This window comes from Harpia harpyja, chromosome 7, assembly GCF_026419915.1.
Source record: "Harpia harpyja isolate bHarHar1 chromosome 7, bHarHar1 primary haplotype, whole genome shotgun sequence".
NCBI lineage: Eukaryota > Metazoa > Chordata > Aves > Accipitriformes > Accipitridae > Harpia > Harpia harpyja.
Window position 1 is genome coordinate 41520833 of NC_068946.1, and position 72089 is coordinate 41592921.

At 40.2% G+C, this 72089-nt stretch overlaps 1 protein-coding gene across 1 annotated transcript; it reads right to left on the reverse strand.

Moving 5' to 3' along the window:
- Positions 1-17362: 17362 nt before the first annotated feature.
- On the reverse strand, positions 17363-52711 carry GYPC (glycophorin C (Gerbich blood group)). The gene is made up of 3 exons (XM_052792900.1): positions 52521-52711; positions 25164-25214; positions 17363-23070 (listed from the first exon to the last, which is right to left on the reverse strand). Exons 1-3 carry the CDS (start codon positions 52552-52554, stop codon positions 22874-22876), a joined length of 282 nt encoding a protein of 93 aa, XP_052648860.1. The 5' UTR covers positions 52555-52711; the 3' UTR covers positions 17363-22873.
- Between the last annotated feature and the right edge of the window lie 19378 nt (positions 52712-72089).

Below are 72089 nucleotides of genomic sequence, written 5' to 3' on the forward strand. Positions count from 1 at the left end.
TCTACGCTAGATGAGAAGATGGGGCATGACACACAAGAATTTTTATCCTCCACAAGCACCACAATTTTTATGGAAACCATTTTTTATGTAAAAGTACAAAATTGGCATTTGGGATATTTAGTTTTGTTTAAGTCAAAAAATCAATTTTATATTTAAGTAAAACCATTATTCTATTTCTGAAAAATTTTTGAATTTAATATTTTCCCTGTGTTAGTTATGAATAATCCCAGATGAAGGAAGCAAAATTAGTCTCTCTTTTCCTAAACGCACACTGCTTTAACTTTTACTAAATCTCAAAGTCTGAAAGCCAGAGAGCGACGACCATCTCAGTGCATGGTTCTTCTGGGCTCACCTACAAACAGCTTAGAGAGCTACTTACTTAGAGAACACCAAGACTTAGGAAATAGTAATTCACATGATAAGGTAGGGTAAGATGGGTTAGTGGCATCTCTCTTCTCTGATAGAACGGGAGGGTCTCTTCAGATTTGTGTTTTTGGACAGGAAGGGGAGAGGCTCTGTCATATGTCTCTGCTAGGTTTCACTTTGCTAGAACTTCACCCTCGTCCAATATCTCTGGTTTTGTCTGTTTTTCTGGGAAGGATAATTAGCCTTCAAATGATAACAACCCCATTACAGAAACAGCAAGCCTGCTTAGGGGAGGCAAGAACAGCTCAAACCCTGCCAGGCAGGAAGAGCAAATCTCAAGGTTTCTTTCCAGATTTCCCCTCCCACCCTGTGGCATCCTGCTGCTACCTCCAGCTTTATCCTCTCTGCCTTGCCCTCAAGAGGTTCAATTGCTTTCATCTTTGCGTTTATGGATCTTGCAATGACCTGTCACAACATGAGCTCCCAGCAGCAAGAGGAAAGATGCTGATTTAGGATGGGGGTGGCTGAAAGCTCACTCCTTTTATTCTTCGTTCCAAATCCCACTGAAAAGAAGAAGTGAGAGTTTTCAGGGAGAGAAGTAAGACCTTCCGGGCCTTCCCAAAATCCAGCTGTTTGTAGGTGCCTACTGCAGAGCAGTTCACCTGTATTTTACCAAGCATCCCATCATCATAAGTGCTTTATGCATAATAAATGGAAGCAATGCTGCTGTCTTCGACCAAACCTTATGGTCAGGGAATTGTATTTAATTCCCTTTGAACTATGTGTGACTTCAAATGCAGCCATTCCCAAGGTCTGCAAGTCTTTTCCTATCACCCTTCAGTCATTCAGACTCTTAGTAGTCCAATGTTCACAAAACCACACCAAGTGGGGAGGGATGGCTGCAAAAATCACCCCAGAGTCCATATCCTTCTGTTTGCACTCACACTGAACAAAAGCCCCTGCACAGCTGCCTGGGGGAGGTATAGAAATCCCTTCTTCTTCACTTACTTATACTGCAGTGTTACCTTGCAAAAGAAACGTGCCTGAGGTTTTGGCATGTACTGCCCATCAGGCTGGGTTCATAGCCCAGCAAATCCTAAATCTAAAGCTGCAAAATGCTTAGAGTGCTTTGTGTCCAAGGTATGGTGCGTATTTAGAACAGAGTTACTGGTGCTGCACTGAGCAATTCATTCATGAAAAGGGCAGGGATCGATTGTAATATTGCTCTAAGCAACATTGATCTAGGATGTATAAGAAAGCTGCTTGCCTAAAAGATTTAAAAATGCAGCAGTCTGCATGGACAAAAACAAAGTAAAAGGAGGTGTCAGTGATGAGCTGCTAACACAAAGGGTGAAAACCCAGTTCTCCTAACTCCAGGAAGCTGGGAAGGAGGTGGGGAGGAAGGGATAATGTTGTCATATTTTCAGTGCACAAATCAGATGAGAGGTGCAAAATCTGGAAGAGCATAAATAGAAAATAGAAACAATTATGATAACGAATTGTGAGGAAAAAAAGTAACTATGATCATTTCAAAGCATTAATAGTGAGCTCAGTTTTATTTATTTTGCTAAAAAATAATCTGCAAATAGAACTTTGATGGAATGGAAATTTTAACTTTTTGTCAGGCACATCAAAATAGGTAACTTCATCATTTTTTTCTTTTTTTTTTTTTTTAACTGAAAATGGTTTTCATATAAGAGATTCAGCTAGATGGACTCATTCCTGCTAAAAGTTTTGTTTCCAAAGAAAGCAGCATTTCTTTTGAAAGGGAAAAGTGTTTGGTTAATAGAATTTCCAGCTGTCTTTAAAACACCAGAAAGCTTAAGGAGACGAACATCACAGCAGTGCTGCTAGAGGTGAAATGCAAGAGTGGAGGTAATGTGCATAAAAGGGCTATCCTGTCTGGTCTGTCACAACTACTTATGCTAAGTCCCCTGAGAAGTGCTGCGAATTAATCTTTGGAAAAATGTTGAAGTGTCAGTAAAACCACATAGTTCATGCTGCATTCGGAGTTCCCGGGCTTCAGCTCCAGCTCTCTAGACTTTGCAGGGCACATGTTCATTTCCATCAAACCAATTCTGAATTCTTCACAATTGTACCTTGAGTAACTTGGCATGAAGAAAAGCCTCTAAGAAACAATGCATGCAATATGCCTATTTACTTCCTGCCTGCTCCAAAGGCTGCTGAAACTAATGAGAGGTTTTCTGTTGACTTCAATGGGCTCTGGAGCTTGCCCATAGAGGGGTGGCATGCTTGGGAATGGTGGTGTTGGAAAGACTAGCAGAAGAAAAACAAATTTGCTAGAGGTATGCAAGATGGGAGGTAATTTCATTGGGCAACTGAGTTATGAGGCACCAACAGAGAGGACTTGCTGATTTATAAATTGTAAATCTATGCACTTTGCTGTAGGCACTGGGTCTTCTGCTGCCTATTACATTGTTCGATTTGCAAATAGGCAGACACACATGTAAGTTGTTTTGGGCATGCTGCTATCCAATTTGCATAGCAAATAGAGCCTGAGATGTGCATGAAAAATTCCCTGGACAACTGTATACAAGTTTTTTAAAACTTTGGTTCTGCCTTGAGACATGCAGGTGGCTGAGTGTCATCTCAAGGAATGGATGAGATTTACAACATTCATTTTAGAGGTGTTTGCTCAGAAAATAATATCCTAAGGTTGCTTTGGAGCTTGCAAATCACTTCCTCACCTTAAAGAATTTATGACACAAAATGTGTGTGAGTTCAGTGCAAATTTGGGGAAAAACTTCATGTCCAACGCTGTAGAAGTTTTATTCCTCTTTCCACAGAGGCTGCACAGCCCTCTGCTTGCAAAGAATCATTTCTTTAGTGTCCCAGACCATATTCTTCTGGCTTTACACTTTTTAGATGACCATGCTATGTGAATAAATGCAATCTGGAGGCACGGACATACTTCTGTAGAGGTGCTGTCCCTTCCATGAGGACATTTGAAAAGGTGTTCATCCAGATTGCCCTTAATTCACTTAATTAGTGACTCCCCACCTCCTTGTCAAGACCCCCTTATTACATTCTGACTGTCTAATTCCTTTGCAGTTGGACAGAAGATCTCAGCTTTCCAGAGTGTGGACCACATCCTGAAGGAGAGGAACCACCCTGTGATGCACTCTGAGCTGGACTGTCTTCTCTCCTGCTGTCAATCAACTACTGTCCCTGTGGCAACCTGTATGGCTACTCAACCGGAAAAGAAACACCAGGAAAATATTTATTTTTTAGGTGCCTTAAAGCAAAATTAGCTACCTGAAAACAAGAAGAACAAGCCAGTCTGTCAGAATGAAGTATCCTTGGAAGATCATAGACCTCATTTTAGTAACTTGTGCTACCTATGCTGATGTATGACAACCTCCTGCTGGAAGAAATTCCAGCCTTCAACCACAGGGAAGCCAAATGCTGTTCCTGGAGCCAAGCTGGCTATGGTAATAATCTGTGTGGTTCCTAGTGAATGGATCTTGCTTGCATATCAGAGAAACAGCACAAGCAAGATGTACTACAGATGAAAGGACTACAGTGCCAACAATTATTATAGAACTTGGAATAAAATGAAACAAATTTCAGACCCCTGGTGTCACCTTCTTTTCCAAATATCTAACTGGGATTATTCTCTTCATTTTTCAGCTGTGAAACGAGGCCCACACTGCCTCCTTTCAGTGATTCTACTATGTAGCACAGTATCTCACTGTCAGCAAATTTTCATTAAGACTGCCTAAATTTTCCTTTGTTCAGCTTGGTTTTAATAACCTTCTCTGTCAATTGGCTCTCCAACAGTTAGGTCTGCACTTCCCAGTTTTTCTCATCTTTTCTTACAGATGTTTAGAATAATAATAATAATAATAATAATAATAATCCTTTAAACTTTTTTTCCCATTTAGATATATTTACTGCCTGGAAATCTTATCTAGGCAGAGTTTGAGTATGTAGGACATTCGTCCAGAATTTCTAGCTATTCCAGACATATGCATGTGCACAAATGATCCAAACCAGCCTGTGTTTCACAGTTCCTTCCAGATTGTATCTATTTATAGCCTGGAAATGTCAGCTTGAAATTTGGGACCCCCATTCATCAGACATAATCTCCCATATATAGTCTGCCATTGCATTGAACCTCTTGCCTGAGTAAGCAGTCCAGCTCCGATACAGCAGAATTTCTCAGCTGTGGGGTGGACCTCAAGGCTAAGCATAAGAGGTCCTTAAGGCAGGGCTCTAGAAGAAGCCATTCTGTTGGCAACAAGGAAACATGACCATTTGCAGGGAGGAAAAAGGGATGCAAGTTATGGAGCTGATTTGGAGGGAGGAACTGTGAAGTATAGTATCTAGGAGAGATTGAGGCAAATATTATTCACATCAGCCTCTACATCCCTGCTTTTGGTGAATTCTCAACAATAGGACTATTTACTAATTCATCTCTTTCAACACCCTATTTGTCATTCCCATTTTCCTTGTCTACTGACTTGATTCAAGCAAACAGCAGCATCTGAAGCGTGTGGGGAGAAATTATAGCATCCGTCTTTAAAGTGACCTGTTTTTCTTTTTTAAGCAGCTTGTATGCCCTACCCAGGCTTTGGAGGTTCTCTGCTGTATACTGTAAAGTGACAGTAACTGGGCTATTTATATCACTGCAAAGTGACTACATGATGGGATAATTAGCAGTGCTGTATCTGCTGGAGTGAGCGATAACACTGTAACACATTTTTGTGTTAAGCAACACAAACAACAATGCCTGCAGGTTAAACAGTACCTGAGCAGCTGATAGGCCTCCTGCACTGTTATTTCCAGGAGGCAATATCTACTGGCTTCATTCATGCGTGAGGCACAGTTGTAATGCTGGTTTTATTACCTCTTGCAGTACTTGCCCTCTACACAGGTAAATGATTTTTGCAAGCAAGCTTGCTTTGGGCAAGTATGGGTATTCAAGACATCTTGTGAACAAGTAAGGTGGCGTAGATTTGCAGATCTGCTAACGAAAACATGACCCTTGGATGAAAAAATCCAAGTGCTTGGCCAGTCAGTCTCACACTGTTACTTCTGGATGGAGTCCAATAGCTTGTGCTGTGTTTCAGCTTACATATTACTTCAGAAAACACAGCCAGTTTTGACCTGAAGCTATAAAAGTGTGAGCGTGATCCATTTAGCCCACATTGATGAAAGCCTTGGCTTCTTTTAAGTATTAGCACAGACACAGCCGCAGAGAACGAGAATCTGTCATGCTCTGATTCAGTGTATTTCAATGGTTAATAACACTCATTAAAAAATGTTTAATATGAATTTGCTAAATTTCAATTTCCATAAATTGTCTGTTTTGCCTTTCTCTGCAAGATTAAAGGACTATTTCATATATGCTATTTTCTCCCCAGGAAGGTTACTAATGCACTAATCATGGCTGTCTCAAGTCGTCTTTGAGATAAGATCAAATTCGCTCACCATAAATATTTTTCTCCATTCCTTTAAGCTATGTTTGTGTCTCCTCCCTACACACCCTGTAGTTTTTCAACATCCTCTTTAAAATGTCAGCACTAGAACTGGACATGCCATTCCAGTATGCAGGAGATGTGCCAGCATCAGGTGAGCAGTGCCAGATGGGGAACAGAAATCATTGCACTGCTTGCATGCTGGTGCATCCAAGGAATGAGTTTGTTCACCCATTATATCACCCTTGCAAACCATGTTAAGTTGTTTCTTTGTTATGAACTATAAATATGTCTCACTGATTACTAGGGTTTGGTTCCTCACTTCTTATCCTTAGATCAGTAATATTGCATTTCACTTAGCTAAAATGCACTTTGTTTGGATGGACCAAACTGTCAAAACAAAATCTGTAACTGACTTTATTAACCTTTATTCATCATGTCAATCTCTCTGATGAGGAGCAACTCTATATTTAACTCCAGCTCACCTATGGGATACCCTGTAGGAAAGTGGGCTAGGAACGCTACAGCTCAGGCTTGTAATTCCCTAGTTCTAATGCCGAGCTGTTTCATGTTTCACGAAAAGACAAGAGAAGTCCTATTTAACCTTGGTAAAGAATACTGTTATGATTGTGAAAAGAAACTGGAGAGCGGCATGTAGATGAAACATTCTGGTAATGTTCCCATGCTGTCAGCTAGTGTGAAATATGCCACCTCCATGACTAGAATTTATCCTGTCTGCAGCCTGCAGCTGCTTTGTGTTAACAGAGATTCCTGCCACCAGTTTATCTGGATTCCATAAGAAAGTCCATCCAAAATAAGACAAACTTTGGGCTGAAGTCTGTCAGGTATCCATCAGGACTTTGCCTTGAAAATTATCTTGGTTCAGTCCAATGAGTTCTGACACAACAGTTCATTATCTGGGGAAGAAAACAGCTTTTCACAAAGTAGAAGCCAAATATCCATTTTTTTAATATCAAAGCTATACTTGAAGACAGTCCTGAAAACCCTTTAGTTGTCTATAATAACATGAAGATTAAAATGCTGTCTGTTGCATAAAAGCCATGGATTGCAGAGTGTTATCTTCTTGAATAAAGCTGCTGCCACAAAGGTAGTGTCTCGCTGACTGTTTTATGCAGAGAATAGGTGTCAAGCTTTAAAAGAGTCATTTAACAGAAGTTGAGAACAATGAGAAAAACATCTAAAGAATGTAATTTTCTAGCTAATTTACTCTCACATTTTTTGAAAGTGCTGCTGTAGTTTCCCTCATAGAGGACAGGTCGCGTTACTGTAGCTGTCTTAAGTAGCCACTCAAAAGGTGGACAGGGCTTCCGAACGACATGAGGACCACCGAGGAAGTGAATGGAAATAACTGTTAATCACCTGTTCTGATGCAAAGACTATCGGGACTCTGCTGAGAAACCATCAGGGACTGGTTCAGAACAAAAAAAAGGAAGTACTGCTTTATTAAATGTGCTGTTGAGCTGCGTAGCTTCTTGCTTCAGCATGTCTGAGACACAAAAATAATTATCTGAATTCAAAACATTACCCTATAAGTTGATGGAAGAAAAAGCCTTACAATCTGAGAACACAACAACCTTCCTCTGATATAAGAAATCTCTAAATCAGAAATGTTCGGAGTATATTTTAGAGAGATTCCACTGTAAGCTACCTCTGTTCTTGTATTCTTCCCTTATGTATCTGCAATTGTAAAGATAATTGGTAAACATTTGGAGATGAGGTACTAGGTTACACAGACCTTTTTTCTGTCCCAGTAAAGCTCTTTTATGTTGTGCTTGCCTTCTGACAGTTACACACATCGCCTACAATATCGGCGTCAGCCTCTAACTGCCTCTGCAGTTTGCTGGGATATCAGTACGAGCAAGGTGAAAGAGATTTGTTAGCGTGAGTCAACTAGAGACAAAATAAGATGAAAGAAAAGCTCACTACATAGGGAACCAGACTTAGTATTCACTGGTGGGAAGCAACTGACCTAGTAGCAAAGAAATAGGGGCTGGATGCAGTCAAAAGGTTGATAGCAGGGTAACAACAGGAGAGCAGGGTAGAGAGATGCTGCCCAGCAGTGTACTTGACCCTACAACCAGAGTGTGTGAGCCGTGCCTGGTGTAGCTCATGTCTCAATGGGAATGATGCAATACTGAGATCTGTCTGAGAAGCCCACACAACACTGGATGAGGTGTGCAGGGAGAGAGAAGGCGGGTGGAAGAAATTGCACCATCTCTAAGTATCCCGCTCTGCCAGAAAATCAGCCTTACATAGAATAGCCATTTAGAATTATATAGAAGTATGGACCTGCTCTTCTAATTCAGAGTACCCTGTTCTCCAGGAAGAGCTATTTTTAGGTGGTCTTCGCTAAACATCACTGTATTTTCACACTGCAGTTTTTCCTCCTTCAAACTTTTCTCCATACTTTATCTTTGGCTACAAATGCATTCTGCAACCTAAACGAAAACCACTCTATTTTGCACCCCTCTAGCCAAATCAGAGGACTGACTTTAAAACTTCCTTATAAAAGCTTCTGCCCATGTGTGGCTATTTACTAAATAAGAGAGGATTAGCTTCTTAGTGAAAGCCAGCACAGAAAGTTAACTACACCTTGTTGCTCTGTTAGATTGCAGACCCTAGGTGACTGGTAGGATTCATGATTCTTGGATAATAGCAGTATTTTTGGGAATGAAATACAGGTGTGCAGAGATTGAGTCAGTGTCAAGAAGCAAGGTATTCTGGGAGTTCTGAGTCATTGATAAAAAGCTTCTGGTCATTGAAGCCTAAAATAGCTTTGGTAGGATATGAGTTTAGGTTGAAATGAGTTTGAGGCACTTAATGGCAAAGTGCTATTGTCAGTCTTAGTAGCAATGCATAAATAAAGTCTTTGTTATTGACCTTACTAGCAGTAAATACAGGCTTTCTGAGATATCTCAAATGCATAGGTCTACCTCTTGGAGGTATCTCTGTTCAATTTTCTGTAAGGTCTAAAGGATCCAACTGTGTATCTCTATTTCTTGCTATGAAGCAGTTACTGATAGGAAGGCTGCTTCTGAAGATAGGGTTTAACTCTGACTTAAAAACTCTAATCAAGCTAGGGGTCTTCAGGCAGATTCTGTTCTCAGTTATCTCTGCGGAAATTGAGTAGCTTTATCAAAACCAGCTGATAGTATAAGAGCGGAGTGGTGGGCAGCGTATGCTCTATATAACTTTGTCTTCTAAATAACCTTCCTTGCACTGCTACTAAATCACAATATTCCTTTTCAAAGTGTATCTGAAATCACTCCCCTGCAGAATCAAAGGACCAGCAAAATTTAGAATATTCTTCTGTTTCCTATTTTACTCAGTCCTTCATTTAATTAAGAAAATAGAAAAAATAGCCTAAATATTAGAAAATAAATGAAACTAATTTTGTGAACATTGAACCTTCACTCGCAGTTCACAGACTAAAGGGGTGGGAGAAGAAAGTTGTACTGCCTCTTATTTTATATTTCAAGTTTAAGGGTGATGTCTTTACTTTGCAAAGTGCTTAGGTTATGGATGGTGGTAGAAAAAATTCTATTTTCTATTCCTAATCTTCTTGTCTGTGACTAACTCTGAATTTTACCCTCCTTACCTGCCTGCGATAATTTCTGGCTGCCATATGAACAGGGTTACCCATTCTAAGCATTATAGATCCAGCAGTCATTTCCCAGATCTCTGGGAATTCTGAGTCAGTGAACTATATTGTATATGGCCTTTTAACATTAACAGGCAACTTAAATTTTGTTGGCTTTTTAATATATATTTTTAAAAAATCAATGACTTTCCAGGAATTTTGATAAAAAGTAATTACATTTATGAAATCCATATTTTTTCTCATCTGTTTCAATTTCTTTCTATTACCTTAAGTTGTTGCTGTCTGCAGAAAATGTGAGCAAAACCGTGCCTTCTTAAGAGAAACTCTCCAGCTGACACCCAATGCAAGATCTCGTGCAAGAGAGAAAAATCAATTGTAAGTTTTTTTTTTAGTCCTCTAAGATATTATATGCTTGTGATGTAGAACTTTCAAGCTTTTCCCCTTGATCTGAATATTCCTGTGAGGTAACTAACTTTGGACAGGCCCATAATAGTAAAACATTGTCAGTAAGTCTTCCTTTTCAAATGAGCAGAAAAACTTGTTTAAAGCACCTTCCATCTTTGAAAGCATTTTCCCCTTCATAAACCTTGAAGTGTTACAGCAAAGCTGGAGCTGTCTGCATACAGAAGCCTGCCTGTCACTTATGGAAAACTCAAATTTCATATATCAAGGGCTTGTGTGAAAATTGCTTTGAGCGTTAATTGCCCAAATGATTCAGCTTTATAAGAGACTCTCTTATGTACTCAAGTATGTCTCATAGCATGCTGAGTGCCAAGCTCCAATAGAGAGCCAGCTGTGCTCTGCTCCCAGATGTTTGAAGAAGATAATTTTTGCCCATAATTTCAGTCCCCCTCCCAAAATCCTGAGAAATTTGTTTAATGAAGTCATTAATGCACAATAGCATATTTGTTCTTTTTTTTCTGTTAAAAAAATACTCTCCCTAGAATGTATACAAGTTTGCCTTGGCTTATAATTACAGTAGCACATTGTCAGATTAACTGTGCTGAGGAGATAAAAGAAAAGCTATCAGTTCTGCAAAATTAAGACTCTGCCAATATAATTTAGAAAGGATCAGATCCCTCTGCTTTCAAAGATGCTTTTTGTTTGCTGTGTTTGAGGTCATTTTAATTCTCCAATTTACCTATTGCAACATGAATTGCTGTTGGAAACCTAACAAAAATATATTCATTCTTCAAGCCTTTTCATAACTATTCTTCATCCAGATCTCAATTTTCAACATGTTCATGTACAGATCCTTGACCAATTGACATTGCTTAGGTTTTTTTAAGTCAAAGTAGCTACACTGAAGTCAAGGGATCTGTGTTAATTTATACCAGCTGTGTGTGGGCTGAGCTGAGACCCTGGATCCAAAGAACAAGAAAACAGCCTTTTACAGGGAGATCATGCCTGGACTTTGCCTATCAGTGCGCAGGTGCAGAGGATTTCAAGGAAAGGATTTCAAGGAGAGGTTTTCTGTGCTCTATGGAGATAAAATATTTGTGTGATCTGCAGCTTGATCTTCACAGTTGAGTGACTATCATCAATTCCTACTCCCGACTCAGCTGTCAGAAGAGATTTCTCTCAGACTATGTTGTAACTGAGTTTGAACAACCACAGATAGGTGCTGGGTTAATTCAGCCTGTCTTTGTGGCCAGGCTGCTCCTGAATCAGTAGTATCTAGCTGTATTTACACAATGCAGGTGTTAGGCAATATGAGTTCACTTTCCATGGTTCCCAAGGTAGAGGCCCATCTGCCTTCCCAGGTTCATGTGTTTGTGTGTTCACCCACCAACACAGCATTTCGAGCCCACAGGTTGCTCTGGTTTTACAGCATCTGATCCAGCTGCTGCTGCGAGTTACGGACTCTGCCCAGCATCTGTAGCCTCTTTCAACCATTGTTAAAGTTATTGCAAAGTCCATTTTTGCTGGTTAAATCAGAGGTGATAAGACCCTCTGGAAAGCATTTTGTCTGTAGCTGATGGCCCTCACAAGCTGGTGGCAGATGTTGATCTAGAGGTTATTGAGGTTGCATGCAGATCTGAGAGACGTGACAGAGCAGAGCTCCTTGTTGTAACAGTGGGATGAAGCAGCTGTTCTGAAACAGAGCCACAGCCACAAAAAGCTGCACGAGTCTGGGGTGGCCAGAGCAACTCTAGATGCTTCTCCTCTTTATGAAGCTAAGTGAGGCATTTGCTTGTATCTCTATCAAGTGATCCATCCAAAATTAGGACATACACACCTGGGGATACAAATAATTTCCCTGATCTCGTTCCCACTGGTGTTAATGAGTACAGTGGCACAAAGCTTAACTTTCCCTATACAGGCTTAGCAAAAGACCTTAAGAAATATGATTTGTATTGCTATCTTGTCCTGTTAGCTGGAATATGAAATTCTGTGGTTTGCAAGGTTGTTTCAGTGAGGTGCGGTGCAGCCAGAGTATGTCGTTCAGAGTAAACATGTGAGATGTATTGCTGTTTCACTCAACATCAACAAGAACCTAAAAAACACAGGCAGAAACATACAGGCAGAGACTGGCCACCTCCCAAGTTATGGAGATCTTTTTATTTCCACTTTTTTACATTCAGGTGTTGCCTGTAGGTAGAAATACTATTTGGATTACCCTAGTTTAGCAGCCACTGACATGACAACGAAATGGGCATGTAAATGTTCTGCATTGCAGCAGCTGTGTATACCCTTCTGGAGCAGAAGGCTATGTACCTTTGGAGTGATTATTTTATTTTACTCCTATCAGGAATTTCACCAGTTAAGCTATACTGCTGTTAAATGTGGCACTCCCCCCCCCCCCCCCCCCGCCCTTAATTAAAGTCCCAGGGCAAATCAAGGCACACTTAGAGGCCTTGCTCGTAGGACTAATGGAGTCCCTTATTCCTGCTTTCCCAGTTCATTTCTGTTGCCTTTTTGTCTGGGAATGCCAACTTGGCCGAGTCACCCTGGATAACTCACCTCATAGACTTCTCAGTCTGGCTGCTCGCTTTTGTCCTTCATTTCTTTACAGATTTCCCCCTTTCCAGTGTCCTTAACTAGAAGGACATGGGAAATCACCACAAGCCCAGTTTGCTTGCAAGTTGGTCGATCTTATGGCCACAAGTGTTTACCAGCTAATACCTTAGAAAGTTGTTCGCCTTGGCAAGGAGCCTTATCTCTTGAGCTCTGCAGTAGTGACAATGCATGTCAACTGCTTTTAACTAATAGTGGATTTTTCATATGGGAAACACTTTTAATAGGAGTGCCGGTTCCTTGTTACTCCAAAAACCACTAGAAAAATAAGCCAACACTTAACTATTTCATCATTAATTTGCTGCAAATGGATCTTTCAAATACTCATTCTTTTCTTTATAATTCTCAGGAAATGTATAATTTTTATTCTGCCAGGCTTTGCTAAGCAAATAAACTGTAATGGGCAAATGTAACTGGTCTTTTGGGGAAGTAATTTTTCTGCTCCTTAACTCATAGAAGGCTCGTGGTGCCCCTATATTGTCTATAAGATATTGTACAGCTGAAGAAAGACTCCTAAAAAATTATTTTCTATCCGCAATGGGACAAAATATTCATGCCAATTTGTTGTTGGGGCAGAGAGAACTAAAATTTGTGTTAATTGAAAAGGGATACTCTCTGAGTTTATATCATGATCTAGCGGATAGGGACATGCAGGAAGTAATTTGTATTTTTTATAAGCTATCCCACTGCATGCTTATACCAATACACCTCTTGTTTATTAAGTTTCCTGGCCAACTAAGGATGTGAGAGGCACCAGTCTCAGCTGGAAGCTTTTAGTTGCTTAGCTAAATCTGCAGAAGCTTCTGCTTTTAGCTGTAAGAGTCACAGTTTCAGTTCTCTTTATGACCAATGGCTTTTAAGGTACCAGCATGTATAACCGCAGAAGTCTTCACCTTTGTGGAGAACAGTAGAGCACCAAACTTGTTATTGTTAGGAATCATTGAGCTTTACCTGAGATACAGGAGATTTTTGGTTTACTTGCAGAATCCAAAGGGTTTTCTGTTTTCTTCAAAACCAACTTTAGTTAGGAAAGCCAAAGTCAGCTTTGACTATGCCAACTAAAATGAAATGAACATCCCACAAACTGACTACTAGCAACAGAATATACCATGACCCAACCGCATCCTTATGCAGCCTTGCACTGATACATGATGCTGTAATTTTCTCAGCCTTTCTGGAAGAATATTGGCTGAGAGTTTAGAGAATATTGGCTGAGAATTACAACTGAACAAATGCAGTCTTAAACTTGTACTCACAGCAACAAGGTGGAGCACACAATGTTGGAAGTTTGTTAACAAGTAAAAACCAAGGATATGTTCTTGCAGATAGTCTGGATAGTGACTACAGAGATACATGTTAAATATACAATTTTAAGAAACTGTATAGCATTTTCTCAGGGGTTTAATTTTCTATAATAATACCAATAAAACAAAACAGAGCCCTTTGAAGGTGTGAACTCCTGCCTGGACTCAGAGCTAGGCAATGAATGATTATATATATTTTCCCAGCTCCACCTTAACCCCATGCCCATGGAGAGAGAGAGGGCAAGACCTGGGAAGACACTGCACAAGAAAAATGTTTATTAGATAAAATGACAGAAACACATTCCATGAATGCTACTGCAGAGGGAAGACGAAACAAAAATATTACTTTGCCTTTGTGCAATGTTGACAAATTTTACAATACAGCATGCTGGAAAATAAATAGTTTTAGTGAATAATGACCTCTTATTCATCTGTTTGATTAGAAATGCTTTTTCCTCAGACTGATTATTTATTTACTCTTTATTGCAGAGAGGAGACAATTATGAGGAGTTAAGAGGTGAATTTTTTTCAAAAACAATCCAACTTTGGCCAAGAAATTGATTTATAGAAAAGGTATTGTTTGGTCCATGTCAGAACAATATTCTGGTAATGCTTTCTTTTAAATCTTCAGTGTCCCCCTGCTTTGGGTAGGGAGGCTGACCTTTGGGAATGTGATCTGCACTTGCAACTATGCCATTACTTTCCTTACAAAAATGCCTTGCCGAATGGGATTTGACGAAACTGGCTTGTCAAGTTATAAGTTTTTTTGTACTGGGGGAAAAACCCCACCACCAAACAAAACCCAATCCCCTCCCTTCCCTGAAGATTGGATCTATGAAAAGGCCAGCCAGAATCTAATAAGAAACTTCCTTATCCTACATCAGGAGAGGACAAAAACTGGACTGGAGGGCTGGGGCAAAATGAAAAAATTGGGACAGGCTTTCTAAGTCCATGTAACTTATACCTCCAAGTGGGACAGTGAGTAAGCTGACTTGGTAGGTCAGATAAGGTTTAATCTGATCCTGAACTATTTGCTCTTCTCCTTGGGCCTGTAATTCATTTTTCTTTGCAGTCAGTGAAGCTGCAGAGACGAGAGACCTGGTTAAACTTAAACACAGCTGCCAGATGTTTTTTGAGGGGAAGAAGGGGAGAGAGGTATTGAATGCGAAGACTAAGAAAAATAATTCTTTGGGGCTGGGCACGAGTGTCTATGACTAATTCTTGTGGCTTAACTTTTGGCAAGTGTTCAGCACCTTGCTGTTCAGAGGAATCAGCTTGTTCCTGATTCTGTGCCGTGCCTTTCATTTTTCATTCTGCTTTCTTACGTCCCAGTGTCAGAAGCATCACTCATGTCATTCAAGAAGAAAGACTGACAGAGTCCTGAGCTCCCTTCGTGGAACAATGGTCTTTATTCCTTTACCAGAAAACTGAGAGATGTAATAATCTCTCTGATTCTTCAACTTCTGTTCTGGTAGGTAAATTGTGCTGCTGCTGAATGGAAGGGAATGGAGATATTTCAGCTCTATAGTAGAATTTCTGAACACAAGGCTGTATTTATGCATAACATTACAGGAATATTAGAAAAGGTATGGAGAGCCCTGAGGGTCACATATGCATTTGTGAAAGAAAAATTTATGAATGAGGAGGAAAGCAGAAATTGACAGTAAAGAACAGAAGAAAGTGTAATTTAATTGAAATACAATATAAAATCTTATTTGAGTTAAATATGACTTACAGCGGGCTTTATTAAAATGCTATTGATCACTCCATTAGGTGTTAGAATGAATAAAGATGATTGTTCCCAGTAACCAAGAATGTGGTGTTGAGTTGCACTTTATCAGCATATCCATATGTCACATTGAGAAGGGATTTCAAGTGAATCTGCTAGCAATCCCTCAGGGATATTAAATATTTTCTTTCCAAGATACTGGAAACTGAGTGACCACTCAGATCTTCCTGGTCATTAACCGAACATCAGAAATTGGGAAACCTCTCTATGTGTAGCCCTAGCAAGACTGGCTGCAAAAGGTTTAGGTGTTACACCTTTCTTTTTTTTTAAGCTGAAATAGAAATGTTAATCAAAATCCTTGCTGGGAAGCAGGTTCATTACTGCAAGGTCTGGATGATTTTCTTTCTCGGTGTAGTCAAAACATCCTGTACTGAGGCTTTAAGTTCAGCACCAATGATAGAAGAGGTGTGAAGCAAATCATATGTATGTGTAAGATGTTGCTATGTGATGGCACATATTGCTGAAAACTCTTATTTTCACGTACTTCCCTTTATTTGGTATTTTTTCCTTTACTCAGCTCTTTGTTTCTGCTGTAAGCTTGTCAACTACTGATCATCTGTAAAGGATGAATTTGGTCCCAATACACTTTCAGTATTTCTCAGCAAACAGCCTATGGCCAATCTCCATGGAATTACATGCCATGCAGTGCCACTGGTAACAGTAAAAGCCATCACAGATTTGGGCTGCTGAAGCACCTCCAATAACACTGAATCCCATTGTCAGATGTGGTATGAAGTCAAGGTCAAACTTCCATAATGTGCTGGCTAATAATGGAGGATCCAGTATGTAGTATTCAGTAGTCTTACCTCTTTGCTTGTCATGCTGACAAGAACATTGCTTATGAAACATTTAGCTATTGCTGGCCTCCAAACAGCCCTATGTGTCAAAGTCCTATGGCACATGAAAGGCCCATATGAAGAGCTGTTCCTACCACAGCTTCTCCACTTCTGGATATTAAAACTTAGATGATCCACTGTCCTTCTGTCACCCTCCAGGTTTTCACCATTTTGAGGCATCGTTTTGACACAATAACATATCGTTTAAAGTCTTACTGTTTTTTTTTTCCAATGACAGCAATGATCTTTGAAAAAAGGGGTGGCAGTGGCAAGATTACAATACATATTATACTAGGCATAACATTTGAATATTCTTTAACTAGGGATATATTAAGATAAAAGAGAAATTGTATGGAAAGCAAGAAGAACAAAGTGGAAGTATTCACATTTGGTAGCAGTTGGGTGGAAGCAGGCCATCGATCAGTAAATACCCTTTAGATGTTTATAAGGCTGCCTAGAATTTTTAAGAATACCGTGCCTTAGATAATAGACCAGTGTACAGGTCCACACTGGCATCCACAGGGTAATGTTCCTTCAGAGAGAATTATTGTTTGATTTCTTATTTGAAGTTTGACTCCTTCTTAGATCTATCAAAAGCTTCTCTTGCATTTTTTAATGCAAACACCAGCAGAATATCTTTTAGGGTTTGCATGCTCTATTAAGAAAAATTCTAGCCTACTATTCCTTTTTGATCTACATTCTTATGAAAACAACATAATTGGCAATTCTAAAAGTTCATGGTATTTTAAAAGAGAACAAAAATATGAGAACAGTCTTTTAAATGCTGAAAATGACAACTTTAATTATAAAGTTATTTGTTTCTTCATATTTTAGCTTTTTTTTTTTTTTTCCCCCAATTCAAAATATAGTAGACTTACACCAGCAGTGTATTAATAGCTTTGGTAAATACAAACATTATACTCAGCTTTAACATACAATCAGCAGTAAGCTCTGAATGCTCTGTATTCTTTATTCTTTTCATAGCAATGCTGCAATTCAAATAGACTTTAATACAATGTATCAGATACTTTCCATCATACATACAGCTTGAAACAACAGAAAAATGGTGTGAAGGCAAAAGGTTATGCTGAAAGATCAGCACTTATAAAGTTTTCTACTTTAATTCAGTGTGTTTCTTTCTGACATGGGTGGGAATACAATTTTTTTTCAGGAAGGATAAATATAGTCAGTGAAATTCTTGTCCCGCTGAATTCAGTGGGATTTTATCCCAACCACACAGGGAACAGTTGTGTAGAGTAAGGATTCCTTATTTCCAAACACTGACAATATTACCATCTTGAACTAGAGAAGGACCTCTACTACTATAAACATTTCATTTCTTTGTAATATGGTTGGAATTTTTACTCACCATTTATGTTTTTCTTTGATATCTTTAGCTTCCTTCATTAACTACCTGAATTTCCAGACATCAGATGTGTGTTCATCGCTTCTTCAGAGGTTCTTTAGTTTTCTGTCTTGTATGAACTGCTGCTGTGAAGCTTCTGCATTTTCTAAACATACAAAGCTTCCTTATGTGAAGAGCTGAGAGATTTTAGAAAATGCAATAAACAGCTCTTAATGCATTTAACGTGAGTACTTTTTTGGTGTGTATTTACCAGCATTTTTTGATTGGACTTGCACATGCAAGGAATTCAAACACCTCATATAATTCAAAGAAATTTGTTGTCAGCAGTTACCTTCAGCAAATACACTTTGATATCTCCAAGCAGCAATATCTATTTTGTTTGATGAAAAACTGTTCTCCATCTCTATTGGCATCTGATTACCTTTTCCTACACTGTATCTTTTTACTGATTTACATCTTTTCTCAGCATTTCCTGTATTCTGTGAGGAACCCTCGCAGGCTGTAGCTAGTGGTGCTATCCTACTTATCCTGCAGCTATAAATGTTTCAGCACCTTGTCTGCTGTCCTTGCTGAAAGGGAACAGTCCTTTTTATTTTCCTGTCCTGGTGTTCCCCCAATGATCCCTAGACTTGATTTAAGAGGAAAATTGGTGCTGATGTTCTGAGGGATCCTATCATACTATTTTTAGTAGTCCCCCAAAGTGATTTGGTCCTGTTGTTCTAAACAGAAAAAAAAATGTATGTATAGTTACCTTGACTAGTGGCTGAGAAAATCCTCCCCAGGACTTCATTAATGTGCAATGGCACACTAGACCTCAGGAAAACCTGGAATGATAGAGGCCAAGCCCCAGAAAAAAATGCGTACCGTGTCCAGTAATGGGTGGCTAGATACACATTTGGGACTGACTGCTTTTGGACAGAATTACTCTGCTAAGCTGGGATACTGCTACAGGGGCTGACACTGGCAAGCAGTCATTTTTGTGCAAGGGAGGACTGTACAGGTATGCTCCAAAAATTAGAAGAAATTGAGTTCCAGGTATTAGGGCAGAATGATAGAATATTGAATCTGTGAAGACTACTTTCAAAGCTTGACAGCAAGAGATGGTTTAAAAGGAGATTAATTTCCCTTTGCAAACAATGATTTTTTCAGTGAGAGAATTTGAAAGCACCATGGACCCACTCTTAAAGCTCACTGATGTCATCAGAAATATTGTGTTTAAATCTTGTCATTTCCATATATCTTTAAAAAATGTCTTGTGTTCCTACAAGATCATATTTATCTTCTCTCTTCCAACTCCAGCAAATATTGGTCATTTTGATGCACAACTTTCTTGTACATAATTGAAAAATTACTTATATTTCCAAACGTGGACCTGTGGCTTTCTACGCAAAGTGGGATTCAACAAGCTTTCACCGGGCATTAAGGCATCAGGACAAAACCAAATTGCTTGAGGGATCATCATACTGTTCCCTTGTTTAGTGAACACTGGAGACCTATAGCACTAAATTTAACTAACTACAGAGTTTGCAGTGCTATTTTTAGACCTGTTTTCTGTGAAAATGTGGCATAGGTGAAGACTTTGTAAATCAGTCTCAGGTCAGGTTGGTCAAGTTTGATCAAATTTGACACAAGATTGGCAATCCAAAGCTAAAGCTTCTTTGAAAATTGGTTCTTGGCTGGCAGAGAGGGACAGAGTTTCTTCATTGAAAAAAGTAGATAAATAAACACATAAGTAAACGGCCAATCCTTTGCCATAGGGAAGGCAGTAGGGATCCAGATGGGAGCCTGGCGGACTGCAAGCAAGAATGGCAGTCATGGCTGGGGAGACAGAGCACCAGAGAGCTGCAGGACAACAGGCCACAGCAGTGGAGGGATCTGAGATAAAAGTATGTGGGGGAAAAAGAAACTGTTTCCTTAATTCTCCTATTCAGGAAGCAAATTGTAAAAATAAATTAATCATCAGTGATGAAAAGCTATGGCTGCCAACTGAGATGGCTCAGCGTTGTACATAATGCTTGTTTTAGCACAGCATGCTGCTTGAAGAAAGATGTTTTGCTAATTAGTCCTAAAAGTTATAGGAAGTTTGTAATGCATTCTTTTTTCAACTAAATTGAATGACTCAAGACAGGAGAGTTATTGTATGAGTAAAAAAATAGCAGGATGAGGCCATTAGAGTCTGCCAGTCGTCAGATGTCATGAGTGTTCTTCATTACAAAGCAAAATTTGTCCTGAAAAAAACAAATAAATAGAAAATCTCCACAAACCACCTCTTCTATGTGTTCAGTGTTCTTGAGTAATTTCTAAATACTGAAAGCCCTGGAATCCCAAATGATACTGTAAAAAAATAAACTAACTGAAACCATAGCTCTTGCCAGATTCACTGCTCTGCAAATATTCAACAAGTGGCTCACTACTGGTAAGGAAGCTGTTGTTGTACTCTTGGACTGTTTGTCAACCTAGGTGAATAGGAAAAATGGGCTAAAGAGATTTAATTAAGTGCCTAAGAAGGGATATAGTCAAAGACCAGTAGTTGCATTCAGTTCAGATTTAGGGGAAGCAATGACACAAAGTCTGTTGTTAACGGAACTGGTAAGAATTGGCTGAGCTCCACTGAACTCATGTTGTACCACCAGAAAATCTGGCCTCTATAGTTCCAATGTGGACAGTCTCAGTCCACCTCATAATTAAAAAACTCAAGCACACCCCAAAAGAGACACTAATTCAGGTTCTCCTGTGTATCAGGTATGACACAGTTGTCTAATTATAATAAGTAGGCTCAAGCTGCAAAAAACAGAATTTCAAGACTGTGGAGGGAGGCAGAAATTTATTACCCATATCCCTCATACCTTCCTCTAAAGTCAGTTTTCGTTAACAGCCAAACTAACATTACATGGTTCTGAGCATATAAAAGGGGACAAAACACTAGTAGTCGTCTATAGGTCCTGCTAGCCTAGCACTGGAGGAAAGTTTTTGGTGTTCCCATGCCTTGTCTGGGAGATGAAGCAGAGCTGAAGTCACCCCATTTACCCTCTCCTCAGAGGAAATATTTATATTTTTATTGAACTGGAGGGTTAGGGGTCTTCAGTTTTACAAACTCAGTCTTACAGCTAAGATAAGCTTTTTTCTCCAGCACTTGTCCTAGAAAAATAAAACCAGATTCCTTTTTCAAAAGTAGTAAAAAGGTAAAAATAATAATGTATCTTAGAAGGAAACAGGTGCAAAATATCAAAATATTTGAGATCTGCTAGTGCTGGATTTCGTGCATTTTATACTGCACTAGCCACAGAATACAATGTGGTTGTGCAATGGTATGTTACAAAAAATATCTTAAGCATTTAGTAAATTTGGCACAATTTTGATATTCTTTGGTTAAAATGCAAACATGCGGGGATTTAAGATTCAAAATCAAAGGTATTGGAATTCTAAGAATAGTTCATAGTCCTCCTCCTTCAGGTACTGAGAAAAGACTGAGATTGCAATTGAAAGACGAAAACAACCCATTTCTTCACTTAGGTCCTCAGAGTCTTTTCTTGTTCAGATCTGTCTTCTCTTACAGCATTTTTGTGGCCAATATTGATAATGAATACTGGAGTCCAGGAGCTTTCCAAGCTTTGGTGCAAAGAAGTGAGCACAAGTCATCAGGAACAATGTCTTGAAAGCACAATTGCAGATTATTTTATATATATGTACACACATATATAGATCAAAACAGGAGAAAACATACCGAGTTGAGCAGAGCTCATCAGTGTCTTATTTGTTATTGTGTGTTTCTCCCCCTCTATTTTCAGTAGTCCAGGGCACCATCGCAGCTGGGGATGAGCAGGTGCAGAGAACAATTATTCTACTTCTGGAGCTAATTGTGGGCTTCAATTAGGAAGCCAACTTATTGGGGTAAAGAAACTCATTACTGTCGATTCTTAGGCAAGGAATAAGATCTTTTCATGTGACCCACCATGACTAATCTATTTATTTATTTATAATAAAGCATCGATGGTCAGTGTAATTCTCTTATCTAGCATGATGCAAAGGATATACAGAGGCCATACAGAGGGAGACATCAATACAAGCCAGTGGTATGCAGATGAACAAGCTGCTTTATAGTGGCAGTCTTATGGTTGCATTGGTATAAGGTTTATCAGTATCTGCACCAGAACTGAATTCCTCTCCCTGCAAAAATCCAAAATCCTGCTGGTGGGCATTCGAGAGAATTTTCCAATGCAAAATAAATAAATAAATACTCAGACAAAAATATCTTACATGAAAAAATCTAGTTGAGCTCCGTTGTTTCAAAAAGCCTGCTCAAACCAAGATGCTTTACCTTTTAACATGTATCTATTTATGCATGCATGCAGGGAACCTACCAACTAATTGGAATCATATTTGTAAGTCTACTGACTATCATATACTACACTGTAAATTCCAACATTTTGCAGTTCTCAAGCTGCCATGCAGAGGGAGTTAGAAATAAATCCTTCATTCTTACATCTTCCATGTTTTCCAATAGTTTTATTTCTTTGAAGTGTCTTTGATTTTTATATACATAAAATTCAAAAAATTAAAAAAAAAAATCCCAATCTAAATCCCCAAACAAACAAAACAAACTCCCCTGCGCCAATAAAATTGCACATTTAAGGGGAGGGGGGAGATATCTGGGCTAGAAAGCTATTTTTGTTCCAGCTACATCAGCTTTATCTAGTTTAATGTTTGTTCTGTGACCATTTGAAATTCAATTTCAGTTAGTTCTGTATCATATCAGCATAGGATGCATCATTAACTCTAAGAGGATGTTTTCCATTGGCATCTGCTATTTTCACCAAATGTCAAGGCTTGACATTTGCTATCTTTATCTGGTTTTGGTGTATCACTCATACTGAGATTTTGTTTCTTCTTATCTGATATTGATTTCAACTGTGACCAGCTGTGTTGCTAATAAAATCAACAGGCAAGTATCTAGCATTTAGTTCTTCACCGGTAGAGGAAAAGAAACAACCCAGTGACAAAAAAAGTAAAGAGATACTTTTCAATTAGGACGCTTGCTTGTATCCTCATATTATCCATCTCTTAGCACTTCTGTTGATGTAGCATTTCTGATTGATTCCCTTCGGGGAGGCTCCATGGAAATCCTTGCCTCTCAAATGAAATATTCCTTTTTGCTCTCATCCACTGCTTCCTGGAGAGCGGGGTCATTTTTCAAAGCGGCATCTGCGCTTTCGGCAAACTCAGTTCCTTTTGCCTCGTTGGTGTGGTAGGTGCCCTTATGCCTGTACATGTACCGGACCATCACCACCAGCAGGCAAATGAGGACAAATACCACTGCAGCTATCACACCTGGAGGAAAGAGACCAGTTAAGTATATTGCCAGTAATGAAATACGAGCAGTATCTCACAGCCAGACATGACAACTTGAATTACTTGATAGAGGAAAGCCCATGTATCACAAGACGTTCACATGTTGCAGTGGGCAGAGTCAGAACAGAGTGTGACACTGCAAAGCACAAGATGGGATACAGATACTGCAAGAATGCAGGTCAAATTCTCACTAGCTTTCTTTCAAATCAATGGCTTGATTTGGTTGAACTCATTGGAGCTAAAAGTTCATTACAAAATGAGGAGAAATAAGAGAACATAAAGGAAAACCAATAGGTTTCTTTCATCCTTCTGGTAACATATACCCCGGGGAGTTTGCAGGCAACCTGACCCTGCCTCCACATGTGTACTCAATTTCAGGAGAAGTACAGGGCACTAGCTATTTCTTGGGAGACATTCAATAAATAGCAGGAGCTGTGTGACTGTAGTACTGCTCTGTATTTGCAAGCTGCCATTTCATGCTGTGCTCTAATTAAGAAAGTCTGATTGTAATGAATATGGAATTGACACCTGGGAGGAGGAAGGGATTCTGGGTAGATCTTTCCTGTCTCCTGGACTAAGGCTAATTACTAGCAATGTGTTGACTGGACAAAAATTTCCATAGGTAACCCAAATGTACATAGGACTAAATGGTAAATGGAAGCACTCCTAGTGAAGGAAAGTAAATTCAAGTTCCAGGAGTAAACCAAACATTAAAGAAATACACAATAAAAAGCACCAGAAGAGGACACTCCTAGGAAAATCTCGTATGTGGAATGTGAAGGTGCTGTGAGGATGAAATAGGTAGGAATTCATCTGACTCATTGTCGGTATCTACAGTTCAGGAGGCTCTATCTCAGTTACTCCCCTTGGGCTTCCTCTGCTGTCAGTGGATGGTGTGTGTCTGGGGTGACTCTTCTTCTAAAACTGAATTCCTACATTTGGTCAGATGAATTGCTCCCTGGAAATGCCTACTATTATTTGACAAAGAGGGGTATGTGGACAATATCTCTCTTCTGTCCCGTGTTGAAGATATGTGGCAGGAGTGGGTATCTCCAAAGCTTTAGATTTATCAGCATCAGTAAACTGAGTGGGGATACCCTATTGGCATGAAAACAGGGGAATGGACAGAATATTAGCAGGGTAAATAAAAATTACAACTCTGTCTTAAAAAATATGCCTGCAATGTTATTCTGCAGATTTTATGGTGCCTGGTTCTGGAAAGTGAAGTTACTGCTAGCAGAAATGAAATTGCTTATACAAAGAACTTTAGGTTTACAATAATATCATAGTTGCAGTGGGGGCTTCATCAATTTTTAGGACCTCACTGGTATCCCTTGACACAAGAGGCTTTAATAGGCTTTGGATGTAGCACAATATTAATAAGCCTAAGGGACTAAGTACAAATCAATTTACCTGCCACTTGTTCATAGAAAGCTGAAATTAAAGTTACGGGAGATGGGACCTGAGGGAAATATAGCAGAACCTCACCAATTTGCACTAATGATTGGTATACCCCCTTGTGAATGACTGAAATTAGTGCGTTAGCATGGAAATGAACAAACACAATAAAAATCAAGACAGGGTCTCTCCGTGAACATAGCTTTGCTTATTTATTCTGACAATTGTATTTAGTTTAAATGCATGAGAGAGCTTTAATAGAACACGAGAAAATGCACTGTGGTATATTCTGTAAAAATAAAGGGTCAGCTGGTATGAGCCAGCATGGCTCAAATCAAAGGTGCTATACCAGTTCTGTATTAAATGACAATCTTGGCCCAGTGAATAATGAAGTATATCAGAGGTTGACTTTGCTGCTGGACAGTTAGGTATTTTGTCCTAAAATGAGGAATGGATGGGGGTGGTACTGCTCACTATATGGTTTATGCTCATTATCTCATCTCGTTATCTTGCCAATAGCCCCTCTGGGAGCAGATTTCCCACTGGCCTAATTAACTCTAATTGTGTTGCTCCTGTTGTCTTGTCAGCAAAGTAGGGGTTTTGCAAAATGCAAGAAATCAACCAACCCGCTGTTTTAATTCTAATGGTGCTGCTTAGTACGGTCTGCTACTTACCTCCAATAACAGCCACATCTGCTCCAGCTGTGGGGCTCTCAATGTCTCCAGCTATAAATAGATTAGAATATACAAAAGTTAATTAAAGAAAAAGGAATTGGATCATATGTAACAGCAGTGACTGTACTGGTGGTGCTGTATTATTTTAACCTCTCAAACTCAGAACTTAAACAAGATCTCTCATTAGCAAAAGACATTTATGAAACTTCTCATTAGAGTTAGCTGTACTGTAACAGTTTTCTGCCACCATAACACTGGAAAATAAATAGCTAGCACATTATGCAAACTATCACGGCCCTCAGGGAAACACCTACTGTTTATTATGAGCACTTACCTGTAACATCCTCCAGTGAATGATTAAATTAAGAACGTTTAGGTACTGTGATTACTCTCAGAAAGGTAGTTTTGGGAAAAAAAATATTGGTGCCTATTTATTTTCCCAATTATGGCTCTTCTGAGTATGGTCTGGATCTTGATTTGATGCAAATTAATCTGGCTGTATTGATTTCAATTAGTATTTATTTATCTGCAATATTCTGTTTTTAATCTTAGCATTTGTTTTCTTTTAAACCTACATTTGGAATCAAGGCAAGCCTGTTAGGTGTGTCTTATAAAACACAGTCCCCACTTAGAGTAAGTCTGAATTCAGTGCTGATAAATCAAATTATGTTCTTTACTGGATTATAATTTATAAAAAAAGATAACTTTGCAATTTAAATGCAAAAGAGAAGTACTTGACCGTGTCTTTTTAAGAAGTAAGAAATTGGTTTGAAAAGTTGTAAGCTGCTGAAAGGGCAGTTAGAATTTGAATTACATTTTGATCTTAATTATAGCACTTACTAAGAACATCCAAAACAACTAATGATTAGCCGAAGTGTTTTAAAGGGGAGAAGAAAAAAAAAAAATCCTAAAGAATGGTAAGGATTTTTCTCTCCTTATTGTTTGATATAGACCTTAAGTGAAAGCAAATTCATATAGACAAGCATTTCTTCACTAGCTTCCCCTTAGCTTATCAGGGTACAATTCTGATCTTGTTTTCTCCTCCTTATTTCATGCCATTTGTATCAGCCCACTTAGTCATGAATTATGTGAATGTCTGAGAAGGTGATGAACCCCTGGAGTTTTTCCATGCTAGGTTTATGATAGGACACTCCTTCCTTTCTTTATTATTGTACTATTTATGCAATTCTAAATGATACTGGTTTCCGAACAAGTCAAATAATAGCTTTATGTGTGGTCTTTTTTTTATTTCCCTTTGGTAAATACAGCGGATAGAAAACTTCCTGGAAAAGGTAAAAATGGTAATTCCAAAACCTTCTATAAATTCAACAGTGGCACTATGGCTGATATCTGGCTCTCCTTTTGCTAAATCTGTGATATATGATGCAAGAATAAGACAGTATCAGCAGCTCTCTCCTTACTCATGTCCGGTCCCTTATATCAAATTGCAATAAACTGAGGAGAGCTGAGATTCAAAGTATCCCCCTCTTCCCAAACATGGGAGATGCTTTTTCTAGAAAGTAGGAGTACTTTCCTCTGCCCCAGAGATCCTTCCCACATTTTCTTGCAGTTGTACTGTGATGGAAAGATTGAACATGCCTTGTGTAATTTAAAAACTCAAATTATGTCTACGTCCATTCAAAACCCGTGTACCTCCGAAGAGATTAATTGCTTCAAGGTCAAACTGTTCTGTATTTCTTTATACACCAAATATATGCTGCATGCCCGAAAAGCAGGCTCCTCTACAGCAATCAAATATTTGAAAGTGTGAATTCTAAAGTGCTTCCCTAGCCACACAGCTTGCTTCCAAACATTAATTCCAGATCAAATCACTATCCCTTTAATTATAAAAAGGTATGCTAGTAACTCTCTGCTCTTTCCTCTCATTCCCAGGTGCCTCTCAGATTCAGATAACAAGCAGGTGCCTTATCTCTAGTACTTGCCACCACAGTGCTTTTTGATAATGGATTACAGTATCACCACTTTGCAGAAAAGTTTTCATTTCCATACTGTACTTTCTAAGTTTTCAGAAGACTGCTGGGCCCATCTTGAGCTATCCTGTAGTCAGCACTGATCTGTTAAGCTGACAATGCTGTGCTATTCAGCAACCACCTAACACCTTGGTGTGGCTTCACTCACCACAGTTCCCATTTAACTGCAAGCACAAGAGCCTGAATTCTCCTTTGTGTGTCGACTTTTGACCACGGAATGGGCTTGCTGTCCTCCCAGATGGCCTTTTGCTGCATCATCCAGAGTGCCAGGACACTGCAGGTACCACCAATGACCAGAAGTTTCCAGGGTCTGCTCCCCACATCAGTTTTGGAGCAACAATGATGGAGGGGAGAGAGGGACCCTCAATGCCTGTCTCACAGACTCAGAAATTTCACTTTGTCCAAAAATAGCTATGTGATTCATGGCAACATCACAATATTGCTAGGCAGCAAGGGAAGGTATCAGTGTCATTCAAGATTCAAGCAGTATCACCCTTCACAAAACATGAGGAAAATGCAAGGCATGCACTCATGAAATGAGGGCGTCTTGCCAAAGCAGGGTTAAGACAACAGCCACTATCCACACGGGAATCCATGCTTGGCCAGGAACCTCAGCGTGGTCTCTCTAAACATCAGCTCATTCTATGTGAGAAACACACTGCATTACTGTAGGACTGAATCTTCACTTTCTGAGGCAGAAAAAATATACAAGGTACCGGAGGAATTTTTAGAAGAGCAATGGATGTAGGCTTGGCCTCTTGTACCTTCTTTATTCTGCTCTTCTTCACATGCAGAGGACTCAGAGGTCTGTATTTCAGTAACTTCTCTTACACCTGTTTTGGTTATTTTCCTTTCTTTCAAGGACATCTTTTGTGTTATCTGCTGCTAAATTGTCCTTGCAAAACTTCCTCTCACTGTCATACTGGCCCTTGTCCATAGGTACAATCTGGTCCTGAAGAGTTTAGACAGTGTTGTTATTTAGTGCCATTCGTTGCCATGACATGCAGAAATCAAAAGATTGTGGGAAAAGTTGTTTTTTATAAAATCTCTGGCCATCAGAATGAGTTGGCTAAATCAAGACTAGAACATCCAAATCAAATTGCCTGTTGTTGGAAAGTATGTTTCTAAAAGTCAGAATGAAAGGAAAGAAATGTCTTTGTGCCATGACCTGAAATTCATCAAATTCCAGTTCTGCCCATAAATTTATAGATAAGGAACTTTGCAATAGAACGACAATTGCTACCTGTCTCATTCTCATCAATCAAATCATGCTGAGAAGGCAGCAGCCTCTGAAAGCCCCAGGAATATTCCTGACTTAAATACTGCAAGCAGATCTCTGCCTTTGTGCTTCAAAGGTGAAAAGCCAGTACAATTAGCTTTTATGTTAATGTAGCCAGTGGTGAGATTTTCCTGCTAAATTTGTTGGTAAATTTGTTAAAGCATCTCCTCCAGGTGCTATTTTCCAATAAAACTTGGCTTTTATTAATTTTGATAGGTTTTTTTTTCTAGTTTCAATTGATCCCATTCCATTTTGGCTGAGGAGCACTTGTTTGAAGGAGGCAGGTCCAGCAGTGAAAATGTTTGAGGTTCAGCACTCTCCTTGTTTTGCTATGCACTTCTCTTGGTAGTTGTAATGGTTTCTTTTGTTCTTTAAATTGCAAAACTGAACCACTAAAATCCATAAGTCACTTCCTGTTCAAAAATTATGACACTGGCTTTAAAATAATTTAAAACTTTTTTGTTTACCTTTTCTTTCATACCTGAGCTTCATTCAAGTCTTAATTTCCAGCCCTTCTCTACAATGCCAAAACCAAAATGCACTTTGTAGATGAAAACTGAGGTTTTGGCATGATTTTGTGACACCAGGAAACAGGACTTTAAGTAAAACACAAAGTATTATGAGAATCCTGACAAGACTTATCAGTGAGCTACTTTAGAAGCATAACCATGTTAAGACATTCAAAGTGACAAGCCATTCAACTTACATGGTGATAGGAAGGGGCATATTCATTCCCCAAATACATTCTCCCATCCAGCATAGAAAGCATAGATTTTAGATCCTGCTACTTGCAGAAAACAATACCTTATGTGCTTCTGTGGCTACTGTCACTGACACATGGGATAAACTTGCAGAGAGGTTCAAGCTTTCTCATTTTTCAGGCACAGTTTTTGCCTGCTAAAGGAGTTTCCAAGACAAAAATCTGGTACTTGCACCCTTAGTGGTTTTGCAGTCAGCACTGTGTTTAGCAATTTGTGTACCTATATGTTTGCTTGTTGTGGATTTACACATGGAAAAGGCATGAAAGGGAAACCGTACCTGCGAAGGGATCCCCATTTGGCACATTTGATATGAATGTATGGGAATCATCCTACAGGATAGATCTAATCTACTGGTGTGTAATCCATAAGGGCAATGTGATGGGGTAACATAGACCTTACCCCAAACTTCTCAGTGTCTCTCTCATTTCCCAAGATAAAGCTCCAAACTAAAGCTGGACAAGTGCTTACTGTTAAGTAGTGTTGAATATAGAAAGAAAAGCCTGAGATTACAGCTCATGTTGTCACAATTTCCTTGCAGCTGTGGGTGATACTGCTGTTTTGGAGAGGGTGAGTCAAGCTGAGTGAGTATACAGATATCTATGTGTGATAACTAGCTTTTACAACGAAGTTTTCAAAGCCACTCAACACCAGTCAGGCAGCACTGCTCCTGCTCCTGCCTTTCAGGATTTTCCTACCCATAAGCTTGTGCTTTTGATTCTTAGCAACTTAAGCCATCTTTTATCACGATGCTCCATTGCTACCTGCTTGTGGTTACACTCTCAGGCGAAGCCTTGGCTGCTCTAATTACACTCAAGTAGGTCTCTAAGTGCTTTCTTGGGCAACCCATTTTCTCTCTTGATGTACCTGTTCATTGCAAAAGAAGTGCTTGAAATTCATTCAATCCCTGCGAATGCTGAGCTGAGGTCCTTAGGGCGGTGATTTCCTTCTTAGGGCTTTCCTAGGTGTGCAGACTAGGAAACGCACAGTAAGATTTCATCTTTAATCAGCTCACCTAACCACCTTATGAAAAACACGGCTGCTAGTGGGACTTTTCCAGGTGAGGAACAACCCAACCTTATCTCGGTATATCCATGGATGTGCTCTGCAGAACTGCTCCAAGTATTGACCGTATCATTGCAGGAAGTGGTGTGTAAGCAGTCTGTAGGCTGAAATGTGTCTTTTGAATTCAACTATTAAATGTTTAATGGTTTTGTCTTAAATATTAGTACTATCTATCTGTGCACTTCCAGTAAACAAGGGAGATGTTCAAACTGAATAACATCCAGTTACTGATTCAGGCCAGATATAAATGTAATTCAGAGAAGGATTTTGCCTCTGTATTGATTGTTCTTTCATACGTTCATACATTTGAAAGAGAGCTTTAAGTATAACTGGAAACTAATGAAATACAGTTTACTCAGTAATACCGAGTCTAGTAAATTATGGTCTATTTTTTGGGTTGTATCAATTGACCTAGCACAACATACTATACCAATTTTGCCTTATTTTAAAAAAGTTGTAATTTTAAAGGAATACTGCCCTTTTTTATGTGAAGAATTTAGGTGGGGTTTCAAAACCACTCATCGCTGATCTAGTTCCTTCCATTGAAGACAGTAGTAAGGTATTTGATTGGGTTCGGTAAAATATTATAAACTTCTGAAAGTATTGATGGATCTACAGAGTCCACCAGGAAGCTTGTGCAATTGTTAAAAACCTTTACTAAAATTTTTGCAATTTTTAATTTTTTAATATCATGTATATAAAAATTTATTTCTTATAACTGTTCCTTTCCCAGGGGCTCTCTTCTGTTCTTTATATGCTCTTCTGCAGTCATCATTCCTCTTGACTGTAAAACCAGGTCTTAATGTGTCCCTATTGCCATCACTGATGCAAGACTTTTCTTACCACACATTTAGTATGGAACAACTAATGAAGTCTTAACATCTCCATTGTTTATGCAACTGTGGTATGTCCTCCTTGCCCTTTGGTTTATGTTTGTGCCTTGCCAACACATTGCATTCATGAGAAAATCATTAATCTATTAACCTTAGCATACTGATTTAATTTACAAGCTATAGTTAGAACTGGTTCACTGCAGCTGCATGTGTAAAAATGAGTTGAACCAACTTCTGAAAACTTCATGTTAAAAATATGTTAATTGCTCAAGCTGCTCTCTGGCCTGTGTTACGATATCAGATGCATTGCACTGAGGCCTTTCTGGATTAAAAAAAAAATGTCATTACCTATTTTAATATTTGCCAGTAAGTGCGCGGTGCCCTGCCAGAGCTGGCATCTCTTATCCCGCAGGGTCATCAGCCTGAACCCATCAATTTGACACATTCTGCTGAAAAAGCCATCACCATCTCCCATTAGATAATGAAACACATCAAGGCTGTTCTTTCAAAATTAAGGAACAGTTTCTCATCTGTCAATCTGGACAAGAGACAGAATAATTTGGCTTCCATTTATATACTAAATTATTATAAGGACAATAATGGTGACATACAACAACCACCACATGATCTTTTGGGTAAGTAAATGGACTGTGCTCCAAATGTAAGGTAAATCATGCAGACTAAAAATATCTACAAAATTAAAATACACAGGGCCCAATCCTCTTTCTATCCTAGCTAGCAAGTACTTTATCATTAATTCCAAGAAGACAAAATCCAGTCTCATTCAATTAACATAAAGGTCTGTTCAAGACTTTTCACACTTTGTAATACAGTGAGGATAAAAGGGCATTATCAAATTAGTTTAATTAGATTAAGATTGCCACATAATTTTAGTAGTTCACATTTGATTCTGGTACACAGTGTCAGCAAAATATTTTTGTACCATTATAGAGCGTTATAAAGTAAATAAGAGAAAAATATGTTTTCCAGTGTTTGAGGGAGTAATGGTTTCACTCACACAGTTTCTCCTTCTTTTGGGAAGTTGAATTGCACTTGGGTCTTAGGGAAAATCAGAGATGGACAAATGGACTAAAAGTCAGCTTGTCAAAACATAATCATATGATATCCCTTAATGAAAAGAGGGAGAAGGAGAAAATGTTCATGAAATTTAGGAAGTTATTTTAGGTGAAAAATAATAAGGATCTTTTAAAACTGAACAGATATTCTGTATTTTGAAACAAAAATTTTAAATAATTAAAAAAGAGAAGAAAATTGTGTTTTAACAGATTACATAATCTAAACAAAACACAGATTTTTTAGTTAAATCAAACTTTTCTGTTTATCCCCCACAAGAACTGGAAAAACCCCAAATTCCCCTTTCAGTTCAAACCGCATGCTTTTTTTTTTTTTTAATGCACTTTCTAGAGACATACATTAAAGTACTTTAGCTCCTTAGCTCAGGGTGGTTGAATACCAACCACCAATTCTGATGGCAATTAAGCAAAGTGAATCCCGTAAGAGCATTAAAATGGCAATGCCCCCTTAGAAGTACTATAAATGTGGCAACCTTAAAGCTCCCATACAGCACAGTACTTGAGAGACAGCTTACTGTAGGTCCCTGAGTCCCCTCCGGTAACAGATATTTAATGTCTTCTGTGTATTCACACTGATGTATATACAGTATATATATACTGTATATATACAGTAAAAAATTATCAGAGAAATTCAGATAGATCTGTCTGCTGCTCATAGCATCAGGAGGAATGAGAGGGTTTCAGGGTTGGCAGAAGAAACCCAGAGCAGAGGAGAGGTTAGAGAAAGGACCTGCCTCCCTGGCACTGGAGCTCCTTAGCAAGTGGGCAAGGAAGCTCACAAAAGGATGCTGCGGAAGTCTTGTCTTTAGAGATGGGATGTGGGAAGTCACCAAGGTTCACCCCGTGGTGGTCTTGCCGCTCATGTATAGTTGCTGGTTTTTGGTGTGCCTCTATGGCAAAGCTGCTTGATGTCTGAAGAGCAAATGCTGCCTTCTTATCATACAAAGGGTGAGTGATGTGTGTGGACCTGGAAGAAGGTCTAACCTTTTTCAAAAAATGCTGCATGTGGCAACTTGCAAGTTGTGCCCTGTTTTGTCTGCCTCACGTTTACAGTCATATCACTGCAAAAAGTTCCTTACTTTTCCATGGAAATATGTTAATGTCACCAGGCCATCATTTACATTTTTCCTTCACAGGCATCAGAGCTGGCTTATGCTCCAAATGTACATCTTGCTGGGGAAGATAAATTGACCTGGTATTGCTTCATTAAAGGAGTGACAAATGTGGCATGAATCAGTCCATAAGGTACAGTCCACTATCAGGCTGTTTTCCTGTGTGTGTCCCCTCTCCTCCCACCTTCCCCCTCTTCATCAGAACAGAATACTCCTTTTGAGCGCTTTTTAATTGGGAAGGTTTTGAAAGAAACACTAAATATCCAGCAAATCTGCCAAATAATTTCTGCCCGACTTTCCTCCAAAGTCAACAATTTCAAGCTCTAGTCATTTTTGCCGAATCAAAATGGGAACAAAACAGCCATTTGCTCAATCACTTAGATCAAAGCTGAATGGAAAGGAGTCACTGGCTTAATTGATTAACCATTGTAAATGCTGCAAATGGTCGTAGGTAATCAAAGGAGCTGACTATGGATGTAGTGAAAGCCCATCCGACAACCTGTAACAGATACTTAACTTGTAATTCTTGAGAAACAGTGCATGAAAAAAGCACACCTCACTGACCTAAACTTTGCATGTTAGAAACATAAGCATAAAAATTTGAGCCAGAACCTTCCAGTGGAAAGTCAGAGGCCAAGAGGTCTTGGAGGACATGATAATTCCTTCCCAACCCCTTGCGTAAATGGTTATATGATGCAGTAAGACGATTTAACTGCTAAACTGCTTGTAATTATTTACCAAGATGCGCTTTTAATTTGTACCTAACAGGTCTACCAGCCTCAGTCCTGACTCTCAGGCCTTTTTACTGTGTCATCAGAGGATAAGGTGATCTCTGTGTTTCTTAATGTTGCTGTGCTTGATTTTATGACTTAATAACTTCTTAAGATTAGGTTTTAGTTTACACTTGAAACATACCCTTTTTATAGATGTGGCACTGTTTAAGACAAACATTAGTTAAAATTAGTCCCCCTTACTAAGACAAACTGAACTACCTGTTAGTATTTGAAATATTTCCATCAAATACATTTGGTAGCATTTCTGCACTGATTTTCTCTGTTCCTGCTGTGTGCCTGACTGTCCTTGTAATCTTCATGATTTTTGACTCCATTATTCAACTGTTTTTAAAGGAAGAGCAGGCAAAGATAAGCAGTTTGCCTCAATTTTCATGAAAGCTGTAGGCTGGAGAGAAAAGGGAGGCTAGAGTAGTCCAGCAGTGAAGGAAAGGCAGCGAGGACTCAGCAATTTTAAGCTGCTAAAGGAGCAGCCGGTTCTCCAGTCACCACATGCTTTCCAGTCATCATGCATGTAGGTCCAGAGGAGTTGCAGCAAGGTGCGTCCCCTCCCCATGGGGAGCTGCTGTGGGAGGGAGCTAGTGTATGCTGGGGGTGGGATATAGGGGGCAGAGTCATAAATCCAAAACCAAGAGTGTTTCACTGGCTGTGTTGCTGGCAGAAAACTTATTTTAATGAACAATGACATGCAAGGAAAGAAACATGGCCATTATTCTATTAAGGTTGTTAAATGTCTATTTCTCCTTTTGAGAAGAAAAAGCTTGACCTTGTGCTTAAATTACAGGTGATATGATCAAATTACAGGTGATGTCATCTAGAAATGACCTGGAACCTGGTGAAAGCCTGCAGTTATGCACGAAGATATTATCCTGACAATTCAAAGAATGTAGTGCCAGGCTACTGTCCTTAGAAAAGTATAATAATTTTCCCAACATGGGTAGGTTTCTTCCTTTATATCTCATTCTCACCACCAATATTTTGTAGCAAAGCAGTCCGACAGGTTACAATTCTTGGAAACAGGAGCTCTCTGTTCTCCGTCCCCTAGCTTATTTGATATGAATTGTATTCAGCTACTTCCAGCTCATACACCAGTGCTTGCCTAAGGCACTATCTACTAAGCATTGCAAGTGGAAATGTCAGGATGTTTAGCATATGCTCTTCAGGGACACAGAGATCTTTCCTGGAGCACTGATGAGGTTAATATTATTAATGGAGATATCTGTAGTGGAAACAATCTTCCAAATGCTTTAAATATTGAGCATATTAAACAAAGAAAATAAAACATATTGAAACACCTTAGAAACTTGCAAGGCAAATAGTAGCTCAGGGCAACAACATTTCTCATTTTCCAAGGATTCTGCAATGAATATGCAGATTTCTTTTGCATATCTGCTCCATTTAAAAAGACAAAGCCCATTTTATTATCTGAAAAGCATTTATGTATCAGTCCAAGCTGTCTGAATGGAGTTGAGCAATTTTAGCAAAACTTCTTTACCATCTATCATTCATGTGAGCAATTCTAGACAGATTGTGCAATAATTGTTAAAAAGAGGAAAAAAAAAAGAAAAAGTCTCGCTTGTCTCTTATTTTTGGACAGTTGTCTGGTATTATTTGACAAATAACATACTGAATGCATTAACAGAGATGAGCATGAAAAAACCTTCACTGAAGCCATATACTGAAAGTTTTTCAGCATGGGACTTATATTGTTGTGAGATTCATTAACAACTCATTACTAATGTTCCTCTCTCCTCATGAAACATGAACGGTAAGTACCATGTAGGGGGAGAGCTAATAACCAGCCTGGCAAGATTTTTGACTACTGGAAAGGAGCCTATGTGATCTAAACTGTCTCCACATGTGCTGCAGAGAGGACACTAGTTGGCAGTTGGCCTATATGATTGTTGTAGATCCCTTTCAACTTGAACTATTCTATTCTATTCTATTCTATTCTATTCTATTCTATTCTATCCTATCCTATCCTATCCTATCCTATTCTATTCTGACATGCCTTCTTGCAAGGAGATCCATTCAGCTCCAACAGAGGTGTGATGAATCCTGGGGGATGGGGTGGGAATTTCTCTTCCCATCAACCAACCAGCAAACCTAGAAGACTAGCTTAGATTAGAAGCCTAGCTTTCTGGAGTCTATAATTAGGGAAAAGAAATTCCAACTATTACTGTTAGCAGTGCTTAACCATCCCTTTCCAAAGCCTGTGCTGAGGGCTTAGCCTTTCTATAAGGTAGGCAGAGCCTTTTTTCCAGAGGTTTCAACATGCACTGGTCAGGAGGGTTAGATCTCTCCTACAGGTGCTTAAATAGTGTCTTACACTCCGTTTTTGCTTGTTAAGTTGCAGTCATGTTTATGGAAGCAATCTTATTGTGCCAAAATTTGATGCTACTACATTCCCAACTAGAAAATAACTCCATTTAGTTTAGTCTCCTAATAAGGAGTCCTTTTTGGGTTAATGCTCACTTGACTGGCTGTCTGTAGACAAATGTTGACTTTGAAACAACTTGGAGAATGATAATAATTTCTGAGGCTTCTGCCTCTTTTTAAAATCTGGTTGAAACTGGTCAGTGGATCCAAAAGTTCTTGATGGGAAGTGGCAGATGGATGAACAGATGATTAAGCAGAAAGATGGACAGCAGGAACACATAAGATTCATTTCATTAGGAAACTGGACTGAAAACAGAAGTAGCAGTGGGTACTTGGATAATATTCCTATTTTGGTGACCAATTTAAAAAATGCCATGTTTTTGCGACCATTTCCAAGCTTGTAGATGATGTCCTTAGTGGTTTAAACAGCAAAGGAAAAACCAAAGGGACATTGCTGAGATTTTTTTCAGCTCTTTTTTTCTGTCAGAATGCTACATTTTTATAGTTTGGACTATATTTTAAACCTTTAAAGACAGATTCGGCTTGGAGAGCCCTGGCAATTTCAATGGAGGATTAATGTGTGTCATTAAGCAAAGAAATATGGTCTAGTACTTTTCAATAGCAACAAATGCTTGCTATGGCACTTCTCCGATAAAAATATTTTTGACTTACTGTAAAGCCTTTGGGCTGCTCCTTTCCTAAATATATGAAATATACATGCAGGAAAGCTAAGAGTGAATTGTGATTTGAGGTGGCTGTTACATTCCAGCAGAAAAGGGCATTCCTGTTCCTAACCCTTTTCCTTTCAAGCTGATCTAGCAGAAAACCAGCCCACCAAAAGGAAAGAGGTGGGGGGTATTTATTGGCAAACTAATCCAAGTCAACATGTGGTCTGACTGTCCGTTGATCTGTTGACAGGGAGGAGTTTGCTAGGTGCAGACAGAGAGGGCAAAAAGCAGGAATGCTCTTTTGGGTGGGTGAAGTACATTATAAATCTGCACTCAGAAAAAACAAGTATCCCAAAAGAAAAGCATAAGGAAAAAACAGTTGGATAAAGCCAGAGATTTCCTTGCTAGATTGCTCTGAACAGAACAGAAAACTCCAGTTTTCACAGCCAAGTGACTCCTTTGAAATACAGTAGCTCTAGAAGGCCGTGGAAAAAGTTGGGCTTGGTATTCCCTGTGTAAGAGTATATTGGAATGCACTAAAAAGTAAGGGCCCTCTCTCAGCTGTCAAAATAGGGACCCTAGGGCAGAGCTGTTACTCTGTACCTCCCTCCCTGCCTGGAGGGATGCTGCTCTTCCACAGCTGAATCAGCAGCAGTCGTGCTCTGCAGCTGAGCAGCAGCAGTCACTGCTGTCCCATTTACACTAGTATCAAAACGGGGCACCATTCCAACACACCAAGTGAAATACCAACTGGTATACATACAAAGTGGGATTTGCAAAAACTCTCTCTGCTAAACTGCTTCTGCTCCCTTTGAAGTTGGTGGCCAATCTCCCACGCATTCCAACTGCTCACATAGGCCAATAGTGAAAGCTTTTAAAAACTATTTTACAAATATTAGAAACATGATAGAACCAAGGATTCACTGTCAAGATCATCATATATAGCCTCTGTCCATCTTCTCTGTTTTCCAGCTTCCTATTTTATTCACCAGCTGATGCTGCCTAACAGGCTGCAAAAATCTGCCTTCTCAAGCAGTCATGAGAAAGCCTGTAAATTTCTCAAAGCCCTTCCATAACATACCCAAACTATTTACCATTGCCTCCAGAGAAGTCTGCTTTGGAACAGTATCATAAGGTCAAGTTATACCACTGAAGCACCTATTAGTATAAAGAGAATGAAAAAAAAAAAAAGTAAAATAAAAATGAACAAGCACTAGCACAACCCTGGAAAATATGAAGTCATAAGTAGAGTTCAGCCAGAGCAGACTCCCATTAAACTTTGTTTAAGAGCCAAGTTCCACCCTGAGATATGTGTGAGCTGCAGTTTATTTCAGGGGGACCTATGCTGTACTTCATGTCAGGGCAAGGCTTGGACACAAGTATGTATCTGTTACAAGTCAGAGAGGGGTAAAGCCCGCATCCCTTTTGCATTTTTTGGTTTTGTCTGCAGAGAAGGAATAGAAAACTGAAAGCAGTGGATAAAACAGCCCACAATTTTACAGGGCCTGTCTGTCAAACTTAATTCCTTCTTCCACAAGACCTGAATGCCCGTGTTTCTAAATCCACTAAGGTACTTTCATGTGACGTGGTAGCCTTTCCCTGTGCCCCTGCCACCCCCATGAGAGTTAAACACACAGGCAGAAGTTCTAAGACTTGTCTTTCTAACTTCTTTGCTTTTTGGAGTCCCTTTAAGAGACAGTCAGCAAGAACTGTTCCCTAGGATATGCACACACTTTATGAAGAAGGGACATACACAGCAGTCTAGCTTTACTTCCTTAAAGGCTTCCACTGAACATTTTTGTCTGACAAGCAGGAGCTCTGCTGAATGAAGAGGGAAGAAGGAGTGGCAGAGATTTTCCCTATCCTGCTTGCATTCCCAGACAAGGGGCTAGGCATGTTGGCACCCTTGTGCTGTGCTGAGTTGCATGGAGAGCTTCAGGCAATAGCCTTTATCGTTGCTCGGGCTGGCTCCTGCCGCACAGCTGGCTGTTAGAGAGGACAAAAGGATAAAGTCATGACCACATGCATTTCTTCATGGCTCCTGGAGGCACTGTGGTTACCTGGGCGAACAAGGCAGAGGAGTGCCTTGCTCCCTGACATGAGCTGTGCCTTCAGTAATGCTGAGCTCCCAAGGTTGAATTCCTTTAACTGCAAGTTAAAAGAGCTCATTCAAGAAGAGGGAAGAGGGGCAGGTAAGGCTCAGTCCTGCCAAGCGCTGAGTCTGGATGTGAGCAGGAGGTTAAAGTATTTCATATGAGAATCTCTGGTAAATGCAAAAGCTTTTATACCCCAAGGCAACCCTTTAAACACTGAAATGCTAACTCTGGCTCAAGAATTTCCCATGCCTCAGATCCCTAGGTGGTTGCCCTGTGCTTTAACTCTCCATTAGGCATCTGCTACTGGCTCTAACGGGGAAGATGGACCATCAGCTCCATGCTCACTACAGCACTTCCATGGGCAGAGCTGAAAACGTGTTTAAGTCCTGGTTAGGCAAGAACACCCAGCACCATCAGGATCAAACCTATGTTGGCAATCACTTCTTAGGGATACTGTAGCAGATGGGAAGAGGTGGCAGTGTCCCTGGGAAAGAAAGTCTCTTTTTCTTAATACTGGTGTAACCTAACAGCCAGCTGGTGAGGGCTAAGGGAAACACAAAGGCAGCTCTGGTAATGCCACAACATTGCTTCATTGTGCAGTGGCAGTGAAACAAAGGACGGGGAAAATTGGTACCAAATCCCATTAGCTAGAAGATGGATTGGAAATATGCCAGCAAGGAAGGGGAATGGGAAGGATAGATATGTGTGCCCTGGGAGTCTGGAGAGACGGTATGGCCCTCGGCCACAGCTGGCGTGCCATGGCTTTGGGCCTGTCAATGGACTGATTTGGCATTTCTTGCTACATCTCCCCTCACCCAGGATTATGTTCAGTGTCAGGCAGAAGTATCCTCTTAGGGATATGGATGCTCATGCCCACAGACAGCAACCTCTTACCTTAATGTGCCAAATAGTGGCAAACAAAATCAGTTGCAAAGCTAGACACCCACATTTATCAGTATGTCCCTGGCAGACTTCCCTCAGGCACCCACAACTCCTGGACCTTGCTGTGTGCTGCAGGTAGCAGGGCATGACCAAGGAGGGTTGATCCCTTAGGGTTTGAGAGCCTCTTCTCAAGTGTGAGCTGTGAAGGAAATCACTTAGGTAGAAAACAGCATGTGCTAGTTGTTCCAGTTTCCAAGCCTATTTTCCTCATTCAATGGGGAAAATACACGTCTCTCCTCTGGAATGAACCACAGACACAACCTTTAATTACAGGACATGTGCCCCCCTCCTCCCACAATGACTGCTGCAATTTTATATCTGACAAAAATAGGCACCCAGACCTCCAAAGGGGGTAGCTAGTACCTCCCCCTCTGGCCACCTCCCTCAGCTGCCAGACCCTGCAAGGTCCTGGGGCTGGAATACACCACGTTTGAAAGGGAGGGCGATTCACGCAGTGATTTGGTACTCAAGTCACTTAAAAACAGCACAGTGGAAGCAGCGACAACGTGGAAGTCATGCTCCCATCTGCTCCACTATTGGCCTCTGGAGGAAACAGGACACAGGATACGCCTCCTGCCTGGGGAAGGCTTGTAGCACCCGCGAGAGAAGGCATGACCTTTTCCTTAAAGGAATGCAAGTCATGGAGAGGAGTAGGGAGAAAAAGTCCAGGCTGCATTTAATCTTAAAAAGTGCCATGCAGTCATACCTCCTCTTGCTTTCTCCCCCTGTGTTTAAAGCTGATCCTTAGTTATTTAGTAATCACACATTTTAAACAGTTTCATCTGTCTCAGCCACTCCATTGTTGCTCTAGTCAGTCATGAACCTTCTGACACAAGTCAGATGCTGTTGAAATGAAAGGTTTCATTCATTGCAAGTAAAGGAAATCAGAGGAGGTACCCCAAGAGGAGAAGGGCTTGGCTTATGCTCTGTTTCCAGCTCACAAATGGTTATGTCCCCAGGATGCAGAGATTAAACATCTCACACAAAATGTGGGAGAAGGAAGAAGAGTCTTTGTCTGAGATTCACAGATTTTAATGGATTCCAGAGGCGGAAATCTTTTACCAAGGAGCAACAGCAAAGTTCAGAGAAATGTAAAAGCATTTATCTCCCCAGTTGCATTCCTGCCTGCCAAAAGCAGGAGGGGTGATTTACTCCTCCTTGGTACAAGGAGTCCCTTATGGATCATTAATCCACAGGGAGAATGAGCTCAGGAGCCATAGACATCTTTTCTTAATGTGCAAGAACCTTGAATCAGCAGGAAGTATTCTTTGGGAGCATACCGGATCAGTTTATCTTTATTTGCTCCCCACTACCCCCTGCAAGAGCTCTAGTTACCATGGATAAATCACTTTACATTCATTAAAATCTGTGGTGATAGTAGATGAGGCTGCTGTGAGCTATATCAAGACATTTGAAGCAGAGTAATATTAAAAAGTGAAGATCTGAAATCAACAAATTCTGATCCAAAGTCCAGTGAAATCAATATGAGCAATCATAAGTTCCAGGCTACAAGCATCTCAACACCACTGACTTTGGCAATGCAATGATAACTTGCAGTGAGTAAGGCATTTCCTAAGAAGCTCTGCAGAAACGTGAAGGAGACAGAAATGGTCAACTATTTGTTTACATGCCAGGACCTCAGGTGATGAAGCTTTCTCTTGGCAGCTAGAGCTGATCAGAAAACATGCACCAAAAGTTATGGTAGGAAAGGGGTTAGATCTGGTGGACACCTCTTATTATTATGTTCTCATTTCTTTAGGAGTAATAAAAAGAAAAATAGTCTCATTTTGTCTCACTTCGACTCTCCGAAACCACCCGAAAATATTTCCACAATGCTTCAGTTGCTAAGGGATGAACATTAAAGACTGGTTATATCTATTCACAATATGCAGACATTTACAAAATGCCACTAGTCTGTAGTGGATGGCATTTTATAGTCTTTACCTTGGCGAAAAAATGTGCAGCAGAGAACTACATTTCTGTATTCAAATCTCCCAAGAAGCACTCACTCTGTGCTCAGGTTTGCCAGGTTCCATATAAGTCTGGTAAATCCACATCCTTATTGCTGTAAATGACTTACAAGATCAGAAATGTGGCTCAAAGAGAAAACCCAAAGCTGGCTGCTGTCCTTGGGTTTTGTGCTGTCTGTCTGTGTGTGCATGCAGCATCCTTTATTTTTGCTCTTTGTCAAACGTTGTGTCACAGAGTTACGCTTTGACAAGTTGAAAAGTATGAAGATTAGAACAATCATGTTTATATGTATTACCACCTGCTACTTCATTTCTTCCATGGTGCTTAAATGTTCAGGCATGTGGCTTTCAAACACGCCACCTTTAATGCACTTAAAAACTCTGCTGGATTTCCAGCTTGCTTTGATCTCCACAGTCTAGATACTACCTCAGAGAATACAAATAAATATGTTTAGGGGAAAAAATATTTTCAAGGAGAAAACCCTACAGTCCTTCCAACTTGATATGCTTTGCCAGCTGATGTCATATCTAAAGTTGTTTTTTTTACTTTATGCTTCAGGAGGCCTAAATCTCTGCCCAGAATGAGCAACTAGATGAGGTAACTTGGGAAGATGGATGTGGTCAGTGACCCTTATCATGAGCACTGAAATGGCAAATAATTTTTTGGTGTTTTTTGTTTAGAAAGGAGATGGCAGAAGAGGTGATTTCTGTCCTGAGGAATTTACAGACTAAACAAAGCAAAAAGGATACATTTATGCAATGGAGAAGACTGTATTTTGTTAAGAAGGAATGGGAAGGATGTGAGAGGAAAGATGGTAAGAGCTTGCTATTAATCATGAGTAGAAAGGACACATTGACTAGAGAGCTGGAAACAGAGGAAAGACTTGGCTAACCCAGGCTGTGAGCAAACCAGCTTCTTTCTGGGGCTGTACAACACCATCTTTTCCATCTCTCGTCACACAAAGTCATCATGCAACATTGCCTTTGTGGTAATGGCTTGGACTTGAAGTAATCTAAAATTGTCCCCTGTACAGCAAGTAAGTAGAAATGAGAGCTGGGTTCTTGGGTCAGAGCATGGGATGGTTAACTTGAGAAGGAGGGAGCATAAACTGGGGAGATAGGGTGAGGTGTGTGGGAAAGTAAGCAGCATGGGAGAGGTGTTTGGAGGGATCAGACCCATCCAGCTCTAAAAAAGGTGAGATAGAAAGTGATTTTTCATTTTTTTGAGAATAATCAAGGGTCCTGACACTAACCATTGCTTGAGCTTGAGGTATGGAGGAGAAGACTCCTCTCAGTGGGAGACGGGAAAGTGCCAAAGGCAATCAACAAGTTTTCAGAAGAATTGGTCCCTCTCCATTGGGTGGACACAGCCTGCACAAGAAAGACCTGCAAAGCAGCCTTCTCCTCCCTGACCTGGTGCTGTTCTTCTTGGCTGTCCTGATGTTAGCAGAAGCTATTCACTCCACTCTTCTTCATGACTGGAGCAAGGATAGGATAAGTAATAGGAAAAGTGACAGGGTGTGCAGAGCACACTGAGTGGTTTTGAAAAAGAGTGAGAAAACCATGACTTCCTCTTTTCCCAAAGCAAAGGGAAGCTGGAAAGGAAGCATGGCTCTCAACGGCAGTTTTGTTTCCTGGGCTGCTCTGTTCAACACCTTATGCAGGGTTTTTTATAGAGGTGCAGCCTAGTCCTGTGTATATCCCCCCATTCCCACCAAGGGCTTAATTGCCATTAGTAACTGGTAGTATAGGCTTCTTCAAAATAAAAAAGTCCCAAAGAATTCAGTGAGAGAAAAACTGGATTTCTATGCAATAGAGTCCAAAAATCAAAGTCCACTGATGTAATTATGGAAATTCAAGAGAGACAGGCAATAATAAACTCTCCCAATTGTGTGATCCAGGATGTAAAATTATGTCCCAGGTTGTAAATAAAAATTCCTATGTGATGACAGGAAAGATCTGGAGGAGAGAGGTGGTGTTTCATAGCAAGCTGTGAGGATGAGGGAGTAAAGAGAAACCAATGGAGAAGAGAAGAGAGAGGGAGATGGAAGAGGGGGTGACTCCCAAAGGAAACAAGGCCTCAGCCCGCAGGATGACAGGGGAAGATTTATGTCTTCCTTGCCTGTGCTTTTCTTCCTTCCCACTGCCAGGACCGTGGAAGGTCCTTGAAAGAAGGGAGGAAATGGCATTTAACAACTGGGACCTGTGAGTCTCTCCTATGTTGAGATATAAGCACTTACCTGTGGGCTGAGAAAGGGACAGACAGGAAGGATTAGGAGGTGCAGAGGATATCTGAACTAGACAACTTGAGAGTGCAAGTGTGAGAGAGAGGTAATGATAGAGACTGGTCTACTCTCTGAGAGCATTTTTGCATCACAGATACACCAAGAATTTAATTTTCTGCTCTCTGTATTGGATAGGACAGGGACTGTGCTTGTGACACTTGAATGAATCATCAATAGTTAGAAGACCAACCTCTGCTAGCTCATGAGTGCTGGTTATTAATGACTCAGGATAATAACAGAGTCTAGTGAAAATGTAATTTCATAATAAATTGGTAAATTTCTAGGCCTAATACATGCTAAGAAAACCTTGAAAGCAGTATTCAACAATATTCCCATATAGATCCCAGAAGACAGAAACAAAATATAAAAAGCCGGAGTGCCATTTTAAACATAACTTCATAATTTTTAAAAACGCACACAAGTTTCCTGAATTCTTGGATGACCACATTTTTATGGTAACTCTTCACAATCCACTAGAAATATTTTTTCCCTCTACTCATTCATACATGTAACTCATTAATCACCTGTGGTTAGGTGATTTGCAGGCTATTTGTTTTACCTAAGGATTATTTGGTTTAGCTAAAGTTGATCATCAGGAGCTGCTTTTTCATCCCTTGTTAAGTGACTGAAATTTTTGAAACATCCAATTAGCAGATGAGAAGCATCTTGCTTTTGTCTTAGTAAGAATGCTTTTTCAAAGAAACAAGCTTATTTTTCTTGTGTACAGAGAACAAATTTGCCTACACAAAAGGATCAGGTTAACCTGGAGTAACAATTCTGTGAAGGTTATTCCAGTATAAATTAATTTTTCCATAACTGTTTGAGGTGGACACAGAATTACACAATATGATTGAATTGATTCTTGAATAAGTATTCTGTTTCCAAAGGAGGGTAGTTATTTTTTAAAGAATAACTTTTATTTCAGCATGAATATGCCAGAATAATCAGTTTTTCTAGAAAACTGTCCTGAAGATGCAACTACCAAATTCTTCCAGCACAGATGAGCTACTAGAGGAACATAAACCTGACCAAATCTCTTGCCTGCTTGAGATTTAAACTTGCACCATTCACTGCCTGAAGAAGAGCGCAGACTTGGTCTTTTCCTAATCTGGGTTCTCCCCTTTTAAGTAGCTTGATACATACGGAACATCTACTTCCTCCTTGTTTCTTAAGTCATTATCATTGCTTTTCTCTAGATCTTTGCTTATGTAGACATCGGTCCTGTAATAGTCTCCAAGATGGATTCAGGCAAATACTGTGGATGCTTAAATTTAAAACATGGAGTGATTCAGTGTCTATACCATGGCAAGCTTCTAGGCTCTGACTGTTTATAGAGTCAGCAGAGACACCTGAATCTGGCATCTGCAAAGGATAGCTTGCATAAGGCCGTTTCGCTAATGTTTTACTATATCATATGAAAAGGGTATTTTGTAATGTTTTCCAACTTCTTATACGTAGCCCAAATCATCTTGCTTGCTTTCTTGTTACTGAGTTTATGCCTCTGCTAAGCCTTCAAAAATCTAGTCATTTTTTCTCCTAGTTTTGAAGGTATCTATCATATAATAAGGGAAACATGAGCTTGTGGGTATTGGTCTGTGAATAGAGATGTGGTCAGGGAAATAAAGCTCTCCATATCCAGAAGTCTGACTAGTGAAAAGGCATTTAAGTAGCGAAAAGGGTGGTGTGTGTGTATATATAAGTATGTCTGTGTATATGTATTCATACAGATATATGGTATATTATACATGCATACAGTTATACAGTATATTATATATACATACACTCTGTGTGTGTATATATGTACATATATAAAGAATTTAAATCCTTTTTCTAGGTTTGATGTTACTAAAATAGTCTCTGTTTGCAAATTTAAACACCCACACATATGTAAAGACTTGATGTCTGATTCTGCATTGCTGTGACCTTGTCACACATGCTCTTTATAATGTGGACCGCCTCATAAAACTAGGCATTTTAAACATGCAGTCCCCAGTAAAATAGGCATTTATCACTCATGATAACATGGAGCTGTCTCAGGGTGTGTTCAAAGGCCCCCCTGCAACTTACTGATAAAAAGCTTAACTCTATTTCAGGGCTTATCTGAAGAAGAAAGAGGCAGACCCTCATGAAATAACTGATTTTTTTTTTTTTTCTAAGATGAAAAAGAGAGGCAGAGGGAAGGAGAAAAAAAATCACTTTAAAACTTCAATGCAGTAGAACAAGTTTAACCCATTGAGATTTTAAGTGAAGTTTTCTGCTTCATCAGGAAGAACCCTGTGGTGAAACATATGTCAGAAGAGAAGAAGATATGAGAAACTGGCCTCCTTTGCAGATGAGAAGATTAATTAAGAGGAAAATCACTTAGCCAGATGTCTCATTGGTGAAACTACACGTGCAAGGTACATCTGCAATAACGGAGCAGCATAGCACAGACAGTGCATTTGATTTCCATGCTAACACTGAAGAGATAGGAATCTGGTGTGAATTAGATCATGCTGACTCTTGGAGAAACAGAGGAGTACAGGTCTTATTTCAGCTACAAATTATGAGCTGCATGTCTGTTGTTATAACGTTGCAGTATCGTTACTTGATGCAGTTGAGTTATGGGTTACAAATAAATTATCTAGAGAAGACAGTCTTTTTCTCCATTTGTGTTCATAAATTGTTGGCAAACCAATCCTGATTTCTCCAAATGCCACTTTTCTTCATTGGCCAAGTAGTTTTTCAGAATGCTTAGCAGCTGGTGAATTTTTCATCAACTCATTACCGGGGTAACACTGTCAAATTCATTTGACTTAGAAACTTAAGTCTTTCAGAAGTAAGTAAAAAACAGTCTGCCTGCTGTCCAAATACTTGCCCAGCGAAGGTGTTCATGTACTCTTGTCACTGTGGCATCTGGGTGTCCCCCAATTTTTCATGCATTTCCTATCACAACTTGGATGTGAAACCAAAAAAATGTAAACAAAGATCCCACTAGTGCCAAATGCCATGTTTAAAAGATTTTTGATCTTCCTGTGGGAAACAAATAAGCCAGTTGCTAAATGATTTCTGAGCTATGTTTTTTTCCTAAGCATGCATTACACAATTAGAGAGTGGGAAGCAAAGAGCTGTTGCCCCAGTGGATCTACTGGAATCAATACTAACTCCTACCTCCTGGCTGCTATAAATGCCTTCCCATAGTCAAAAGCTGCCTCTCCAGCAGTGCCCCTGGAAAGCAGTCATTTCTCTCCTACCTGTAATCTGTCCTCTCTATGTAGTCTACCAGCCTTTTGAAGAAAGGGTGCCTGTACAGCACCTAGCACAATCAGATCCTGCTGTTGGCTTGAATTTCTCTCTGCTATAGGAATACTAATCCCCCTCCAACAATAGAGACAGGCACTCCACAGAGCAGACACACAAACAGACTTTCATTAGAGAATGCAGTCCTGAAAGCCTGTTTCACAAAAGGCTTTGCTGATTGGACTCAGTCATTTGAACAGTGATGGATACAGGGTATATTCCACAAGAGCCTAGAAAGAAAGGTGCAGCAGTATCAGCAATGAGATGCAGACACCGTACAATTCTGTAATACTAATAGGCTTAAGCACATAACCAGCCATAACCTGAATTTTTAACATCTACTGTGTAAATCATTGGCTTTTTCTTCCTTTTTCTTTCCCCCCTTTTTTTTTTTGTGAAAAGCAGTGCCCAGAAATGCTTAGAACTGTGTATTTTAAAAAAGCAGACTCCTATTTGGGTGGACATCTCCCCCATTCCCTCCAGCTTCGCAGTTTGCCAACATTTCTGCTGTTAATTACTGAAATTTCAGGTACATTCTAAGCCTTTTAATTTGCAGACTTTCACATCAACATCTCAGGCAATGAGGGTGTTGGGGAGAGCCCTGGAGTATAAAGCCAAGTTTTTCAATTCATATGCACAGTGGTAGGAGACAAATATACAAGCAGAGGCATTCAATTTACATAAATGCTTGTGGGACACGTTTTGAGACTTCTGTGCTAAAAATGGGAGGTTATTATAATCTATAGGTTTTCTTGCTTATAAACACTCACAGGTTTACCAGTGAAGACCAAAATTTTCATAATCAATAGCCTCCATTTTTGTTTATTAGTTACTGTCACAGACAAGTGCTTCTGTTGATTAAGGGCTATGAAATCAAATCTATTGCCAAGGCAGTGAATAACATGATTAAAAGTCTACGGGGATCATTTGCGGCTTTTCACAGGCCCTGTGTGAAAGATAAGTGGTATGGCTCCAGGAACATTTAAAGGGCCAGTCTGCAGCCCCAGAATATTTCTCATAATGAGTTAAAGACAGGGCAAGGCTGTTCTCAGAACCAGACTCGCCATTCACAACTGTAAGTCAGTTTGCCTTTATCGGGGGCCACATTTGCCAAGCTCTCAGCCTTTCCGGAGGGGACAGCCCACACATACTTGACTCTTTTTGCCAGAAGCCGTAGCTGTCATTGCGGCAGGTGGAGAAGCTGGGCACGATGGAGCCGAGATCTCCTCCTCGCAGGATGGAGGCGGCCCCAGCGTGTGCTCCCCCGAGCAGCGCAGGGCTTGCACCTGGGCTACTGCTGGACTACAGCTGGCAACGCAGGTGGGAAGCATACAGCTCACAAGGCTTGCTTTGTTTTGCCCTGTTCCTGACCCTCTTCCTCTCTCTGCAGCTGGGGCATGGCCTGGGGTCCGGTCTTGCCTCCTGGTTTCCTTTTGGGCCAATTCTTCTATGCAGCGCAGACCGCACTGCTTCCCTACCCACCCAGAAGGAAGACCTTATCTGCTGGTAGGTGATGAGGAAGAGGAGCCTCTGCAAACTGCTCTCCTTAACCACTAATTCCTTTGACAGCTGGTATTTGGAGTACAGGAGGCCTCAAATAAAACATTCCCAGCATGCCAAGTACAGATTAAATCCTGTAAGGTGCAGAGCACCTTCTCCAACGGGATGAACACTTTGACCCCCAAAGATGGCTTTGCATAGATCACTGCCTCCCCAGACTGAACCTTCAACCCTGTGGTGTTTATTTGCATGAGTCCTTCACCTCATTTGAGCTGTCCCATTGCCTTGGAACTGGGTCACTGCAGTCTAAAAGGAAGAGAGCAAAAGCTGCAGTCTGAACAGAGATTGCCAAACCTGTGAAATTCCTCAGATTTAGTAATGTCAGGCAGCTACTGCCTGTGCATCTGAGCAGAGGTGGGAGGAAGCAAATGCATCACCAAAAGATGATGTATTTAAAAGTGATGCATTTAAAAATCAGGAAGTTCACATTCCTGCAGTCAGGCTAGGTCCCTTTTATATCATAAGAAGAAGAAGAAGGAAAAAAAAAAAAGAAACTGGAAATACATTCACAGCACAGTATTGTATTGGACCCGAGCCAACGAAATTCAAGCCCAACTCTATTTTTGACTTCGGTAGCAGACTTCTTTACTTAGGTATTCCATTTTATTCCAGCCACACACAAATGTCCATTAACAATGAACGATGGAGTAAATATACGCACACTGCCTAACATCAACAGGCTGAATTACTGGCTCCTTTGCCTCTCTGTTGAGTATACAGAGAGCCCACTCAAAGCATTGGGATATCTGAGCTGGGCATGGGAAGTGCCCAAGGTTAGATGGTGTGGCATCCCTGTATAGAGGCAGAATACATTTGCGGGGTTCACAGAGTTGAATATTTTAAAACTGAAACAGTAGTCTGATCCCACCTGGATTGTCAGGATCATACTGTATTTATAGAATGAATAAAAATTCCTTATCAGCCGCGAGCGAATACAAGGAGATAAGCAAAGAACATGAGCAATTAAGTAACTTAACGCTGTTCAGTTTACATCAGTAGGCAGCTGCTCTGTGGTCTCACCTGCAGGTACTCAGCAAAGAATTAATATGTTCAGTATAGTCAAAGGTTTTTGCTGATTCTTTATGCATTTTCACACCCATTTCAAAGATTTTCACTATGGTTATGAAACAAATTTGTTTTCTCAATTACTCTGCCTCTCTGGCAAACATCTGCTGTCCATGCTGTGCAGTGCCTGTCAATACACTGATCTTTCAACATCTTGTTTCTTGCAAAAATTGCTGGGATTTTACTAAGAAACAAGATCCTTTTCCCCAAGACCTTCTCCCTAAACCTCAACCATTATAAAAACAATGCACCAAACTTGCAATATACAGGAATATAGTACTATCAGACTTCCCTCTGATTTAATTTTGTTATTAATCTGTAAATTTGATCCATGTGATTTTAAAAAAAAGAAACCAAAGACAGACTGAAACAAAATACAGGAACATCCTGTCTGAATCAGTAAGGGAAATTATGAGGGCAAATAAAGAATAGACAGTCATTATTTTTCAGTCAGAATACTTCTTCTAGCTAGATTGCAAGCCATTTATTTTCACTGGCAATCATATGATCTTAAAATTATTCAAGCTGAGAATTCCTGCCTAGATTTTGGAAAAAAACAAGACAACCTGATGCATCAGCCTTTTTTCATTATGAACAGACAAAGGCCCCACGGGGCCCTAACTGCTCATCCAAATCCACCCTAGGGCCTTCTGTGGGGTCCTCTGACAGCCTGGGTCTGTCAGAGAAGTGATTCGTAATGTATTCAGGACTGTAGGGCTGGTCCTGGACTTGATACCTGGCCAAGCCTGTCACTAAAGATACAAAGTTGTGTTTGGACCCTTGTTGATATTGCACAATGAGAAAAATGCACCTCAACGGGTCACAGCTACCCTCCTGCACATGCCTGGAGAGCACCAATGGCAGTAATTTATCAAGCTTTTCCAAACCCAAACTCTCAGAATCCTGAATTAGCTTGCATGTTTCTTTCCTATCAATAATACAAACCAAGCTGTAATAGAAAAAATAGAAAACAAGCTATAATATTGCAAACTGCTGAATAGAATAATATAATATAATATAATATAATATAATATAAGCTAGCATCTAATTTTTCTTGTTGGTTAGAACTTGCAAAAATGACTAAAGGGTAAATAGAAATTTCTGGTCAGGATTTCAGAGATGCTGCTCACTGTGTCATTTCTGCTGGACCACCCTGCCTCATTCAAATCTTGGGAAACATCGTCAGTGTCAACATCCATACAGAACAAATATTCTTACAGCAATCTCTGGACGAAATCCTGAACTGCAGGCAGCTCCCAGCAGTGCCGTCTGTACTTTCTGCCTTCATTACTGATACCATAGTATGATAAACAATTCTGCTATTGGCAGTTTGTTTCTAAAAATGATACAAAACTACTGTCTTGAATTAAAACAGGAAAGCTTATACTAAAGCCATAAAAGAGATATGGAGCTATTGCAGCACTGAAAACTCAGAGTTTTCCCATTGACTTTTCTCAGCTTATCAAATCAGAATCCATCCCCTTCCCCTCCGCTTTCTTTTTAATACTGTCCCAGAATGAACGCTACCATGTTGCAGCTGAGCCTCTGTGCTCACTTGACTGTTCGGGCCAAATTCTCTCTTTTCAAATTTACTGAAATATGCAGAGTTACGCCACCAGAGGACTTGCCCTCCTGTACCCTTTCTTGCTGAGGAACTAATTTGCTTGTCCTTAAGCCCATGTTTCTAAATTTCCAGGAGCAGAAACGCATTGTGGCTTTAAATATAGACTGTCAGTTTGTGGCTTGCGTCTCATATTACACACAGACAGCTTGAGACTCTAAATACAAGTTGGGCAGCACCATTAATATCTTAGAAAAGCATCAGTACGCTTTCAAAATGCTCTATATTTTCATTCTTGAAGGCAGGGGGAGGGAAAAACATTCAAATGAAACTTTTCTAAGCCAGGGTTTAGGCGGAAACGTTACTAACTTTGCTCGGTCCTTTTCAGGAGCCAGAGTTTGAAGAGCCCGTTTCAGTTCTTCACACACATGCGCGCGCACAAACACAAAGAATAAAAAAGAAAAACAGTTTCATCACAACTTTTTTTCTTCAGGATTAGTCTCTGGCTTTCTTTTTTTCTTTTCTTTTTTTTTTTTTTTTCATATGAAACGCATTAGACAATCTTTTCCTTAAGCGGCAGACTGATAAATCCACTCTTATTGTAAGGAGGGGGGGATAAGGGTACTCACGTGGCTGAGATGTCGCATTGTTTTGGTAACTCATAATTTACGCCTTTGAAAAATGCCTTATTTGTGTTGACAGTCTCTCTTCCCTGCTCAGAACCGACGGCGGGATTGAACAGAACAGCTGGAAGAGCCCTGGAAAATGCTCCTCTTGTTCAGGCTCTCCTTGCCTGGCTCCTGACCCCTTTACAACTGGAAAAGGAAACAGCACATGTGTCATTCTCTTTTGCCTGTGTAGCTCACATGAGCGGGGAGGGGCACCCATTTGCAGATAGCAGTAACTGTATTCAAGTTTTGCAAGTTGGATGTATTCCACCCCTTTGCTTTTACTAGCCAGCAACCAGTAGAAAGAAAACACTCTTTTCATTCTTAGCCAAATCTAGACACACCTATTAGATTTGCTTCCCAAACCGCTACCCACCACTGTTGATATTATTTCTTTTAAGTGCAAAACTTGCTGCCGACTCCATTCCCAAAATGCCTATCATCAGCGGGTGAGATTAAAAGTAGTGCTTTCAATTTTCATTGCCCAGCAACATCCTTAACGCTCACAGTCTAACTGATTCTGTCCTTTTAAAGGGTGAAAATTGATAACGACATTTACTGGTTCAGAGTAGTTACGTCAGCGTATAGCATGAATCTACACTGTGCTCAGAACAAGGAGGAACCTGTGGCTGTGGCACAGGTAACTCCAGTCCTGGCTCCGACACAGGCTTCTTATGGCACCTTGGGCAAAGCTTTTAATCTCTGCCTCAGTTTGCCATCTGTAGAATAAAGATGATATAACTGATTTCCTCCCAGTCTTGGTATTTTTATTTTACTCTGCAGGCAGGCATTGTTTATAAATAGGATATATTTATTGGTCTGCATGGGTTAATGTACTCATACTCCGCAGCAAGTTTTTCAGCCTGGACTAGCCTACCAGCTCCCTCATTTATTTTACTAGCATTTAAAGCTATCTGTTTGGCTATCTGCATGCTATACTGCAATCAGCAGTATGTAGTTGTTGTAAGTGTGCATACACAGTCAGGCTGCGGTTGACATGGGCTAGGACTTCTAGGTCATACCAAAATACAAGTAATTTATAATGCATATGTCTCAGACACTAAGAAGAGTGGACAAAGTTTCCATTTCCCTGGTCCCTTTGAGTCAGGATAAATTAACCGCAGGCCTGTGACAGCAAAAACACAGTAACCGTTGGAATGGAAGTGGAAAAAAACAGAGTCATGAAATTCAGGCTGAGACTCATCCTGTTTTGCAAAACTGTCGCAGGATATTTCTGTGAAATCATCTCAGTGACCTCCTACAAGAAATCAATGCTGCGAACTTGGTTCACAGTATTTATTTAACAGCTATAGGATGGAAAGAACAGTGACTTATTTACATGCCAACGACAAATAACAGCTTGTTTGTGAGCACGGATACAGTAAATGATTCGGTCAGCATTTTCCACACTCTGGGCTCATGGTAGAGAGCCCTGGAACATTTAGTGATAGACAGAGCAAAGCAAAGCACAAAACAAAGAGGGAAAAATAATAGCAAAAACTCCTGACGTTGCTCCACTGGCTTCAACTCCATAGCACAGCTTTGATTTACACCAGACAGCTTCTCTATGAAAATACTGATGGGCATGTTATCTATTACTTCTTCTTCTATATTTGAAGCACAATGTGCACAGGTAAAATTGGGGCTTTCTGTCCTGGGACATGAGAATTGTTGTCATGCGAAGTTATTACATTTAAATCTTTCATCATCCTGATCCCTGAGAAATTTCAGAACTGCTGTTGAGAAAAGACTTATGAGCTCCTGCAGCTGAACTGAGGGATGGAAGGTATTGATGCCTTCATTATGTTAGCGCCAGTGGTCTAGACCCTTCCCAGGAGTTTTGTGGCGGACTACTCAAAATGGCATACACACACCCAAGCGGGCTGCCCTAAACAGAGCCCCGTTAGCTCCTAGTGCTTAACCCCTTTGCATCTGTGCAACACGTCTTGCATCTGCCTTCTTCATTCTTATTAAGGCTACTCTCCTATCACCAAAATCGCTGGGAGAGTTATATCCAAGCTTACATAAGAGAATTGTGGCAGAACCAAGCTTACATGGGAAAGTGCCCTTTAACACCTTGGTATCTTCACTTTTCTTAGGACTTCTTTCTTTGCTTATTGAATAGACCGGGATTCCCAGGAAATCAGAGTGCCATTTCCCATGGCTGTTGCTTGCCCTCAAGCAGGCCATTAAAGACATTCTCCCTGACCTTTCCCACTCATCATTAATGGGAAATATGTGAAGTTGAAAAAGGAAGTGAGCATGACAACTCCATGCAGCCCCGCACGCTTCCGGAGGAGCCTGAGACCAGGGCGCAAAACAAAAAGCCGCCCAGTGTTCTCTGCCTGCCCCGACCCTCAGTCGACTGCCCCTGGGGGACAGGAGGCATCAAAGGAACCCAGAGCAAAAGATGGGAGTGGAGTGGAGTGGTGGTGAGGAAAATATATGATTAATCATTAATTTCTATCTTGTCTGAACTCCCTCCTAAACTTTAAATGCAGTGGTTGCTTCTGGCAAAAAAGGCCCCCAAAAAGGAGAGAAGGTGAAGATAGCGGAAGGGTAGCTGAAAGCATTTTTTATCTAAGGGCTATGGCATTCATACAGGACCCACCTGATCTGTGGGATAATGCAGGTATGCTGGGAAGTGTGTGTGTCAGCTGTGTGGCTTTCATGAGCCAATTACTTGATCTTCTGGGGCCACCATGTTCCCATTAACCTACAGAAGAAGTATCGGTTTCCTGCCCTGGTGGATACTTTTTTATCTATCTCCAACCTTTGGAAGCTCACAGTGTTTTTCTAAGCGAGCAAACCCAAATTCCCTTTTTGTCTCGGTAGTACTTTCAGATGTGACAGTCCTTTCAGGTCCAAGAGTGTTAGCTCAGAAGTGGGACCTCTTTTGCCTCTGATACTGCAACTTATCCTACTCCTCCTAAGCACAGCTATGTAATGAATTCATAGTCAGGCCCACACAGTTGTTCTCTTTGATACTATCTTGCTCCAAGATAAATGATATTTCACAGTCGTTCAGGCTTGGCAAGCCGATGCCGCGTGCTGCAGCTGTTGTTCCCAACAGGAAGGGAGGGTTTAGGCTGCACTCGAAGGAAAATAAATAAATAAGCCAAAGGAAAAAATCTCTCTTCAGGAAGTTATGCCTGACAACAACAGGACATCAGACTAGAAATCCCTGTCTTCTCTGGATCTCCACGACAAAACATAATGCAAAATCTGTAATCTAGCCTGTAAAAACTGTGGTAAGACTGAAAGAGGCTGAGTGGAAAACTCTCAGCAATATCCTTCATTGCCCACCCTGCGCAGCCTCCCAGCCTCAGAGAGGGTGTTTGGATCCGCGACCTGGACCTTTGAGGAGAGGATGCAGCAGCGGCTGAAGTGGTTCTTGCCTGGTTGTCAGTTCAAAATCCTCTCAGAGGTTGCTTGTCCATCACCTGGACTGTCCTCGTGTAACATGAACTATGGGCTTGTCTCAGCCTGAGCTCTCTGGGAGGTTGGATCCTAAGCTCCCTTTTACTTTAGCAAGGGCTTCAGCCTCTTTTCTACCCTTTCTAGTCTGGATGGATCAGGCATGGATGGGACATATCCAAAGTTGAGATCTTTCTAATCACAGTGTGCATGCTTTGACCAAAGCAGTAGCTGGGGTATGTCCAACAAAGGTGTTGGATAAGTGTGTGTGCTTTAATCCATTCCTGAGTCTGCTTCCCACATTGCAGCAACACAGAGCCAGCCAGACACAGTCAGACTGGCAGATGATATTTCCTGAAATATAATAACACTGAGGCATTTGCTCTCATTTTTAACTTGCACGTACTACCCTCTCTAGAGAAAAAGGTATCAGATTAAGACTACTTTCTTCTATAAGTGCAAGAGCAAAAAGCTCTTGCTGCTCTTCTGTACCTCTGGTCAATCCGTAACTGGCAGTCTCTATGCAGGATTGCAGGCTCAATTTACTCAAAGGTACTTATCCTACCAAATTAATGCTGTCCTGGTAATTTTTACAAGCACACTTTATAATAACTGTGCTAGATAGCTTCCTCATCGTATTGATGTTGTAACAGTCTTCACTTTGGTTATCAGACTGCTTTCCATAGCCTTGGATCAATTATAAGATCAGAGGTATTTCAGTGCAGAGTTTAGTGTTTCAACCCACTATCTGAGCACAAAGCTGGCATGTGATAAAGGCAAAGTTATATGGAATGAAACTAGGGCACCATGAGGATGTGTGTGATGACCCAAAGACCCTGCTGCTTAGCACTGCTCCTATCACTGCTTTAAAAATAGCTCCACAAAATTCCTAGCCCAAGGGAGGCTTGAACTTCATTTTTCTCATGAGTCATGTGATTTTAGTTGTTCTTATTTTAAAACAACCTTAAACTCACATAGTTTTTTCTTTCATTCTGCAACTTGTCTGAGCAATCATGAAAATGTTTGTGTTTACTGACTTAGTCAAGTTGCTTCCTTTGTTAAGTGATTAATTAAATAACTAGAAGATGTAGTCAGCAATCCTAATGGAGTGCATTAGAATCGCACCAATAACTCAACACTGCAGTGGGAAGAAAGGGCTTACAAGCAGTTAGCATGGATCTGGGTCCTCCCAAGCGCCCTCAGGGTGTGTTCTCCTCTGATCCCTGGCTGTTGTGTTTGCAAATCCTTAGGCTCTTGGAGACCATTCCCAAAGTGGCAAGTGGTTACCATATCCTTCATGCAGGGCATCCCTTAGGACCACAAAAATTAAGTTTCGGAGCTCCCAAAGCAATGAATACTTTTATGCTGGTAGTGTTGGTTTTGGTTTTTTTTTTTTTGTTTGGTGGTTTGGGGTTTTTTTTTTTGTTTGTTTGTTTGGTTTGTTTTGTTTTAAATCTTATTCTAAACAATTCCTAAATCAATAGGCATAGGATCCAGGGAGACCTGGCTAAAATCCTGATGTAAACTTACAGCTACAGTAGAAATATTTTTTACTTATCTGCTCACTGGTGTTCTCTAAGATAAAAAAACCATGGTTTTTGACCCCTACCATATGAACACGTGTGTCTTCCCAGTGCAGTCACGTGACTGGATTTACTAACATCCTGCAGACAGTTCCTCCCATTGCTTTCAAAAGACTGTTCACAGGAATTAAGCAGATGAGAAAGTGACTGTAAAACCAGAGCTCCGGGGAGGACTCTCAAAGCCAAACCCAAGCATTAGACATGCGATTCCCCACTGTCTTTTAGTGAGACACAAGTAGGTGCCTTATTTTTCCTTTTAATTTTAAAGGAAATTCACCCACCCTTGCTTAATGGGTAGTTTGTAGTTCTCTCGAATAGTAAAATATTATTCTCACTGAAGTGAGGTTCCTAAGCTGCTGATAATAAATTTGTTTTACAAGCTTTGTACAGGGAGTAGGAGAGAAAGAGTACCCCAAGTACAACTAAATGCACTGGATGTGGCTGTCCTTGAGGTCCACCCCCCAGTGAGTCCAGCTAAAATAGGATATGGTCTTAAAACCAGCTAATCTGCTGTTCCTTTTATTTTTGCTAAGTAAGTTTTTTATACAAAAATGGATATAGCTGTCTGCTGTGAAGGGAGTAAAAATTTAGAATGGTCTATTCTAATAATAAATTGCACGCTGATCTTTTTTTTACTGCAGCAAAGGCAATTCAGCTGTATCTGATTGGCAGTACTTCAAGATTTTTGACATTCAGTAGGAGAAGAATATACAGCTGCAAAAACCAAAACAAAGCAAAAAACTCTCGAAATGCACATGCTGGAATGGCAACAAGCCCAACTGCAATAGCTTACAAGACCCACTCACAACTAATCAGGCACTGGGACACACAATGAATGTTTTTGCTGACTAAATTATACAATGAGTTTTGTTTTGTTCTAATGTAGAGTCCAAATGTTTCACTCTGGATACAATGTCACAGACTTCCTTGAGCTTTATTTAAAGGGCATGTATGAACATGGTTGAAAATTTCAGCTGTTGATTCTGCAATATTCCCACAGATCTACTTTTTATCATCCCTGTGTTCCTGTTGGACATGGTAGGCATAAAACTGCAAAGAAAAGGCAAGATGCTGAAAGAGAGTATGTAGAGATTACTCCTTTCTTGTAGTGAGCTGCAAGCAAACTCTACTAATATATACATACTTCACCATGAAATCTGCAATGCTTTATTTAGATATAGTTTTCTTCCTTATTAAATCAAAGGGCTGCCTGGGAAGTTATAAGTCAGGACAATAAACATAACTACAGGAAAAATATCTGAATAATCTAAACATATCTTTTCTCTACCAGGTAAATTAATATGAATTTTGGCTTGTGAAGTCAGGCTGAAAGGATGTGAAAGGGAGAGTTCATGAATGGAATTGGTTTAGATCAGGAAGTTTTGGGAAAGATCTTGGTTCAGAAGTTTCTAGGAGCACTGGATCTTGTCAGTTTTTTTCAAACACTTAAATAAGAGCTGGAGCAATTCTGTGGAACACCGGTGCTACACTGCTGGTTTGTCTCTGGGAGCTCAAACCCATATTAGGAAAGCACTGAAGAATGCCCTTATGGCTACCTTGATTTAAGAAAACACAAAGCATGCTCTTAATTTTAAGCACATACTTAGGTCTCTTTCCAATTGAAAGCATGCTTAAAGATTTTCCTGATTACTGAAGGCTGCCTATAAATATTCATATATGGACACTTCCTCTACCACATCACTCAAGTTAAATTTCCTAATTAGACTCTACGATGAGGCAGTCTATTGAAGAAACTTTTTAAAGATAAGGGGTTAGTGTCATTTTATGTAACTTCAGTGATTGAGATATTAGTCACATAATCTATTTGAGTCTTCTGCGTTCCCTCCGGAGACAAAGGAGGAGATACAGGTTTTCAGAAGGTGATTCATTCTGTGGCTAAAATTAGGTGTGATGAACTACATCACGTCCAATAATTTTGTCTTCCCCCTAAGGAAAGAACCAACACCCTTCTTTGCTGAGATCCAGGCATAAAGGAAGTTGCAACATTTCTAGGAATATTTAAATTTGCTATTTGTATTCTGGTACCATTTCATGCTCATCACAGAGGCCATCCCTCTTGTACTTAGCAAATACAAATGGACAGAGTCCCTGCCTTTACCATGTAAATGTCCTGGTATGCTTTGGAATAGTGGGCAGTCAAATCTGCATTTAGTAAGGGTAACTGATTATATGCACCATGTAGCATGAATAAACACTGTGTTAATTAACACTCTGTATCAACATTCCATCATTTGAAATTTCACCTGCCATCATCTTCTGTTGTTTGCTTTTTTTAACTTCAAAAAATAATTGTTAGATAACCTCTGAAATGTCCTGCTGTGGTGGGTCGACCCTGGCTGGATGCCAGGTGCCCACCAAAGCTGCTCTTTCACTCACCTCCTCAGCTGGACAGGGGAGAGAAAATACAATGAAAGGCTCGTGGGTCGAGATAAGGACAGGGAGAGATCACTCGGCACTTTTACCATCATGGACAAAACAAACTCAACTTGGGGAAAAAATAATAATTTAATTTATTACCAATCAAATAAGAGTAGGATAACGAGAAAAAAAACCCTAAATCTTAAAACAGCTTCCCCCCACCCCTGCCTTCTTCCCAGGCTTAGCTTTACTCCTGATGTTCTCTATCTCCTCCCCCTGAGCGGCACAGGGGTATGGGGAGCTGGGGTTACGATCAGTTCATCACACATTGTTTCTGCCGCTCCTTCCTCCTCAGGGGCAGGACTCCTCACACCCTTCCCCTGCTCCAGTGTGGGGTCCCTCCCATGGGAGACAGTCCTCCACGAACTTCTCCAATGTGAGTCCTTCCCACGGGCTGCAGTTCTTCATGAACTGCTCCAGCGTGGGTCCATTCCATGGGGTGCAGTCCTTCAGGCACACACTGCTCCAGCGTGGGATCCTCTCTCTACTGGGCCACAGGTCCTGCCAGGACCTGCTCCAGTGAGGGCTTCCCACAGGGTCACAGCCTCCTTCAGGCATCCACCTACTCCAGCGTGGGGTCCTCCCCGGGCTGCAGGTGGATATCTGCTCCACCGTGGACCTCCCTGGGCTGCTGGAGGACAGCCTGCCTCACCATGGTCTTCACCATGGGCTGCAGGGGAATCTCTGCTCAGGCGCCTGGAGCATCTCCTCCCCCTCCTTCTTCACTGACCTGGGAGTCCACAGGGTTGTTTCTCTCACATACTCTCACTCCTCTCTCCAGCTGCTGTTGTGCAGTTTTTGCCCCCCTTCTTAAATCTGTTTCCCCAGAGGCACTACCACTGTTGCTGATGGGCTCAGCCTTGGCCAGCAGCAGGTCTGTCTTGGAGCCGGCTGGCATTGGCTCTGTCAGACACAGGGGAAGCTTCTAGCAGCTTCTCACAGAAGCTGCCCTGTAGACTCCTCGCTACCAAAACCTTCCCAAGAAAACCCAATACACCTGCTGATAGTTTAAATAAATTTATGTACTTTATGTAGGTGCAGAAATAAAGGAGAGAAAGCGGAGCTTAAGTATGTCTAGGAGATTTGGACCCCATTCCCATATAAATGATCTAGCTTAGAGTATCTCAGCTAAAACATAAAATGAAAAAGAAAATGGTAGTGTCTTGCTGGTATCTGATCTTACTGAATAGAGTACCCAGATATCATCTACATAAAAAGCCATTGTGGTTCACAGTGGTTATGATGATGTTTTGCCCTCCTAAGTATTCAAAATGTGGAATTCACGTGAAAACAATCAGAAACACCTCCACAAAATAACATTGTTGTTGTTCTCTCATGTTACCATATACTTCTTTTGCTGCGTGCCCTGAGCTGTTAATCTTCCCATCTAACTTCTCCTAAATCACTGGTGATGCAGCACCACTGCCCTGCTGTCAGTCCAGCCCAGACATGGAGTGTGTTAACAGCTGCATCCAGTTAGCTGTACCTCATAACAAATTAGCTGTGCGTGTAAATGAGTAATCTAACTCTGTTGTTATCATATCAGTTAACATTTTTGTATTGTCCACTAAAGTCAGCATTGACTTAGTAGTCAACGCAATGGCAAATTGAATGGCCATGGGCAATACCTAGACATTAATTCCATACACACCAAAAAAAAAAAAAAAGTATTTATGCTTATAGCCAGCTTTTTGATAGTGTCAGGTCAGTGTCTTTCAAGTTTTGGAAGGTATGTGGGGAGATTCAGTAATTCTATTCATGGTTTTATCCTAATAGCAGAAGGAAGACTGAATGTTTCCAGCAATTCTCCATACTCTGCTAGTGAGCTGATATTGCAAAATTGCAGTTTGCTGGCAAAGAGCTAAAAGTTATTTGGATTCCTTAGAGGAACACAAGATCACCTACAATGTACTGACAGAAAAGGTTGGAAATGTTGAGTTTTTTGATCACTGGGAAAAAAAAGATTTAAAAGCATCCAGCACTGCAAATGTTATCTAGAAAGAGAAATGCACCTATAATATTGAGATATGAAAGGCTTTTCTCCATTTAGAAGTCACATTAGTTTAACATAAATCAAGTAAAAATCTTATGTCATTTACATTCTGAAAGTAAAAATGTGGACAAATCTGTCAGACTAAAAATTATATTGACATAGTCTCTCCTTGTAAAATGTACACAAGCAGAATGAGAAGTCAATGCATGCCCACTTTACTCTCAACTGATGTCTGCCACAGATGGACATTGATAACTCTTGCCTATTTTTTACCTCCCGGCTCTACCAAGAAGTTATCTTCCATTGGCTTCATGGCATAGTGCTGTGATTAGAGCTCACCGTGGACAAATGAGATCACTGATTTCATGCTCCCAGGGTGAAAAACCCCTAGGAGCACTCCAGGTTTCTGGTTAGGCACTCTGGCCACTAAATGATTTAGGTTCTTCCTTGCTTTTTCACTACCAGGTGTCTGTTTGGAATAGTGGATTTGTAATTTTGAATGCAGAACATTTGCTATACAGGACTTATTTGGGTTCATGTTTGGACTTCCCCTGTGCCCCACCATTTCTATGATGTGAGGTCCATGTGGAAACCCACTCTGTGAAAGGGTCTGGCGACCCCACGGAGAAACGGAGGTTACCTGTTGAAGCAGAGAAGGAGGAGTACCTCTCTTAGGCATGCTAACTTGCCTTTTGGTGTTGTTTAATTTTCCTCCATTGACTGTACAGGGACTTTTGCTGCCTTACATAAACTGTCTGAATTCCCTGGGAAGGCCATTTGACTGCTTGAAACTGAATGTGTCTTTTCACTTCTAAAAAAATCTCATCAGCTGCAGATCTTTGTAAAAAGTCTGAGATGAGCAACCAATGGCTGACCTCACCTCTTCTGGAAACTGTGGTCTTGAGCTAACTTCTGTGGTCTTGTCAACATTTTGGAAAACAAGAAGCAGCATCATGGAGGAACTTTTTCTTTTCCATTTTGAAAGCATGGAAGATAGATATCTTTAAGTATATTGGGTTTATGATTCATACAAGGCCAAGGCGTTGCTGCAGAAATACATCTGTTTAGCTTATCAGAAAGAAGATCAAGAGGTAATATGATTATTGTTTGCAAGTATCTCCATGGGAAGGAAAAATCAAGTACTAAAGAGGGTTTTGAATCTAGTGGAGTAAAGTTTAATGAGAGTTAACAATTGTGCATTTACTCTGTAACAATGCAAATGAGAAAAAAGACACAATTTTTTAACAATCAAGATTTGGAATAAAGTACTGAGAAAAAGTATGAATTTTTCTATTTCTTGAAATCTTACAGACACCTTGCTGGAAGATTTATGAGTCAAACAGAAGCTATTAGTTCAATATCATTTTGTGGCCTGAGTGGCCTTGAAGATATTAATCTGTGAATCAGCCAATGAAAATCCATGGCCTGTAAAGGGCAGCGTATCTGACGACATGATCGTTATGTCTCTTCTGTCCCTACAGGCCACAGGCTGATGAAACCATCTGTATTAGCTCACTCCAGAGTTTGCTGTTGCAGCACTGCTCAAGAAATTCACTGTAAACCACCTCCTTGGTTCTGCCTTTATATGTATATAAGTAGACTTGAGACCTACAAATTAAGTAATGAGCGCAGAGGGTGGGGAGTGTCACCAAGTGAGCTATCAGTGTGACATTTTAAAGCTGCTGGCTGACTGCAGAGTGATATGCAAGCATATACATGAAGCATATGGGGAGGCAGGAGACATATATCAAAGACAGCAGCTGGCATATCAAGTCCAGGAGAAGAAAATGAATTGCAATTCCAGGCAGAGTGTCTTAACTCTTCTCTCCTTGCCTATGGAGATTTTTATTTCTTGTATTGCTACAATCTCAATAATTTATTTCCAAGATTAGTCTTTTTACTGTATGTTACTTCTGGTCTTAATGTCCTGAAGCACAGCTTATATTCTGTTATCACACTGTAAAAGTGAGATAAACCTATTGGATTTGTGCTTGGTACTTTGAGCTCAAAAGAGTAGAGTAACTTCAGATTTATCACTATGTAACTGAGGGTGATATTAGGTGTTAAATTTAATATAACCCTTCCCTGCACAACAGAGAGAGGGCCAAATTCTCAACTGATGTAAAATGATAGAGCTCAGTTGGAAATAAAAGAGGTTCTGACCTGGGGTTCAGAATACTTAAAAACTACCCAGAGAGAACAATTGAGTAGGAGGATATATTGTTTTCTACTTTATTCCATTACTTCAGCACAACTACTTTTCTCAGCATGAGCCCAAGTCATCAAAGTTTCTCACTGTAGAGTCATTCACTATAGGTTTTCTCTGCTATCCTGCTGTGGACGTTAGTGCGATGCCATGAGCCCTCTCACACCTGCAGTTACAGCTTCTAAACAGATTGGTATCCCCTGGAAATCATGAAACATTTGTCCTTGTGATGTAACCTCTTCTTCCTTGGTGTGACAAAATGTGCTCTACCAAAAATAACCTGCTTGTTATTACTTTCCCCAAATGCTCTCAAAAGGATGTGGTGTTACCAACAAAAGTTATGCTGACTAAACATATGACAAACAAAGGGGTCAAGGCTGGCTTGGTGCATGAAAGTAAGGAGTAGGAGGTAATCATATGATTTAGTGAAAGGTAACAAGATAAAAAGTCATAGTAGTTGAAGTATTGTAGTATGTAGTATTGTAGTAAACAATAGGAAGTTAGGTAATATTTCAGAACAAAGAAGAAGTGGTAAAGAGCTCCAGAAAAAGGAGTGGGAAAGAAATTCTCTTTTCTTTTAGAAACAGTCAAAGGAGGAGCAGACAGGGACGATGACTATTCTGTCCAGAGTAAGGGTGCAATAGAGTAAACCAAGGTACCTCTGAATGAGATGGTCTGTCTGTCTGTGTCGTTCAGGGTGTCAGGAAGCAGTGTAGGTGTGCCAATGCTGTGTGGAGCTCCTCCAGAAGGGCAAGCAGCCCTGGCAAAGGTCTGTACTTCTGGACACAGTAGTACTAAATAAACTAGCTTTTCATGGCACACCCTCCTTGCACAAAGTAGGCATTTTCTACGTCCCCTGTAAAAGGTCATCCATGAGGTTCAAACCGGTCATCCTCCTGAGCATGGTTCAAGTACGTGAACCGCAAAGGCAGCCATCCTCTTGTTTAATATAATCAGAAAGCCATTTTTTTCTTGGAGCCAAATTTATGGGTAGTCATGTGCTGAGCCAACTCCCCACTACCTCAAATACCTCTCAACTGTGAGAACTGGGGTCCTGCCTCGCTGGTCTAACAACAAGGAATGCACAATATACTTTTTTCCCCTCCTCCTCCTCTTTGTTTATAACTTGTGCAGTTCATACTCTGTGTCTGGTCTGTCTTGCAAATTGTTGTCACCTCAAGTTTCAACACTATCAGAAATGTTTATCTCATTAGAAGGGCTGGAAAAGCAGTATAATAAAGTAAAATTAAATTACTACAGTAGCTTGGGTATTAGTGACAATGTGGGAAAATGATAGCAACAAGAATGGCTGAGGAAGTTTTACAGCTCCCCAATGCCTAACACTGTAGCAACTATTCAAAACAACTGTTATTTCTTTTTGATGTTTGCTTTTAATATTTGCTTTTTTTTGGCACCAGATTCCTCCAAACCATGTATTAATGTTGCTTCCTTTTATGCTTTGTGAAGTCCTCAGGAGTCCTCGGGTTTTCTAATGTCTGGATGCTTTATGAGGCATCTGTTTTCAAAGCTCAGGGCACCTGTTACTAAATTCACTCAGTTTGAATTATATGATGGGCAGTGCTACTGAAGTTTCTGGAAGGAGCTTGTATCAAAGTGGTGCCATGTGCCCCAGGGCAGGGTTGTAGACTCTGGAACCAAATGCCGCCCTCTTGGAAAACTCTTTGTAATATAGTGCAGGTGATGATTTGCCAGCCAGTAGGCTTCAAATGTCTGTGTTGTACGTACGCATTTCACCAGAAGGGGAATATATCCTTGGGAGGCAATGAAGGAAAAGATGGAGACCAATGCAGATGAACTGTCACTGAGAGCATTTTGACAGAAAGGAGGCTTCCAAACCAACAATATCAATGATGAATCTTGGTATTACTTCTCCAGACTGCTGCTGGTGGATGTCTTCACTAGAAAAAGGTTGCTTTTCATATATACTTATGTTACTTGATTTCATATATAGTTATGCCATTGTTTATCGAAGTGTACCAATAAAAACTGTCTTGGCAAAAAGCTTGAATCATAATTTGCCTTTTGAAATGCCTTTGATTCCTCCTTTTCCTATGATAAAATATTTTTTATGCTTTTAAATCTTTTGGGTCTTTATAATTCTATACTGAACAGTTAGAAATTCCTGTAATTCCTGTCTGTGCAGAAATAGCTGAAGACAAAAGAAATAAATAACAAGACCCAAATCACTGAAAACTTTGAGGGTAAGATTATGTCTGTAAATATGCAAAAATCGATCATTCTATCTGTGAAGTTTGCTGATACAATAGTCATTTAGGATATAACATGCAAATGAAGTGAATGTAATTACACACTTTATGCATGCAAAAGAATAGTTGTATATGCACATCAGTCATCCAACTATTTCTCCTACTTTTCTGCATATGTAGGTCCAACACATCACATTTACAGTGGGACCAAGTTCCAGTTCTGGGAGACTTGTTCTTTCTTGTGGTATCATAATCTAGAGGCCAGAAGAGCAGCCAGCATTTCTTAGCCTGTATGATACAGTTCAACCCTTCTAACTGCTGAAGACTGACATGTAATCTGCCCACTCATATCTCACCTGACTGGTGGCAAATCTGTCATGTCCGTAGTCATACATTTGCACTGTGGTAGCTTAGCACCGTGCTAACAGCCATTAAAATTTACAAAAGCCGAAGGCTCTGTTTAGTGCCCTTTAATACAGAAGAATATGCAGCCACTTAATATGTGACAATGTTAAATAACCAGTCAGAAAGTTACACAAAGGAAATGTCCAAAACCAAAAGGAGTGCTGAAGCTTTATTTATGTTTCTTCTGCAGTCTGTAATGTGTTGTCCATTTGGTGAAGTAAGCCAAGTGTTTGCTGCCTGCTTTCAGGATGTCCTTGGAAATGAGAGACCATCTCATTGTTTTTTCCTGTTGAAGTAGACAAACTTTAAAAACAGCAGGTCTCTGCTTCCCATACTTTTTTTTTTAAATGATCTATGAAAGGAAAGACCAATATTTAAGTGGATTCCCAGAGACAAACCAGCTGGGTCACTCTAAAGTGCTGCACTTTCCCTTAAGGTATCTGAAGCGGTAGTGAAATCATCTAGCAGTTTCCTTCCTAAATTCAACATGTTTTTTTCTCCAGAGCTTTTTGGAGCTTTTCCCCATTTCAGACCATAAGCCTGTTCTTCCTCTATCCATTCATCTATCATTGCCTGTTAGTTATTGAGGCCTGGCTCTGTGTTGAATGCTGTTAATGGTTCTGTATATATGTAACACAAAAATATTGAGTAGGAAGTAGTCATCGTGTTGCTTGTCCAGAGCCTCACCAGTTCCTTTAAAAGAAACTGAGGGATTTTGCTTAACTGAGGGCTTGTTTGTCTGCTTTCTTCTGATGTATTGCAGCATGCTTTCTGAAATCTTGGAAATTCATCTCTTCATCAGCTTGTTATTCCCCAGCTAGTGAGTACCATTTGCAATTATCTGATATTTTAATTGTTTCAACTAGTACACTTAAGGTTTGACTTCTCCAAACTGAGTGTCTGATCCTGCATATCCTGACCAAATCCTGTTTTTTCCAAAGTGCTGCCATTAATTGTACCAATCCCGAATCAAGCCTAAGCAAAGCACGGATAAAAAATGACAGGCCCCTCGCTTTTTCTAGATCCTTATCCTGTGTTTACCAGCAGTGATTTCTGTGTACTTGCAATGCTTAAATGTTACATCTTTGGACTTCTGCATACTAAGTCCCTGGTCCTTTTCCCTGCCTTCACTGATCTTGTTTGCCACCTGCCTAAGCACAGTGATGTATTAAAGATCCTGCTGAAATCTGTTTAAGTCACGTCCACTCCCCTGTACTTCTAAGGATGCTGTATTATGCCTTCAAAACTATGCATTATGTTGTTTTCAAGTGACGGACTCTTAAAGATCCTTGCCTGATAAATGCCTTCACTTTCCCAGTAACACCTTACTTAAGTTAACAACTCAGAAGGTTGCTTCTTAGAGAAAAGTTAGTCATATGAACTTGTAATTAATGTTTTGTCCTCTGTGACCCAGTTTTGAAAGTTGGAATAGTTGCACTATCCAGCTGGGTCTCACCCCTCTGCTGACATTTAGCACAAAGGGAAGGGGCTTGAGCCCTTAATACAGCCTCCAGGTCCCAGGGAATAGTGGCACTTCCAGGGTCCATGTTTATTCCCATCAGGTCAGCAAAGAAACATAGGACAAGACGTGATGATAACCTGGACACAACTTTTACTTCTGTCTGTGGATTGTCTGGGATATGTCAGCTCCAAGCTTTCCACTGAGATTCTTTTTTTCCAAGTTTGAGTATGTGCAATATTGATGGAAATACCGATCATGTTGATTCCTTTTATGACTATGGGAAAGTAATAGGTGTTGTCGTGGTTTAACCCCAGCCAGCAACTAAGCACCACGCAGCCGCTCACTCACTTCCCCCCCACCCAGTGGGATGGGGGAGAAAATCGGGAAAAGAAGCAAAACCCGTGGGTTGAGATAAGAACGGTTTAATAGAACAGAAAAGAAGAAACTAATAATGATAATGATAACACTAATAAAATGACAACAGCAATAATGAAAGGATTGGAATGTACAAATGATGCGCGGTGCAATTGCTCACCACCCGCCGACCGACACCCAGCCAGTCCCCCGAGCGGCGATTCCCCCTGCCCTTCCCCGTTCCTATACTGGATGGGATGTCACATGGTATGGAATACCCCTTTGGCCAGTTTGGGTCAGCTGCCCTGGCTGTGTCCTGTGCCAACTTCTTGTGCCCCTCCAGCTTTCTCGCTGGCTGGGCATGAGAAGCTGAAAAATCCTTGACTTTAGTCTAAACACTACTGAGCAACAACTGAAAACACCAGTGTCATCAACATTCTTCGCATACTGAACTCAAAACATAGCACTGTACCAGCTACTAGGAAGACAGTTAACTCTATCCCAGCTGAAACCAGGACAGTGTTTCCAGGCCACGATTCATCTAATTCTTTTAAAACATGTAATTTAGACTGTGATGAATTGCAACTGAGAAATTCCTATTTCTGTCCACTAGGGACAGAAGGGGAGTCTAGACTACCTACTTTAGGTATGGATGCTAACCCTGATGACTTTATAAATTGGGTGATAAATTGGGTGATGTGCATCTCATCTGTGATGGGACTATCACCATCTCTGTCTATATTGCTCATTGCTTTTTGGCAATAGATATAATAACATAGACTAAATCTACATTAGATGCTGCAGTAGGTGGTCTGAACTTGGTCTGGAAATGTTAGCTAGGATTTGCAAGTATATTTATGCAAATATATTAGGCACAATAAAACCACAGTGACTAGCACATTACAATAAAAAAAGGATTTTACTGGATTAGGTGTCTTTGAATAGTCTAGACTTCGGTTCTTTATTCTGCTCAGTTTTATTAATATATCTGGACTAGATTTTTGGTTTGATTTGTTTCCCCTCCAAGTAGTATGTCCCCATAATCTGTGAATAACAAGACAAGGGGAATCTGGCATGGCTGGACAAACATTTTTATACATCCAGGAAGAAGGAAATGACTGGGTTCATCATTGGTGAGACAATACTAGGAAGCTGTTTATGTTCTTTAATAGGAAGATGTATTTTCCCAGGCCCCAGGAAAAATGAGGTGATGCTTTGTGCATTTTGTATCAGCCTAGCAGCAAAGTGAAGAAGCAGGAGAAATTGGGTCCTGCAGATTTGTGGGGAGGCATTGAGGAACAATGAGCAGTCAAACCTCATAGGGCATTTTCCTGTTCCTGTCTTCTGTCCTCAGTTGTGGAAAAAACATGATAGTGGGGAAGGGATACATAGGGACCCTGTGAGACAGCACAAGAAAATTGAGGGAGGGAGGCTGATATGGTGAAACTGGTATCCAGTGGGTATCAACTGAGAGAAAATGTAGTGATTCAGTGATTCCATCTTCAAACAGAATAAAATTTTGTGGTTAATTCTGCAAGCCTATAGCCCAAATCTTTTAATTTTTTCATTAATAACCTGCCTGATGTAATGGAAATCATGTTTATTAAAACTGTAGAGTGTAACCTGGGAGGGACTTGCAAAGACACTGGAGAAGAAGATAAGAATTGTAACTAATTCTGGTATATTGGCGACGTGGTTGGGAAAAATCTGGGATAACATAATATAAAAACAGAAAGTATGAGACACCAGAGTGAGAAAAGAATAGTCAAGTGCACACACAGAAGATGGGGAATAGGTAGCAGTTCTTCAGACAATTGAAGAGTTGTAACAGTTGAACAAGTCATGTCATGTTCATGATGTCATGGGAAAAGCAAACATATGAGCAGGAGTATCACCTGTAAAAAATAGAAAGTTACCTGAGCATTAGCAAGGCTTTAGCTGAACTACTGATCATTGCTCTAGTAAACATGACCTGCAATAAAATGTTGGGAGAAAAAAAAGGTAGTTTAGGCCTTTGGCCTAAAGAAAAGATGCCTGAGTGGAGAAATGATCACAAATATACAAATACATATAAAGCTGCTGTTTTCCATGGTCGCAGAGCCAAGACAAGAAGTAATAGGACCAAAATGCTGTTCCAGTCTAAAGGGCTATGTAGTCACTGGATGATGACAATACTATGTGATGTTAGAGCCCTTATTACACCAGCCAGTGTTAATAGAGAAGAAAAGGGCTCCTTGGTCCACTGCTAATTCCATATCTAGGTTCTGTTCTAAACATTTTATTGCCTTGGCTTAATTTGGGCCTGAAATAATGTTTATATGCTACCCCAACATCTAGAATGGTAGAGAGAGAAAAAGATAATAATATGAGAAATCACAATATGAGGAGGAAGCCTAAATAATCTTAGATCAAGACAGAAAAAATATTCTTTTCAGCATGAACATTTTTTCATTTGCATATTTGTTTAAAAGAAATAGTTTCAACCAGCTGCCAGTTTGAAGGTTTAAAAAAACCCTAAACACTCTGTTCTCAAACTGGGTAGTATCAAAGGAATTAATTAATTCCACTTGGTTAATTAATTTGGTTTGATGGACTTCAACATTGCAAGGCATGGTGGCATATTAGATTAGATTGCCCAGATATGTTTTAAGTAATAATAATGACAATAACACAAATCTTGTGTTTCTTTTTAAGTACTTGTAGAGAGTATTTTAAAGCCTTAATTTAGAAGTGGGCGTTTCTCTTTCCAGGCTGTGGCTTGCATTAGTTTGTTCCAGGGTTTGGAGGGTGAAACTGGGAACTATCACAAACTGTCTTCAAAATGAGAGTCTGTCTTTGGGAGGTGAGGTAGATCATATTAGCATTTATTTTGAAGAATCTCTCCATGTCAGCAGGAGCTCTGGGTTTTGTGTTTGCATTCAGAAGAAAGCACAATACAACCAAAGCAGAAAGATAGCAAAAATCCCTGGGAAAAGCTCTGATTTTCTTGGGCCCTGGTATTTAAAAGCACGTCAGAATATTTTCCTGCCCTTTTTTCACCTCCTGCTCTCTTATCTCTGACTCATTCTGCACCATATAACACCTTCAAAATTATTATTATTAAAATTATTATTATTGCTATTATTATTACTATTTGCCCCTTCTCGTTTCTTTGTACTTGAACTAGAAGCCTTAACTTTTATCATGGTGAGGCCCAAATACAAGGAGCCTGAAGCTAAATCAGAATTAAGAACAGCAGCTGGAATCATCTCCATGGGAAAAGAAAGGAAGGGTTCAGGATGATGCCCCGGGATCCCTAACACTTGCACTGGCTTCTTTCTCTCATCTAATACTCCACTGAGAAGAGCTTTGCAATCACTGAGGCAGGAAGGAGAGTTCAGCAGCCACTGCTTGACTCCTGATTTCCAGGAAGAGCAAGATGAAGGAGTCAGCAGTGCCTGGAT

Bases quoted from the DNA above. Each gene is read 5' to 3' on its own strand.
- GYPC (XM_052792900.1), bottom strand. From the start codon at position 52,554: ATGAGTTACCAAAACAATGCGACATCTCAGCCAC. The intron at 25,215-52,520 runs GTGAGTACCCTT...ATCTATTTATAG, and splicing joins CAATGCGACATCTCAGCCAC to CTGGAGACATTGAGAGCCCC. The intron at 23,071-25,163 runs GTAAGTAGCAGA...TCTTTCCTCCAG, and splicing joins AGATGTGGCTGTTATTGGAG to GTGTGATAGCTGCAGTGGTA.